Genomic DNA, 72,089 nt, shown 5'->3' with positions numbered 1-72,089 from the left:
GGGACCATACATGTTTCACCGGGTTCTGACAGGAGGAGCCCTCATACTCGCAGAAATAGACGGAGAAGTTTGGCCAAAACCGATCAATTCAGATACAATCAAGCGTTACTATGTGTAATTTTCATGTTTTCCTCATCGATGTAATTAAACTACGCCTGACCTGATTCCCATTTAAGAGGGAATACGTAGGCAGCCCTATGGGTTCGGTCACAATTCAATAAAAAGTTCATTCCCCCCCGCAATTGGAAATTGGGGCAGAATTTTGAGGGGGGCCCTCAAAATTCCAAAGTAATTTCAGCCAATCGCCGCACGAAAAGCAGTCGAAAGCGTCAACCCATCAAACTGGGGCAGAATTTTGATGGGGGCCCTCAAAATTCCGTAGCAAGAAAGGTTGCAATGTCTCGAACCATGTCATAGTCGTCGGTTCATCTAAAAATTATTTTAATCATACATTTATGTTATACTTTCACAAAATCATGCCTGTTTATTATTGAAATTGCTTTGTTTAGCAACGATACATGCAGTATCACCGGATCAAAGCCGAGCAGGTCAAGTAGAGCCAGCGGGGATACGAACTAACCTTCCCCCCTTTTACAAAACTCATAATTTTTCTTTGGATACAGGCACTTGGATTGCAAAACCATCAAACATACTATACACTCACGAGATAAACATTGTTCAGCAATACAACTCTCAGAACCGTTGCATTTATTCACATTTGCTATCCACACATAACAGTGTCCCCAGCAGGCACAATGTCCCCAGCAGGCACAATATCGCAATCTGCTATCAGCTAAGAAAGCTTATTATCATTTGCCATTTTATTTCTTGCATAAGGCTACTATTTTGTCTTCCGAGACTAAACGTTGTCTCCATCTGCATTTTCGCATTGCATAAGGCTACTATCCTGCCTTCCGAGACTAAACGATGTCTCCATCTGCATTTTTGCATTGCATAAGGCTACTATCCTACCTTCCGAGACTAAACACTGTCTCCATCTGCATTTTCGCATTGCATAAGGCTACTATCCTGCCTTCCGAGACTAAACATTGTCTCTATCTGCATTTCCGCATTGCATAAGGCTACTATTCTGCCTTCTGAGACTAAACGTTATCTCCATCTGCATTTTCGCATTGCATAAGGCTACTATTCTACCTTCCGAGACTAAACGCTGTCTCCATCTCCATTTTCGCATTACCTAAGGCTACTATTCTGCCTTCTCAAGTTAAGCTCTACCTCCATCTGCATATACATGGCTGAAATATCGCCATCTACTGCATTGCATGGCTGAAAGATCACCACGTCTACATCTCATGGGCTGAAAGATCGCCACCTACCGCATTGCATGGCTGAAAGATCACCACTTATTGCATCTCATGGGCTGAACGATTGCCAAATTATCCAAAGGCGTCATCATTCGGAGGCACCATTTTCATAGCCAGAGAACATCATGTCATGGCCTGAGGATCCCTTTTAGTTTTTTACATATCATTATTCAAAGGCATCATGGTTCAGAGGCACCATCCTCATAGCCCGAAAGCATCATTTCATGGCTTACGAATCCTTTATTGCACGCTTCATGGCCCAGGACATCATGGTCTAAGGACATCATTCTCATCATCTGAAGACGACATTCATGGTCCGACGAGAATTTGCATCATATTTAAATCTATGCACAATATATGCTCGTATTGCTTATTTGCAGGTAAACCAGCAAGCAACGACCATCTCAGCAAGAGCGATCCCACTCCAGTTCCCGCAGCCCTATCAGACCTTAACCATTCACCTCGTCCTAGATATTGCGTCCGTTCTTGAAAAGTCTCCATCGGCATACTCCGCCGACAGATCCTGAACTACATCTGGCCTGATTCTTGTAAAACCAAGGATATGTAGGCAACTCAGAAGCCAAGGCATGGCCTAAACCTCTTCGAACCGTTCCACTCAGTCAAAATTGGTCATCATATCTTTACCCGACAACTCTTTCATCCTTCTCGGTAAAGAGGGGCAGCTGTTGATACCCAATTTTTCCCTATATATTTTTTAATATGCAAGATACTTTCAAAACAGCATGTGTATGCATGTATAAGTGTGTCCAAATGTATTATTATTTTTTCTTATTTTTTATTTAACCAATTTATTCCTCTATTTTATTCATAAAAAACCTAATAATAATTACCAAAATTATTATTTTGGTGATTCATTTATTAGATTCTTATATTTATTCTAAAATATAGCTAAAATATGTTTTGCATATTTTTACAAATTTATTTAGTATTTTTAAAGCTAAATTGCATGTAATTGCAATATTAGCCCCTTTTAAGATTTAATTGCGTTTACATTTATAAAAATTAAGTCTAATATTTTAAAATTTATAATTATGTGTTATAAATCATTTTAGTACCTTTAATTTATTTCTGTAAATCAATCTGCTATTTTTTATAATTTTAAAAGGGGAAATTGGCTATTTAAATAATAACCCAAATTCATTTCAATCATAGCCTAAATCCTACCCCAAATTTAACCCAATTTTAACCCAATTCTTGACCTAATTGAACCCATCAGAGCAGGCTCAAACCTAGTTTCATAAACCGCCCCACTTACCCATTTTAATCCAAGCCGTTGATCACTCAGATCAACGGCCAATAGTCGCCCTTGCCTTAATTAATTCCAAACAACCCCAAAACCCTATCATTTCTCACTTACCGCCGCCTTAGAATCCCCTTCCTCTCAAACACTCTCTGCAACACCAATCAAACCCTAGTCGCCCTAATTCATGGCCCTCCGAGGTTATCGGAGACCTTACCAGCCTTCCATGGCTTCTACGTGTTTGTTCTTATGTTTTCAAGGCTAGGTCTTGAAAGAGCTTAGTCCAAGCCTTGTTCGATTTCAGTTCATGCCCTTCTCTGGTCATCCTTGACCTTTCTCCAGCCAGCCATGGCCGTTCGAGTCAAATCCTTGACTCCCCTGGTTAGATCGGTAACTTTCGAAGCCTCTCTCACCTTTTCTAGGTTTTTTGAAACCCTAATCTCTAAGATCTTTTCGATTCCTTTCAGATCTACTTTAGATATGTGTTTACCTTGAGCTTTTAAGCATCTTCTCGAAGTTTCTTCAATTTTGCTTTCAAAAACGACTCTTTTTCTTTTTCCGATTAGGGTTTTTTCCTGTTAAGTTATTTCAAAATCTCTTTTCTGATTTTGAAATATTTGTGATTTTTCTAGACGAGTGCTTGTTTAGTTAAGTCTTTGTTTAATTTGTTTATTTATCATCTTTTAAGCCCTACTGTTGTTGAAAACCCTATGTCTTTGGGTCTGAGATTGTTCGTTTGAATACCTAACTCGATTTGAAGTTCCTTGTTTCAGAGTCCCTTTTCCTTTATATGATTCCTTTGACTCTGGGTTTCTACTATCTGTAAAACTTGACTATGCTTGAAACCCTAACTTTTCAAAAGGTTTCTCATCTGTTACTGTGAGACCTTTGCATGCTTCTGGTACTCTATTTTTTTCTTCACTATTGATTCAATGTGACTTGACCTACTTGATTAATATGCTTTGAATGTTTGCTTTACTACTAGCTTATTTCTGTCACTATTGCATATCTGTGATTATCTCTTTTGTTTGGCCTCGCATGTTTGATGACCCCGTTCACTTTATTATATGCTGAAATTTCTTCCTTGATTAATCTTCACCTTGTGACAGATTTCTAAAGTTTCCCTTTTATGAACCCTGATTTCACTCGCCCGTTCAAAATTGATTGATTCTTTTCCCTTTATTGTAATATTTATCTTGCTGAACCTATTTCTAAAATAAGTATATTCTGTACTTAGACTTGATTACTTACTGAATGCTTGTACTACTTCTTTTATGGCAATAATCAGTCTATATCTAAACTGATCTCTTTCCTTATTTGAATCTGTTAAACAATGATTCCTTAATTAAGGGGAATCACCTGTGTAATTGATTCTGACCTATTATTGTTTTCATGTTTGTATCTTATTACTTTTCCTTCACTCATTTTCAAAAAAACTACAAATACCATGCACCCCTCTTCTTTCAAGGACACGAACCAATGGAGTTCAAAAACACACACTTCACTCAAACTCTCTCTCTCTCTCTCTTTTCTCTGTTACTACTTGTGTTGCTACCTTGTCTAGCCAGCTGAAAGCCAAGGCTAGGTTGTGGGAAACTTGCCTACTTTTTGTTTCTACATTTGCTTTTTTTACTGGTATGTCCTATTTACTCTTCCAGCATCAACAACATGTTTCTTTACTAATTCCTTCACTCTTACCTATTTCCTGCTTATGTTTAATTGACTTTCATTATCAAGCATGCTATGATCTGCCCTTTCTTTTTTCTGAAATAATGTTTTCTCATGTATGAACCCCAATACCCCATACCCCTTATGTGTTTGCATATTGGTGTGAGGGCATGTCAGCATCATACATTGTTGTGCATGACCTAAACCTGACCCTCCCTGGGTCATATGTTCCACATCCCCTATGTGTTTGGTATCTTTGGTTGGTTTGGGGCATGATAGCATTGAACATTGCTGTGCATGACCCAAACCTAATTCCCTGGGATCATAACCTCCATATTCCCTCTATATGTTGTGTGTTCTGGTTGGTTTATAGGCATGACAGCACCATTTATTACTGTGCGTGCCCAAACTTGGTCCCTGCCTAAGGATATATGCTCCTTGCAATGTATTTCCCAAACCCCTGACCCCTTTGTGCAATTGCTGATTCTGTGATTTTACCTTTACTGCTACTATTTTCAACTCATCCCTCTCCCCTCTCCATTCTCCACTTAGTTCTAAATCTCTACTCCTGCACTTTCACTATATTCTTAGACCTAAATTCTGCCCCTCTTGTGTGAGCCTTGCCTTGGGACCCATGATCTCCCTCTGAACTTGGACACATAAGGGCTGACCCTTCCACACTGCACTCATCTCTATTTGGTCATGCAACTTGGGTGTGAGCACTGCCCGGGGTCCTCTTGAGACCCTTAGGGAACTTTGACACACTCAAGGCTTTGAAACAATGACACTTGAGGTGGTTTATTCCATAACTTAGAGAGGAAGTCAAGAATCAGGCTTCCTCTAGTTGTAATTTTTCTTTTGTACTTCCTTGATGTAATTCATTATCTAGTCTGTAATAATTTTGTAATAAACATTTGGGGGCTTGGCTAGTGAAAGGGGCTGGGTAATTATGCATGCTCAAGGGTAGATATCACGTCTATAGGATCTAAAATTCCGCATGTTCAATTCTGCAATTTAGATATCATCTATTGCTCTGCATGTTTAATTCTACATCTAGATAGCATGCCTATAAGATCCAATTTCATTAAATTCCTGAATGTTCTACATTTAGAGAATATGCCTATAGGACCTAAATTCTGCATATTGAATTCCGCATTTAGAGAACTTGTCTATAGGACTTGTCTTAATTTTTGCATTACCACGCTTAAACACCATGCTTAGGAACTGACGGGCTAAAAATCAGATATCATTTTCAGCACCCCCTTTTGTAGAAATCATGCCTATAGGGATACTGCACGCTTCAATTCATGCTCGACTAGATATCATGTCTATCGGAATTAAAATGAGCAACACTAGATATCCTGCCTATATGATCTGATACCAATTTAAAATCAGTTTGACTCTAAATCAGTTTTAAACAACCTTACTCTTTACTTTAACGCGGTTTAGATAGCATGCCTATAGGATCCAAATCGCCCGTATCTAATTGTTACTGTTTCGCTTCATTCTGAATAGATGCCATGTCTATAGGATCTCTCCTAAACGCTTAGGCAAGCCTTAGGTGATAACAACCAAAGAATTGAATCCGCCTTTGTTAATTGTTACAACCAGCAGACAAGCTTGATTCAGACTTCTTATCTGAGTTATGTAATAAACTGGTCTGCCTCAACAATTGAAATTTCCCTTACCTTAGTATGTTAAAGTCAGACCTCAGATGTATGTTTAAGTCATGCTATTTATGTGCTTTGTTTGAGGAGGTATACATGAGTCTCTTATTTGTTATATGTTTCCCCTAATGTGCAACCCCTATATGTTTTGTATGTCGCCTTAGCTTTTTCACCTTTAAAACCTAAAATCAGCCTAATATCCCTCGCCTTTAGGAATAGTAGTCCTAAGAAATCCTCCGGGACTGATAGGAAGGGACGGGTAGTAGCATGTAATAGACATCGAGACCAATCTGCGCTTTAATACCTTAACGGGGTGGGAATGGTAGATATGGATATGATGATCGGTGCGCTAATGCCACGCGTATCCCCTCTTATGAGGAGTGTCATACCGGGTATTGTATTGATGTGATCCATATTATAAATAAACCTATGACACCCCTTTTACACTCATAAGCATGCTTAGATTGTAACTCTTTTCAAAATCGTGCTTTCATTAGTCGTTTGTGTACCCCTACTATTTGAGCCTATATTTGTCTATTTGCTAAATTGCACAAATTCACAATAAACTATCTGGCCGGAAACCACACTAGTGGATCCTGAGGGGTTCCTAACACCTTCCCCTTAGGATAATTTCAAGTCCTTACCCGATCTCTGGTTATCAAACAAGCTTAGGAGTAGATCTTATAGGTGTCCTAATGCACCTTAAATCATTAGGTGGCGACTCTTCAAAAATGCAAAACCCAGTTCCCAAAAGGAATGAGTTGTCCCATAACAAATGTCACAAACCCGATCTCCCGATTGCATAAGAGGGAAAAAAGGGGGCGCGACACATATAAGGAAGGAATAAATAAAAATCTTCGAAAGATACTAATTTTAAAAAGAAAAATATAATTTCAAACCCTATTTAGGCAAATAAATCAATTAATCAATTTATTTAATCGGGCCAAAGTGAACGGGCAAGAACAGTGAGACAAGTAATCGAATAACGAAAAACTTTAAGCATATCGAAACACAGAGATGAAACATCAAGCAGAGAAATTAGTCGATCAGTAAAGAAGAAAGGCCAGAGTTGAACCTTTAAGCATTTTCAAACATTTGCAGGATCTTAAAAGATGAAACCCTAGCTTTAGAGGAACACTAAAATCGGTTAAATAATAAGAAAATATAGAAGATTTTTAAATAGAAATATCAGATAAACTTAAAATCATCTCAGATCTATAAAGATCTGAACAGGCTCGAGTAGTAAGAGACTAGGGTTTTGAAAAAATGGACCAAGGTGAGAAAAATCCAGTTTGGAACCATAGGTTTAAGCCATAAACATGAAGATAACAGCACTCACAAACATAGAGATGAACACAAGCAGGTTCATCGAGAAAACGAAGAGTTGAAGCCAAGTCTGTGTTGAATCTCTTCGAGATTCCATCCAGCAACAAATAAATTGAACAACCAATGGGGTAGGAGGCCGAATGGGGCCTAAGATCGATAGGAAACCCCATGGATTGAAGGGTTTCCGGTGACGGCGGGCTAGGGTTAGGGGAGAGTTTGAGAGAGAAGAGAGGAGAAGGGATTCAAGGGCGGCGAGGCGGAAGAAATGATTAGGGTTAGGGGTGTTTGGTGTTATTAAAAAGGAAAGTTTGTCCTGGATCGTTGATCTTCTAAGATCAACGGCCAGGATTAAATCTAGGGTTGGGTGGGTTATAATAATTGGGTTATTAGGTTTGGGTTAGGTTAGGGGCTATGTTTTAAATACTCATTTAAATTACTAAAATAATTTTATAAAAATAATTAATAAATGATAAAAATGTGATTTGAGCATGAAAATGATTTAAAATAGTTACTTAATATTATAAAAATATAAAAAGTTATTTTTGGTATAGATAATATAATTATGCATATATATGGACTATTATTGCAAAATATGTAATTCTAGCCTTAAAAATGCAAATGTAATTATAAAAAATAAAATTAAAATTTTTAATCACTATTTAGGCATAAATGATGAATTTGGATGATTAAATCATCATAAAATAATACGAGGAATAATTATTTGATATTTGTATGGTAAAAATGCATAAATAAATTGGTTGAAAGCCTTTAAAATTATAGAAAAATTATATGAATAATTGTGCATGTTTGTAAATGCATGTGCACTATTTTGAAAATATATATGCTTTTTTAAAATATATGAGGGTAAAATTTTGTATCAATAAAGTGATGAAAAGGTTTTAATGGAAAATCATGACACCGCCAAGGTCTTGGGAAAAGGAACAGTTGAATTACAATTCACATCAAGAAAGAAGTTGATTTTAATGAATGTTCATCATGTACCTCATGTTAGGAAGAATTTAATTTCTGCAAGTTTATTATGTAAGAAAGGCCTCAAAACTGTTATAGAGGCAGAAAAGATTATTCTCTCTAATAATGGTGTATTTGTAGGACAAGGCTACTCTTGTGAGGGCATGTTCAAATTAAGTATTAATAAAGTTGAAGTTTCTATTTATATGATTGAGTCATCTATTAATTTATGGCATGCTAGATTTTCACATGTTAATTTTCGGTATGTTAAGTTTATGTCTAAAAATAAATTAGTTCATGCTGTTGAGAATAATGATAAAAATGTGAAAGATGCATACAAGCTAAGAAATAATAAATCCTTTCTAAAGAATTAAAGAACAAGTAATTTACTTGAACGTGTGCATTCCGATATATGTGAATTGAATGGTCATTTAACTAGAGGTGGAAATAGATACTTTATTACTTTTATAGATGATCATTTTAGATATACACATGTTTACTTAATGAAAATAAAAGACCAAGCATTTGATAAGATTTAGAGTTACAAAGCATTAGTTGAAAATAAATTGGAAAAGAAGATTAAGATCCTACATAGTGATCGAGCAGGTGAATATCTTTCTAATGAGTTTTCTGTATTTTGTGAAGAAAATGGTTTGATTCACCAAGTTAGTGCACTGGATACCCCACAACAAAATAGTCCTCCTGAAAGGAAAAATAGAACGTTGGTAGATATGGTTAATGCCATGCTTTTACATGCAAAGTTACCAACGAATTTGTAGGGGGAAGCTTTGTTAACAGCTTGTTTTGTGCACAATAGAGTACCTTCAAAGAAATTTAAGGTTTCACCATATGAATTATGGAAAGGAAGAAAGCCTAACTTAAATTTCTTAAGGGTATGAGTCTGTTTAGCTTATTATAGAATTTTAGATCCTAAAAGAACTAAGTTAGGACCTAGAGGAATTAAAAGCATATTTGTAGGATATCCTGAGAACTCAAAGGCATACTTGTTATTGGAAATAGAGTTTAAATATATTGTGGAATCTAAAGATGTTGAGTTCTTGGAAACAAAGTTTATTGGTGATTCTAATAATTCATACGAGGATACAGAAATTACTAAACAAGATGGTAATGCAACAAGCATTGGTGATAATGCAGTAACTCAAAAAAATTGTGCAGAACCTAGTTCTTCTTCTAACAATAAAAGAAAGGCAATTGAATATCCAGTAGAACCAACAAAAAGTCAAAGAGTTAGAAAAGAAAATAATATAGGCTCTGACTTTATTTCTTCTCAAGAACTAGTCTTTCCGGTAGAAGGAAGCAGAGATGAAGTATTAAATAATATACCCATTATTTTAAATTTAGAAGAGGATCCTAAAACCTATAGTGAGACTATGGCTTCACGGGACTCCGCTTTCTGGAAAGAAGCTGTAAATGATGAAATGAATTTTCTTTTATCAAATGGTACATGAGTATTGGCAGATTTAACTTCTAATACTAAACATATTGGGTGTAAATGGAGTTTTAGAAGAAAATACAATACTGATGGTTCTCTACAAACTTTTAAAGCTAGACTAGTAACCAAAGGATTTAGACAAAAGGCAGGAGTAGATTATTTGACACATATGCTCATGTGGCTAGGATTACCTCAATAAGAATATTGTTTGCTTTGGCATCAATATATAATCTAAATTTCCATCAAATGGATGTTAAGACGACATTCTTAAATGGTGATCTTGTTGAAGAAGTTTATATGGAGCAACCCGAAGGGTTTGTGCTTCCTGGAAATGAAAAGAAAGTTTGTAAATTAGTTAAGTCCTTGTATAAATTAAAACAAGCTCCAAAACAATGGCATGAAAAATTTGATAGTGTTATATTATCAAATGGTTTTAAACATAACGGAGCAGATAAATGTGTCACAAAAGATTATGGAGTGATAGTATGTCTTTATGTTGATGACATGCTAATCATAGGAACTAACATGCAAGGCATAAATGAAACTAAGAAGTATTTAACTTCTCAATTTAAAATGAAAGATTTGGAAAAAGTTGATACTATCTTAGGTGTTAACTACAACAACAACAACAACAACAACAAAGTAAAATCCTACTAGTGGGGTCTGGTGAGGGTAATATGTACACAGACCTTACCCTACCCCGAAGAAGTAGAGAGGCTATTTTTGAAAGACCCTCGGCTCAAGAGAATAAAAAAACAAAATGAGACAGTATTAGTTTCACTACAAGATATAGTGGGGGGAGGGTTGCCTTATGTCAGTCTCACTATATTGACAAGCTTCTTTTCAAATTAAATCATTTGGGTATTAAAGAATTTAATACTCCATTTGATGCTTCTATCAAGATGGTTGAGACCGGAAGTCTGTTAGTCAATTAGACTATGCTAGTGCAATTGGTAGTTTAATGTATGCTATGCACTACACTAGCTAGATATTACCTTTGCAGAGTGTAAATTTTCAAGATATACTCAAAATCCAAGTGGTGATCACCGGAAAGATATACTGAGGGTACTTGGTTATCTGAAAAGGACAAAAACTTTTACCTTGTATTATAACAAATTTCCTTCAGTGTTAGAAGGATATTGTGATGCTAGTTGGATAACTAGTGTTGGTGATGACAAGTCAACGTCTGAATGGGTATTCAGTTTAGGTGGAGGAACAATTTCATGGGCTTTTAAGAAACAGATATGTATTACTCATTCCACAATGGAATCTGAGTTTATTGCTTTAGCAGCTGCAGGAAGAGAGGCAGAATAACTGACAAATCTACTGTTAGATGTAGAGTTGTGGCCACAACCAATGCCAGCTGTTCTCTTGCACTGTGAAAGTGAAGCAACTATGTCTAAGGCATTTATCAAAATATACAATGGAAAATCTAGACACATTGCTTTAAGACATGAATACATAAGATAATTAATTTCGAATTGAATTATTACTGTTGTGTACATCAAGTCTGAAGACAACCTTGCTGACTCATTCACTAAAGGACTCGCAAATGATATGATAATAAGCACAGCATGTGCTATGGGTCTAAGGTTATTTTAATTTGTCACTAGTAACGGGAACCTTACCTTTCTTATTGTTTAGCAATATTAAAGGTTTGAAAGCTAATAACAAGTTATAGTTGTGACAGATAGCAGGTACTGGAAATTAGTACCTAGAAAAGGAGGATGAGTATAAAAATACTCTTAATGAAGAAACATAGTTCGGTTTAGGAACTAAAGAAGTCCGTGTTAAGGATTTGGTTAAATCTTCACCTATGTAAACACAAGAAGTGGTGCCGCTTCAATCAAAGTTTAGAATACAAAACTTGATTAGTGTTTATGAATTCAGGAAGTAGCCCAAAGCCATAATCGGGTGCTAAAACTCACGGTGAACAAGTTGTCGACTTGGTACGATTTATGTGTATAAAGCTTTTTCGTCTTGTCATATAGGAATTATGGTTTAATAGAACTTAATCCAACCATCAATTGTGACAAGGTCTTGAATAGTTTATACAAGTAGTAGGTTTAAATCGAAAGATACCTACTATATGCATGAATCTCATAAACAACATAAATCACTAACTAAATGGGGGATTGTTAGATTAGTTAGCATTTGATGGAAGTATTTAAGAAGAGGTTGTTTTGTCCCTCATTGGAAAATAAAGAAAGGAAGAGGTGTTTAAAAGCACTTCTTTATCTTATATAGTTTTAATATTTTTGAGCTTGTTTTGGAGAAAAATTGAAATTTGACTATATTATTAATAGTCAAGATTTGGCACTTAGGCACTTGGGGCAATTGGGCTTTGGGCCAATTAAGTAGACCGACTGTGATGACCCAAAGGGTCATCTTATATTTTAGAATCTGAATTCGGGTTCTGAGACATTAAAAACCTTATTTTCTTTTTTCCCAATTTGCTTGCGCAATCCGGACACATTTTCGAAAAGCTTTTGTGTGAAATTTAAGAAAAATATTAAATTTGGCCTTTAAAATTGATTAAAGTTGACTTCTGTAAATATTTTTGGTAAACGGACCTGGACCGGTGATTTGATGGTCCCGTAAGGTCCGTAGTAAAATATGGGACTTGGGCGTATGTCCGGAATCGAATTCCGAGATCCCTAGCTCGAGAAAAGAATTTTTAAAGAAAATTGTTTGCTGGAAAGTATAAGGACTTTTGAAAATGAAATGGTGTGTGTGATCTTGATGGTATCGGGCCTGTATTTTGGTTTCGGAGCCCGGTACAGATTTAATATAATATTTAAGTCATATCTGTAAAATTTCAGAGTTGATTTGATGTGGTTCGGACGTCCGGTTGTGAAAATAGTCAATTTGAAGTGTTCTTGAGGAAAATCAAAATTCGTAGTTGTTCATATTATTTTGATGATTTGATCTCACGAGCAAGTCCGTATGGTATTTTTAGACTTGCGTGCATGTTTAGTTTGGAGCCCCGAGGGCTCGGGTGAGTTTTGGATAGGCCACGAAGTGATTAGAACTTAAGAAAACTCAGTTGTGCATCTGGTGTCTTGCACAGGCCTCTGATCACGCAAATGCGAGACCAGGCTTTGCAAATGCAAAGTCTGCCAGCCTGGAAAATGTGACAACAGTGTCGCAAATGCGAAGAAGGCCTGGGAGGGCCAACCTCGCAAATGCGAAACTTTGGCAGGAATTGCGAAGGCCCTAGAGGTCGCAAATATGACATATGTGTCGCAAATGCGAAGGTAGCAGTAATTCAAAGGGTACGCAATTGCGAAACCCTGATCGCAATTGCGATCACTGCAGCCTGTTAAGTGAGATTTTAGACGGTATTTTCACTTCAATCTTCAAAATTTCAAAACCTAAACTCCTAAGGGCGATTTTTCTAGAGCAAGTTCTTCCCCAAATCATAGGTAAATGAATCTTAACTCTTTTTCTCCAATCTATTTCGTCTTTTTACATGATTTCATTTCAAAATCTAAGTTTTTCATGGGAAATTAGGTGTTCTTGGGTAGAAATTAGAATTTTCAAATTTTGGGTATTTGGACCTCAATTTGAGGTCGGATTTCAAAATCAATTGCATATTTGAGTTTGTGGGTGAATGGGTAATCGGGTTTTAGTTCAAACTTCGAGTTTTGGCTAAGCAAGCATCCAGATGGATCCCTATGAGGCAGTATATGGTAGACGGTGTCGATCGCCAGTTGGGTGATTTGAGCCGGGGGAGGCTCGGTTGCTGGGTACATATTTAGTACAGGATCACTTGGACAAGGTTAAGATCATTCAGGATAGGCTTCGTACATCTCAGTCCAGGCAAAAGAGTTATACCGATCGTAAGGTTCATGATATGGCATTTATGGTCGAAGAGCGACTGTTGCTTCGGGTGTCGCCTATGAAGGGCATGATGAGATTTGGGAAGAGGGGCAAGCTATGCCCTAGGTTCATCGGGCCTTTTGAGATCCTTGATCGAGTGGGAGAGGTGGCTTACAGACTTGCGTTGCCGCAAGTTTATAAGTTGTGCATCCAGTGTTTCATGTTTTCATGCTTCGAAAATATCATGGCGATCCATCCCACGTGTTAGACATCAGCACCGTCCAATTGGACAAGGACTTGACCTATGAGGAGGAGCCTGCAGATATTCTAGACCGGCAGGTTTGTCAGTTGAGATCGAAGAATTTCCTTTCAGTTCGTGTGCAATGGAGATGTCAGCCTGTTGAGGAAGCGACCTGGGAGTCCGAGTCCGATATGCGGAGCAGATATCCCCATCTTTTCACCGATTCAGGTACTTTTCTATGTTCGTTCAAGGACAAACGGTTATTTTAGAGGTGGAGAATGTGATGACCCAAAGGGTCATCTTGTATTTTAGAATCCGAATCCGGGTTCTGAAGCCTTAAAAACCTCATTTTCTTTCTTCTCGATTTACGTGCATAGTCCGGGTGCATTTTCGGAAAGCTTTTATGTAAAATTTAAGAAAAATATTGAATTTGGCCTTTAAAATTGACTAAAGATGACTTCGATCAACATTTTTGGTAAACGGATACGGATTCATAATGTAATGGTCCCGTAGGGTCCGTAGTAAAATATGGGACTTGGGCATATACTCGGAATCAAATTTCGAGGTCCCTAACTCGAGAAAAGAATTTTTAAAGAAAATTATTTGCTGGAAAATATAAGGACTTTTGGAAATGAAATGGTGTGTGATCTTGATGGTATCCGACCCGTCTTCTCGTTCCAGAGCCCGATACAGGTTTAATATAATATTTAAGTCGTATCTGTGAAATTTGGTATGAATCAGAGTTGATTTGACGTGATTCGGACGTCCGGTTGTGAAAATAGTAAATTTGAAGTGTTCTTGAGGAAAATCATGAGTTTGAGGTTAAATTCGTAGTTGTTGATGTTATTTTGATGATTTGATCGCACGAGTAAGTCTGTATGGTATTATTAAACTTGCATGCATGTTTGGTTTGGAGCCTTGTGGGCTCGGGTGAGTTTTGGATAGGCCACGGAGTGATTAGAACTTACGAAAACTCAGCTATACATCTGGTGTTTTGCACAGGCCTCTGATCTCGCAAATGCGAGACCAGGCTTCGCAAATACGAGGTCTACCGGCCTGGGAAATGCGACAATATTATCGCAAATACGAAGAAGGCCTGGGAGGTCCAACCTCGCAAATGCAAAACTTTAGCCGGAATTGCGAAGGCCCCAGAGGTCGCAAATACGAAGGCAACAGTAATTCAAAGGGTTCGCAATGGCGAACCCCTAGTCGCAATTGCGATAATTGTAACTTGTTAAGTGAGATTTTAGATGGGATTTTCCCTTTATTCTTCAAAATTTCAAAACCTAAACTCCTAAGGGTGATTTTTCTAGAGCAAGTTCTTCCTCAAATCATAGGTAAATGAATCTTAACTCTTTTCTCTCCAATCTATTTCATCTTTTTACATGATTTCATTTCAAAATCTAAGGTTTTTCATGGGAAATTGGGTGTTCTTGGGTAGAAATTAGGATTTTTAAATTTTGGGGATTTGAACCTCAATTTGAGGTCGGATTTCAAAACCAATTGCATATTTGAGTTTGTGGGTGAATGGGTAATCGGATTTTGGTTCGAACTTCGAGTTTTGGCTAAGCGGGCCCGGGGTCGGTTTTTGACTTTTTGGGGAAAACATTGGAAAATCTATATTCATGCATTAGAATTGGTTTATTTAGCATTTATTGATGTTATTAAGTAAATTATGACTAGATACAAGCGGATTGGAAGAGGGACCGAGAGGTAAAGCGGTAATTGAGGCTTGATTTTGTCCGTGGAATTGAGGTAAGTGTTTGGTCTAACCTTAGCTTGAGGGAATAGGTGTTGTGGTCTTATTTGCTACGTGTTAGTGTTGAGTACGACGTATAGGTGTGGTGACGAGTATCTATACGTTGGTGTCAAGCATGCAAGTGAGTCCTAAAATTGTGACCGTTGAGATTCTTATAATGTACTATTCATGCTTAAGTTGATGTTTATCCATGTTGAACAAGAATTAGATATCTTCATGGTAATTGACCATTGTTGAGTATTGGATCAAGTTGAGACTTATTTGTGAATTTAAGTATTGAACCGAGTTTGGTTATAGATGATTCCCTTGCCGGGATGTTATTGTTTCTATTGTTGATTCCCTTGCCAGGATGTTATTGTTTCTATTGTTTGGGTGAGGAAGAGTATAAAGCACGAAGGGTGATATCGTGCCCGATATTGTGAGAGAATGTTACTGCACGAAGGGTGATACCGTGCCGATATTGTAAGTGTTAATGCACGAAGGGTGATGTTGTGCCATGATTTGAGAGTTAATGCACGAAGGGTGGTGCCGTGCCATGGTTATGAGAGAGTAAAAGCACCAAGGGTAATGCCGTGCCATTTATGATGATTTCTATGGTGAGGGCGAGAATAAAAGTACGAAGGGTGATGACGTGCACGTGTTATTGTTTCATTATTCCTGTTGATACAAATATGGTGTTCATTATGCTTCTCTATTGAATTACTGTTAGAAATTGATATTCCTCGCAACATGTTCCCATTCCCATCTTTATCTGTTATTTCCTGTTATTATTGTTCTGTTCGTATATGATTTAACTGCACAAGTTTATATGGTTGTCCTGTACTAGCCTCATTACTACTTCGCCGAAATTAGGCTCGACACTTACCAGTACATGGGGTCGGTTGTACAGATACTGCACTTTGTACTTTTTGTGCAGATCTCGGTGTCGTACCTTGTGAGTAGATTCGAGGTTGCTGCCTTCCATCCAGGGAGACCAAGGTAGATCTGCTGGCGTTTGCAGGTCTGAAATCCCCCTTTCCCCGTTTTAGTTTCTTCTGTCTCTTCTATTTCGAGAACAATTGTACTTCTTTCAGACTTGTATTTGTAGTAAATCTTAGTCGTTCATGGATTGTGACACCAGATCTTTGGGGTAGCTGTGTATTAGAATTGTTGGATTGCTATATCATTTCCGCATTTCTTAATTATCTCGTTTAAACTAATATATGTTCCTGTTTGAAAATAATTATGGTAGTAAAACTGTAACTGTTTGCTTGCCTAGCTTTCACGAGTAGGTGCCATCACGATTTCCGAAGGTGGAAAAATTCGGATCGTGACACCGAATTAATATTTTAGTCACTCATTATTTAATTAAGTAAAAATGTTTTTGCCTTTTAATTTCAGAAAACGTTTTTAACATCTTTGTTTTAAATTCAAAAGAAGGTGACAATTGGTTTTAAAAGATGCCTGTTATAAAGAGAGATGAATCTGTTAATTCCAACAGACTCCTAGAGGTATTATAAATACCTATATCATCTCCAAAACAAAATCATCTGAAACTTTTATCTCTTTCTCTTCTACTTATTTTCTACAACTCGCAACTATTCTGTTCTTGTGGGAAATTTGAGTTAATTGCTGAAACTCGGATTTCAGAGACTGGAGAAATTCTGCCATAATTCCTGTAGCAACAAAATTGAAAGGCTTAAATTTCTTAAGGACCGTGACTACACTATCAAGATCTAATTATTTCATCCTGTATTCTGCTAATTTTTTAACATATTTATATTCAGTTGTCTCCTTTTTTTAAGCAAGTTCGTGCCCAAACTAACACACTGTTATATTTGAGGAGTACCAGTCAAATATGAGAAATGACTCACTTGACTTGGCATGGACAAAGGAAAGTCACATAAGAGACGTTAGGAATAAACAAAAGATAGATTGTGTTTTTAATAATCATTGAATGTCCTCGACATACACAATTTAAAGATAAAAATTGCACGGGGTGCCTATTTGGTCGCCATCCTATACCCATTTTTTTAAAAACTTTTAATTTTTACCCACTTTTTAAACAACTTCAGCCCCCTTTCTCCTCCTCCTTCTCCCAATGATCTCCATATCTCTCCGGAACTTAACATTGATGTAACAATATCTCTCCTTCTGTGGCTTCACTCAATTCCTCAGAAGTCATCTTACTATACATAATTAAAATAATTGTAACGTAAGAAACTTTTTTGTGATATGGTTGATGTGGCTCAAAATATTTTTTTACGTCATTCAATGTTTGTCAAAAGAAAAGTCAATTGTGTTACTAGAATCCCAATTTAAAGTGTTGTAGCTCAAAAGAATCTAATCTTCTTGACATTTATGGAGCTATAATATCCCCAACAGCTAAAATAGTACTACTTAATACTATTTAAAGTCATCAGATCTCAAACTCTCGCATGCAGAAAGAAGATGTGGATGAAGGGTAGTTAATCAATGATTTTTCTGCAGTACTGGTCAGGCATCAGCCACCACATTAGCCTTCCCGAGATAGTACAAAATAGTGATATCATAATCCTTAAGCAGCTCCAACCACCTCTGTTGATGCAAGTTAAGATCATTCCATTTGAACAAATGCTGCAAACTCTGGTGATCGGTGTAGATCTCTCAAGGAACACCATACAAATAGTGCCGCCAAATCTTCAAGGCATGATCAATAGCTACTAACTCAAGGTCGTGGACATGATAGTTATTCTCTTGCACCTTTATCTGTCTAGATGCGTAGGCAATCACCCTACCGTCCTGCATCAACACCGCATCGAGACCAATCTACGACGTATCACAATATACAGTATAAGACCCCGAACTTGTAGGCAATACCAATACTGGGGCCATAGTCAAAGCTGTCTTGAGCTTTTGAAAGCTCTTTGTTTCCTCAAGCAAAGGTCTAAGTTTCCAAGCCCTAGTTTCCCCAATTTTCACCCTTAATTTCCGTAATTTCTAGCCCTAATCCATGAAATAATGACATAGGAACGAGTTTTAAGTCCAAATTCCTTACCTCAATGAAGTTCCCTTGAAATCTCTCTTTCAAATCGTCCAAAAATCTCCAAAGCCGATATAAAAATGGTGAAATTAGCTAAAATTCGCGAATGCCACAATTTATACCTTCTGCCCAGACATTTTCGCATCTGCGGCCCCTTTACCCGCTTCTGCGGTACCACATTTGCGGTCATTCGTCCGCTTCTGCAGAAATCACATAACCGGCCAAAACTCGCATCTGCGATCAACCTTCCGCACCTGCGGTCCCTGCCTTCCCTAGGCATTTTCGCTTCTGCGACCTCCCTTATCGCACCTGCGGTCCCCAATCCGCAGGTGCAGAAATACCAGAAGCAGCAAATTCAGCAGCTGCAACAAAGTTTCAAACTTCCTGTCAACCATCCGAAATCATCCCGAGGCCTACAAACAAAAACAGAGCTGAATTTCAGGTCCGACTACTAGAATGCTGAAGTTTTGCGTGATTGCGTTTGCTACTTTAGCCCCGTATGCTGAAGTTATACGAAAAAGCGCGTAAACTTGCAATTTTTTTTTGCAAAGCAGACATAAGTTAAAACGTGCTACGGAAGGCGGGTATAGAAGCAAATGTACATTTCTAATCAACTCACCGTTAATATTTTGCGAAAAACTTTATTCTTCAATGTTTACATTAGTATATTTCCAATATCAATCCACATAAATTAAACTTATCTAATTACGAGACAAATTATTTTTTATGCAAAGTGAATGTTGAGTTTTTGAGGTCACAACATTGCCAATTTAGAAACAAACTTACAGTCAACCCGCTGTCAAATAAAAATTCCGAGTAGCCACTTCGGTATATAGGAACCCGCTCACCCATCTGACATAGTTTGACACAGTACTCGCCTCTTATCACTAAGGCAAAAAAACCAGTTCATCTTCTTCCCCCTATATGCCATAGGAATTAGTACTAATTAGCTTCAACCATGCTCTCTCTGACGAATTCAATTCCAATTTCTTCACATTTGAGCGACACTCGTTTTAACTTTCTTTCTCCAAGCGGCAGCAGAAATCTTCGCCGAGTTACACTTGTTTGCAGCCGTCTTTCGTTCCCGCAGAGGAACATATGTAGGTGCTCAACCACCGAGCAACCGCCACCACAACGGCGCAAACAACGGCCGGCAAAGCAGTCCGACGAGGAGAAAGGCATCGATCCTGTTGGGTTCCTCACCAAATACGGCATTACCCATAAAGCTTTCGCTCAGTTTCTTCGTGAAAGGTGGTTTTGCAATGCCTTAAATTTTACTCCCTCTGTTACAATTTACGTGACTTAGTTTGACTCGACACAAAGTTTTAAAAAAAAATACTTTTGAAATTTGTGGTATAAAAGCCCAAGGAGTTAAAGGGACTAAAAAAGTAAAGTACCTCGTCTAATTTGAACGCAGGAAGTACTTTGTATCTGTTCCAATTTATATGACACAATTTCGTTATTAGTGGTACAAAAAATAATTACCCATTTAACTTTGAGCTTTTAATTTTATCTATTACTCCCTCCGGTCCACAATAAGTGACCAATTTGCTTTTGACATGCCCATTAAGAAAATACTAAACACTAATAGGGATATGTACATAAGTATAATCTTGTAAAAACAAATTGAATTCTTTCTTGATTATATAAATGGACACTTATTTTGGACCAAAATAAAAAAGCAAATTGGTCACTTATTGTGGACTGGAGGGAGTAAGTTCTTACAAATACACAAATGTTGTTGCATATTTCAGATTACAAGTTTCAAAATTCTTATAACATTATACTCTCTCCATTCCCGTCCAGTTTTTAATGAGCCTCACAAATGTTTTAGAATGTTTAAAACCACAAGTTTCAAAAATCGTATAACCACTCACAAATTGTATGACATGTTTATGATCACAAATTCCAAAGGTCATTCAGTTTTTCTTATACTCTGTTCCTATTCAAACTTTGACACATAAGTTGGAACGGCGGGAGTAGCATGTTTAAAACCACTGGTTTCAAAAATCTTCTTTTTTTCTTCCTAAACTCTGCGTCTAGTCAAACTACGTCAAATTGGAGGAGGGAGTATTTCAATGATCTTTTAGACATGCTAGAAGCTCCTTACCCAAAATAGTAACGAGCAGCCACTTTTTAGTCTACTTTGACTGTTCCCGCTTCTACTTGATGCTTGAACCATTTTATATGTGCAATAATCTTTCAGGGTGTTTTATTCTTTTACTCATTCTGCTTTGCAGATATAAATCATTGAAGGACTTGAAGGATGAAATATTGACTCGTCACTTCAGTCTCAAGGAGATGTCTACTGGGTTAGTTTTATGCACCAATTTCGTACATTGACAATAATTCTACCTTCTGCCTATTTGCTAAAGTTATCAAAGAATGCGTCTTGCATTTGCACATTTAACTCTTTACTGATTCTAGATGTCTATTTCATAGATATGAATTACTGGGTATGCATCGCAACGTGCAGCATCGAGTGGATTTCTTGGAGTGGGCTCCAGGTTCAATTCCATACGAGAATTTGTCATCTTAACGTGTTTTATATATCAGCATATGTCATCTTAATGTGTAGTTTTGTATGTCTTAATTCATGCTACGTTGTGCAATTAATCTGGTGCTTATTTTTAGTTACATTGGCCACTCTGCAAGTACTAAGTACATAAACAATGTTTCAAAACTTCATCCATCCACTACATGATATCTTGAAAATTGCTCACTATTTGGTATCTTCTAATTTTCATTATGGACTTAGAGTTCTCGGTCCATCAATTAGTGATTCATGGTTAGACTATGGTGTGATATCACTGGAGAGAAGACCAGATGTGAGATTTCCCATGTAAAGTATGTAAGTAACATTTATGCATTAACTTAAATAATTCATCAATGTTATATTCCAGCTCTGGGGTTATAGATGCAGGGGAGTGGATTTAGCTCTTGATAATGAAGAACTGTTTGTTTGTTTTTTTCGTTGTTTCTTTGTTATTTTTTTTTCTTTTATGGTTTTTGACATATAAGTGCCAAGATGTTTAACAGGTGCTCGCTACTGTGCTCTAGTTGGTGACTTTAATGGGTGGTCAACAACTGATAATTGTGCCAGAGAGGGTCATTTTGGTCATGATGATTGTGGGTATTGGTTTATTATTCTTGAAGATAAATTGCGTCAAGGAGAAGAACCTGATAAATTGTATTTTCAACAGTACAATTATGTGGATGACTATGATAAAGGTGACACTGGCAATACCATCGAAGAAATCTTTAAAAAAGCAAATGATGAGTATTGGGAACCCGGAGAAGATCGCTTCATTAAGTCACGTTATGAGGTGGCGGCAAAGTTATACGAGGAAATGTTTGGCCCAAATGGACCCCAAACGGAAGAGGAACTAGAAGAAATGCCTGATGCAGTGACACGGTACAAAGTCTGGAAAGAGCAACACAAAAATGACTCAGCAAGCAATTTGCCATCGTATGATGTGATGGATAACGGAAAAGAATATGACATTTTCAATATTATAGGTGATCCCGAATCGTTTCAGAAATTTCGTATGAAGCAGCCTCCTATTGCTTACTGGTTGGAAACTAAAAAGGGAAGGAAAGCTTGGTTCCAGAAATATATGCCTGGTTTACCTCATGGAAGCAAATACAGGGTGTATTTTAACACACCAAATGGGCCTCTTGAACGAGTTCCTGCATGGGCTACTTATGTCATTCCAGGTAAATAAGCACTGCTTGTTGGTATTTACATACTTTTTTTTATCTCCATAACTGGTTATATGCAATTAGCTGCTATTATAAGAAAAAGGACAGAAGCATGTAGAATATTGAACATTTTTCTTTTGATGTATTCTGCTTCTCTGCCTAAATGATATCTCAGTTACACACATAAATCCATGAGTACATGCTTTAGATTTTATATTCCCGAGCAACACATGTTTATTTGTAGATATGACAAGTAACATATATAAGATATGACAAGTAACAATATATATATACATCACTGAGCATCTACTAATCCAGCAAGTATCAACTACCTAGCTACCTCCCACTAGTATAGGTATTAGCACCATGGCTTAAAATGATGGGAAGAAATTACCTATAGTTTTTGCCTCAGTTGGAATTTGAACCTTGGTATCTTATGGTTCATTCCGGTTTCATTAACAACTAAGCCACACCCTCAGATACGACAATTTATAAAATTAGTAGCCTTGGTTCTCTCCTTACAAACTTTTCACTCTATGCTTCTATCTGTTGGGACGCGGAGAGGTAGATGACGACCTAAGAAGTATTGGGGAGAGGTGATCAGACAGGACATGTCGCGACTTAGGATTACTGAGGATATGGCCCTTGACAGGGAATTATGGAGGTCGAGTATTAAGGTTGTAGGTTAGGGGAGAGTTGTGAATATTTCTACAGCACAATAGAGTGAGACTAGCCAGTTAGGAGTTAGACTAAGAAGGTCATTGGTCGTCTATTGATGCAGGGCTTTACCTGCTAGTTTTACTATACCAGCCATCTTTTTCGTATTTCGTATTCTGTATTTCATATCTATTGTATCGCTGTTATTTTATTATGCATTTTTATGGTACTAATATGTCGGCTTCTGTTGTTTTTTGAGCCGAGGGTCTCCTGGAAACAGCCTCTCTACCCTTCGGGGTAGGGGTAAGGTCTGCGTACATATTACCCTCCCCAGACCCCACGTGTGGGATTATACTGGGTTGTTGTTGTTGTTGTTGTTGTTGCTTCTATCTGTTGGTACATATGTTGCTCGGATCCTCCAAATATGTTGCCGCATCCGTGTCGGATCCTTCAAAAATGCAAAATATATCTCGGCACCCGAACATTTAATTACAACAACAACAACATACCCAGTGTGATCCCACAAGTGGAGTTGGGGAAGGCGAGGTGTACACAGACCTTATCCCTATCTTGTGTGAGGTGAATAAATTATTTCCAATAGACCCTCGACTCAAGAAAAGCATTTTCAAGCTAAGTTTGAAAAATACAAGAGTAAAAAAAGCTAAGATGAAAATACTGAAAAAAAGAAAAGTATTGACAACAAAAATAGTAAAGATAACTTAAGCAAATGAAACAACAGCAATATAAAATCAAAAAATAAGATAATAATAGAATAATAATAATAATAATAATAATAATAATAATAATAATAATAATAATACTCATAAGGAGAAGAGGGAGCAGATAAAGTGCTCTAAACTAGAACCATGCTCTCCCACAAAAAGGAGAGAAATCGCTCGACTTCCTACTAACTTTTTACCTAGCCCTCGATCTACTATCTAGGGTCATGTCCTCGGTGAGCAAAGATGTGGCATGTCCTGTCTAATCACCTCTTCCCAATTCTTCCTCGGTCTACCTCACCGCTCCTTTGACCTATCACTCTAACCTCCTCACTGAGGCTTTTGTGCTCTTCCTCTTCACATGCCCGAACCATCTTAGCCTCGCCTCCTGCATCTTGTCCACCACGGAGGCCACTCCTGCCTTGCCCCGTTTATCTGAGCATCCTCATTTCCGCTACTATCTTCTGAACGTGTTAGTTCTTTACTGGTCAGCACTTTGCCCCATGCAACATAATTGGTCTAACAACCAATCTATAGAACTTACCTTTTAAGTTTTGATGGCGCACTCTTATCACATAGGACACCTGATGCGAGCCTCCATTTGTGATGGGCATTTTGAGTAGGTGATTCTAATAGAATCTCCATGCCCGCTGTAAAAGAGATGCAGGAAAATAATCATATCAATTATGTTGATTTCATTTTGTATTTTGTTTGCTACCCTGAGCCAACAATGCCTTCTTTGTTTTCTAGGATTTGTATTGATGTTGCTGAACTTCCTTTGCTCATTCGCAGATGCCGAGGGGAAGCAAGCATTGGCAGTTCATTGGGAACCACCTCCGGAAAGTGCTTACAAGTGGAAACACAAGCATCCTCTCAAGCCTAAGTCATTGCGCATATATGAATGTCACGTCGGTATCTGCAGCCAGGAACCAAAAGTTTCTTCTTTCAGTGATTTTATTAGCAAGGTGACTGTGTTCACTCTATCTTCCAATTAGTGTTGACATCAAAACTTTTGCAAGTGTTACTCTTCAAAAATCTTATAGAGCCTCTGTGGATTAGAAATATGATTGTCTTTGAGCCTCTGGTTTAGGTTGTTAGATCTGAACTAATTCCATATCCTTTAAAAGAAACTCTGCTTTACCAGAATGGTTTTGTTCTATGTCGAAGGAGTGTTCTTTTTTTTTTTTTGGCATTTGTGTGGATTTTTTTTCCCGCTTTTTCTTTGTCTTTGCTGGTTGACTTCCTTTAATATATTTTCGTTTTGTCGTTCCAGGTTCTTCCACATGCAAAAGAAGCTGGATACAATGCAATACAATTAATTGGAGTTGTTGAGCACAAGGATTATTTCACTGTTGGATATAGAGTGAGTTAAGAATAGTTACTCGTCAATTCTCTATCCCTGAAAAATACACATGATACATTCTCAAAATTGGACTTCTTTTGTGCTTCCTGATATAAAAATGTGAGCCATGCCATTAGGATTTTGCGTACTTTCTTTTGGATTTGTTACATGGTCACAAGGCTTGAACTTGGTGACAACACCTCTCTTGCACTGAGACTCACTTCCTTAAAAAAGAAATTTTCCCCAGGAACTTTCTCATTGAACATCACCAAGAGGTTAACAAAAGAATAAACAAGGAAAAAGGAAAAACAAAAGATTCTCAAATAGCCAAGACTGAATATATTCTTCCTTCATTGTCTCTCACACTTTCTTACAATGTTTTGGTGTTTAACTTACAGTTTTAAGTTGTTTCATTTGCCACCTTCGTGTAAACTTGACAGAGGCATTTAATCATTTTCGTTTGGTAAATACAAGGTATGCTAAAGGATTAGATTGAGAAATAGACTTAAATGGTAAGGAGAAAGGATCTAAGAGCTCAAAATAAATTAAAGTTGACAGAATGCCTATGTCGTGAACCACAGTTACCAGACTGACGCAGTCAAAAGTGGAAATGAAGGCTAGAAAAGCACTGAAGATCTTCTGGTTCTTATCAGTGTTGTCAAAAGCGAAAAGCTCTAAAAAGCGCTCCAAGCCGATTGGGGCTTTAAGCGCAAAGCGCAACTAAAGTGCCGTCTTTAGTAAAAAAACGTGCAACTAGGAAAAAAATTAAAAATACATATGTAATTCAAGAAAAAAGAAACAAATTCACTCCTAATGTTTTCCTCAACGACTAATACACTTATTTGCTGATAATATTTGTTGTTTAGTAGTGCTAAGTTCAAGATAGATGGGCATTGAGATTGAGGCGCACACCTTAGTGTCTTGTTTACACTAAACCATAGCTTAAGCCAGGTGAAGCGCCCTCCATGAGCTTTTCTGAGCATCAAGGCTTAAGCGCGCCTTAAATGAGCCTTTGACAACACTGGTTCTTATGGGTGGGTTCCTCTACAGGTAATGGCCTGTGAAGGAAGGGCACAATGGAAATGCGAACTTACTAGTTACTGTGCTTGTGTATGTGTCTCTGGTGTGGGTGAGTATGAGACGGTTGGGGAATGAAAATGGGATTGGTGAAAGGATTAATTTGTCAATTGTGGGCTTTTGTCTCTGTATTTGTGCAATGGAAGAATTTGTGTGGAACTGTAGGTATGTCTCGGCTTTTGTAGAAGATAGGATTTTATGGAAGGAAATGATATTGAGGAGAGGCGGTGGTTGTAGGGAGGAGTTGCTGACAGGTTGAAGGTGGCGGGGAAGGATCAATATGGATGATTTAGGGGTGAGTGGTGATGGCAGGGATAGAAATGGGGTGTCACTGGTGAAGGGGCCTCGGGGAATTGAATTTTACGTCGGCCAATGATTCTTTTATCCGAACTCAGCTCTTTCCCTAAATTGCTTGATAGTTCTAGTTAGGGAGAGGGAGGTGAAGGAAAGAGTTATTAGTTTACTTCCCTTAGAGGAAGCATTGATGATTTACTTTGGGCGGTGTCATACAGCTGGAGGGCAAGTGAAAGTGCCTGTACGCCGAGTTTTAGAGGGTTGAAAAAGAACACTTTATTCCTTACCAAAGAAGGGGAATAACTAGTGCTCCTAATTTTTCCATCTTCTAACACCTCTTTTTCATCCTCTAACCAAACGCATAAATTTGTATTTAAAATTAATAGATTGCTCATGAAGGGTTAGAATAGTAAGCTAAATGCAACATACAGCATTTTATTTCGATTTATGTGTTGGGAATTGTGAGGCAGCTAGATGCTGGGAATTTTTTGCTCTGTTTCAGACAAAATAATCAGATTGATGCCCTTTCCTGTATTCAATTACCATATGGAATACATCGGATGTATAAACCGATCCTGATGTTTGATCCTCAAGTTTGGTAACATTAACAGATCATAACTTCACGAATCCTGCATGAACAGTTGAACACAGTGTTAGTTGAACAATTTAATTGATCAATTGTCGGGTTATGCATTTGAAAGATTGCATCTTTATATCGCTCTCTCTTTTAGCTATTAGGAAGTAGCTTACTGAATATCATCATATAACCTTTTCTTGAATAGATTCACAAACCTCCTGAATCTTTATGACTTGTATTTCTGCCTCACCATCAATATGATTTCACCATTTCTTATGTAAAGGTGACAAACTTTTATGCTGTTAGTAGCCGTTTTGGCACACCGGATGACTTCAAGCGCTTGGTTGATGAGGCACATGGTAATCCTTGATGTTTGACCTGGGCAAATATGGTTTACGTCCTGCTAAGCTGTTAGTGACTACTTATGTTGCATATTATTTGCTTTCTCCTTCCTTTTTATTTTTCTGACTAATATAATTTGTATGATTTGTGATTGAGGCATAGTTTATTGATTGACTGGTTGGTCTATCATCTATGCTTACTTTCTGTTGGGTTCATTTAGTCGCTATTCCTTCTGCTCAGAATGGCATAGCTTAGTGCATTTCATTTGGTTTCTTGCACGTTTTTACCAAACCTATTAACTTTCCCTAGAGTTCTATTAGTACCATCGTGTTGCTTTCAACTCTTCTTTAGCAGTCACAGAATTTCCTGGCTATTATACTCTTTTGGAAGGAACTTTGTAAGTGAATTGGGCATAAATTATGGTATCTTTAGTTGAATTTTTCAATAATTTTCTCCTTTTTAACTGCCTTTCTGACTTATTTTATATATATATATATCCCCCATGCAGCTCTTTTAACTTCTATTGCTATCTATTTCGCCAATGGAGTAGATTTTAACTGCTTGTGTTTGCTTCTTTCTCAAGTTCAGTATTTTGGACCATCTTTAGAAGAGTACAATGTAGGATGATGAACATCTAACTTATCTTTTGCTATCATAATGGTGAATGCCTCTGTTTCAGGTTTAAAATCATTGACAAATAAAACCTTATGACGTTTTATAGTGCCGGGTCTATTTACTGGTTATTGTATTGTTTTCATCTATTTTTTGGCTTTTATGTTGCTGTTATTATTCCTTTGGTTTCTGTTGATGGTACTGATATATTGTCTCTTCTCGTTTTCTTTAGCCGAGGGTCTTTCGGAAACAGCCTTTCTACTCCCTCGGGGTAGGGGTAAGGTCTGCGTACACACTACCCTCCCCAGACCCCACTAGTGGGATTTCACTGGGTCGTCGTCGTCGTCGTTGTTGTTGTTGTATACTCTTTTTGGATTGTATAATGCAATTCTAACTGAGGAGCCCTGTTTTCCATCTTTTCTCCAGCACTCTTCATGCTCATAACAGCCAGAGGCCACTAAACTACATAAACACCTTTTCCCCTCGTATTTGCCATCCCTTCAGTGACATTTTATTAGTTTTAAGCTGCAGAACTTGCTTAAGATCTGTCTTGACTTCTTAGAAAAAGGATTTTTTTTAGCTTGACGTCTGGAGGTATATTTGGTTGGTTGGTAATGTCAAATGACATTTTGTTTCTGCATCTTTTGGCGTATATGCCATCCAACATTTCGAATGAGATCCTTTGAACGTAGCACTTATGGTCCTATTTGTTGAATGTTAAGTGAATACGTGTCTAGATTCATTGAACTTGAGTATGATATTATAAAATATTCTGTTTGTATGAAAGGCTATCACGCATTTGGTTATATAACATTTACTTACCTTATTAGACATATAAGATGATTATTTACTATATTGTACTAAGACTCTTCTTGTATGTTGTTAATAGTTCAAGTCAACAGGAAGTTTTCTGTTTTTACATATTACCTGAGCAGGCAGAGATCCTTGTTTCAATCTCAACGCGCCTATTATCAAAAAAAAAACTTTCAGTGCTTGACCCGTGAAAAAGAACAACACTGCACATTAGGGGAAGGTATAAAGACATAATTAAAAAAATAAAGGTCCTCCCCCCTCTAATAGTTTGTGATTTTAGATGAGGTTGTCACGTAATATAACATGGTATAAAGAGCCTCTACGATCTTGGTAGAGTCTCAAGTAGCTTTTGCCTAAGACCACTCGCCAGCCAATATTATTTTTCAAACTCTTTTGTCTCTGATGATGCCACTCCTCTTTCTGTCACTGGCGCCTTGTCTCTCTTTATGCAATCGAAGCCCTCCTCTATAAAGTGATCAATGCCCTCCTCTACTTTTTCCCGTGGTTGATTCCTTTTTGTTTGTATGCTAGAAGCACTTCCTTTCACTGTGCTATTCCCTTCGGCTTTTCAGAAGAAGAATCCAAGCACCACTTCTGTATTTGATTGTGCTCTATTCCTGTCGGTTTTAGCGACAACTTTCTGTGTTCCCAAAGTAAACGAATTTAAGTTGATTTTCTCACCTTTTATTTTGAGAGGCAAGTTTAATATAAAGAGAAAATGTGTCTAGAACTCTAGATTAATTGAACTTGAGCAAGGAAAATATTATGGAATGTATTCTCTAGGATAAATCCTATTAGGTTTATCTATTTAGCTATAAAATACTTACTTACCATCTAGGTGTAGAGAGTGGTTACCCATTTCTTGTAAAAGTCTTGGTATTTTTCTGGGATAAGTGTTGGCTTCTTACTAAACAACTTTTTTGAAATAGAGCTTAGAAGGGTTAAATTAAGAGGACATATTTGTGGTAGGTACCTTTCTTCACGTACATGTAATTACAAAGAAAAATTGTACCAAGGTTAAGTGGAGGTGTACTTACATTATTATATTGGCTCATAGGTTAGTCAAACCTCATACAGGGACTGATCTTTAAGATTTGACTTTATTTAACAACCTTTTAAAATTTTATCACATTGGATTATCAAAGACAAGTTCTCTTATTAAGATTTTTCCCTTCCCTAGTTCAAAGTAGCGATGTAGTTGTCCACTCTCGTTTTCCAAAAATAATTTTTTTATGGAACTTAAATTGGTTAAAAATCTCGGTTCAAATATTGCCCTATCCAGCTTATGCCTCTCCTTGCTTTTAGCTTGTGTGTGACTGTGTGCTGATAATGATTATATATGATGCCTGTTTACGTCAATGGATATTTGGATAACATTGGGACCCACCTCCTTGTTATGATTTCTCTTTACTTTGTATTCAGGGTCCTACTAATTGTGTTCCTTTTTTTGTGTGTGGGCGCAGAGCTTGGACTGCTTGTCTTTTTGGAGATTGTGCACTCTTATGCAGCAGCAGACGAAATGGTTGGATTATCGCTTTTTGATGGAACAAATGACTGCTATTTCCATACTGGTAAAGTCTTATAATTGAAAATGTTAAGAAGTACTTGACGAACCTTGGTTTTTCTTTATTGGTTACTGTACAAATTTGACATCATTCTGGGGAGGAATATCTTATCTAATCCAAACTATGCATGTGTCTTTTGTGGTTTGAGGTTCTGTGATTTGCAAACCAATTTGGTTACTTAATTATAATACTAGTATTTATTTTGAAACTACTCCATGAAAGATTGCTGGCTAGGCCTACACCTGCTATATCAATATAAGAAGGATAGAGCTCTACAGAGGGAATCCATAACTAGCTCAAAATATTTGTTGCATAATTACTGTCCTCTTTGGTGGTATACGTAAGTGTGCATTGAAGAAGATTTCGTGGTCTTCAATAACAACATCTTAGATCCAATAAGGGTTGATTAAGTGAAACTTGGTATTTGTATAGGAGATTAAATTGGTCACCCAATTTAGAATCTGTTCTAGTCACAATCCTTTTGTATCTGAGATCCAAAGTGTAGTGCTCATACCCTCTTTTATTGCTATGAAGATCCTATCTCTGATCTGAAAATAGATATGCGGAAAAGCCTCTAATTCGATCCATCGTTGTTGCCCATAAGACCGTGAATAGCTGGTTGTGGTTAAATGGGAAAACAGTTGGTTGTGGCTTGTGTATATACACGTGTGCAGTGGCGGAGGTAGAATGTTCGCTAAGGGGGTTCAAAAATAAAAAAAGTTAAAAAAATTTGTAGCTAGTGGGAATTGAACCAATGACCTTACAAAGGTTTTGAACCCCCTAACCATTAAGCTATGCTTTTGGGCTGTATCAAGGGGTATCAAAACATAATACATAGAGGTAAAAATCAGATTTTACCTTATATATACAATGTAATTTTTCGGCGAATGGGGTTCGGGTGAACCCCCTTCCGCCCCCTAAATCTGCCCCTGCACGTGTGACCGCGTGCTAATTTTTCAACTGGCCATGTGCAATTCAGGCATATGCAGCATTGGCATGCTTAATCAAATGTGTAGTTACGTGACATGTGTTCGTCATGCACCATGCAAGAGCATGTATTGGCCATTCTCATTGTCGCTGATCTTCAATATTAGAATTTTGGTGCAGTTAGAGTACTGTTAGGTATTCATTTGCCTATTATGCTCAGTAGCTAAGGAACGGTGCACATATGTGTTTTTGTGTTCACCTTGTACTCTTTTGCGATTGACTATTAGTTTTTTGAAAACTTCTATTTTCTTGCTTTCGTTCACCTAAGCTTGTCATTCACACATGTACCGTGTGGCAATAGAACATAAACAATCTCTATACGTGTCTGGTTAACTGTATGAAAATTTCACTTCGAGTGATTTGATATCCTAAATTCCCGACATACGTAGGCTATGAGAACCTATTTACTCATGTCGTATATGTATTGGGGGTTATATATTGAGTCACTGTTGTCACGAATGGCCACCTTGGTACCTAGGCAACGCTTAATGCCTAGGTGTGTATAACTCGGCTACTTTTAGTTTCCTCCAAACTAGATTTATGTCTCCACTCTTCATAAGCAAAGCTGTGGGCACTCGCGCGCGCACACATGCATTAATGTGCATATGTGTTTGTGTGTGTCTATATATATCAATTTACCTTAAAAAGAAAGTAAACCATTAATATATGTAAAATAAAAAGTAGAAATGGATATTCCATAAAAAGTTGTAACCTTGTTCCTTTTCTATTTGTTTCCATCATTTACCTTTACCTTCTTTATATTTATGCAAAAAACAAGTACACTTTTATTGCATAAGGCCATAAAAAATTTGAACTTCATTCAAGCTTGGTCACGTCAGAACAGAACAAGAGGAGTGTTGGGGATTTTCAAATTCTAACTTGAACCAACAAAAATTGACATCACAACTGTGATGCCTCACTGTTTATTCCAAATTAGTTTGTCTAACAAATACACCCTCCATTTCAATTTATGTGAACCTGTTTTTTACTGGACATGAAATTTAAGAAAAAATGAAGACTTTTAGAATTTGTAGTTCTAAACAAGTCAAAAAGAGGTCTAGAGTATATGTGTGGTTATAAAAGCTTCTCATTAAGGGTAGAATTGGAAGTTTAAGCTAAATTATTTCCAAATTTAAGGTCATTCTTTTTGGAACGGACCAAAAAAGAAATAGATTCACATAAACTGGAACAGAGGGAATACTATTTTTGTTGTCTCCGTTATTTGAAAAGGTAACATTTGTATATAAATAATAAGACTACACAGAAGTTGTGGAGTCATCCATAATTACAAGGTGAAGCGTAGGAGAAGCTCTCCTAATCCTTTTTCTTCTCATAAGGATTCTAATACATCAAAAATAGATTCATGGTTTTCTAAGTATTCTCCTTTACACCAAAAGTAAAAAAGAACTAAACAATTCATTTTCATCTTTTGGACATTACTGGATCTATCTTCAAAGCATCTTCGGTTTCTTTCTTCCCAAATTGTCCACAAATGCAAGCAGGGACAATCTTCCATCTCTCTCTATGACCGGGAAGGTTGCCTTCTATGTTCCAGCAAGCTAGAACTTCAATAATTCTTCTTGGCATAACCCACAAAAATCCCCTCAAGTTGATGAACATCCTCTGTAGGTTTGAAGTAACCCTATAGTGCAAAAAAAAGATGACTGATTGTCTCTGCCTCCTCTCCACATAAGTAGCATCTAGAACAAAGTTGGTATCCTCTCCTGACCAAGATCCTGGGTTAGAACTGCCTCCTTTGTCAACAACCATGTAAAGCAGGCCACTTTATAAGGAATTTTAACCTTCCAAATCAATTTTCATGGCCAACAACCAACCTGATTATTTGAAATATTGAATTCCTTATATGCTGCTATGACGGAGAACTTTCCTTTGCTATTCCATTGCCATGTAACACCATCTTCAGCATTGGAGGTCCGTTTGAATTGTTCCAAGATTTTGTAGAAATCTGATATCCGATCAATCTCCCAATCATACAGTAATCTCCTGAAGGTAAGACTCCAACCCTGGTTTGACCACACATCTCCTATTGTTGCTTCTTGCTGTTGATTAAGTAGATATATGTCTGGAAAAAGTTGTTTCAGTGAAGCCTGGCCTAGCCAATTATCCTCCCAGAAAGATACTTTCCTACCATTTCCAACTCTGAAGCTTGACTTGTTAATGAGCTTAGGCCACAAGTTTCTAATAGACTTCCACAAACTGACCCCGTAGGGGCTTCTCACATGCTTGGTTGTCCATTTTCCTTCCATACCATACTTTTGTTTGACTACCTCTTTCCATAGGGATTGTTCTTCTCAAGCAAATCTTCATAACCACTTCATCAATAAACTATGATTCTGAATCTTCAAATTCTTAATTCCCAGCCCCCCATCCTTCTTGTTACAAGTAAAGGAATTCCATTTGACCAAGTGAATTTTCTTCTTATCACTGTTCCATCCCATAAGAAATTTTTTCTCAAGGCATCTATTCTATTCACCACATTCACTGGGATTGGGAATAAAGACATCATATATGTAGGCATCGCATCAAGTACTGAGTTAATCAAAATTAATATTCCTCCCATAGAAAAGTATTGGCTCTTCCAGTTAGCTAGCTTCTTCTCACATTTCTCTAAGACCCCATTCCATATCCCTTTTGACTTGCTTTTAGCCCCCAAAGGCATCCCCAAATATACTTTAGGTAACGACCCAATTTTTCCTCCAAGGATTTCAGCCAAATTTTGAAGCTTTGTCACCTCATTAACCGGATAAATAAAGCTTTTATTTCAGTTAATATGCAAACCAAATATGGCCTCAAACAAAATAAAAATGATCCTTAGCATTAGCAAATGTTCTTTATCAGCATCACAGAATATAAGAGTGTCATCTGCATATTGCAAATGAGAAATCTCCAATTGACTATCTGCCTTGGAGTTTACCCTGAATCCTCTTATCCAATTGTTTGTTTGAGCCGTCTTCAACATATTATTCAAGCCTTCCATAGCAGTGATGAATAAAAAAGGAGATAGGGGGTCACCCTGCCTTTTGCGAAGGAAAGAAGCCAGCTGGTGTTCCATTAATTAGAATCGAGAATCTTACTGTGAACCTACCTACCACCAAAACCCAACTTCCTCATGGTGTCAAGCAGAAAGTTTCAATTCAAATGATCATAAGCCTTTTCAATGTCCAATTTGCATAAGATGCCACGCTTGTTGCTTAATATCCTTGCATCCATGCATTCGTTGACAATTAAAATGACATCCATTATTTACCTACCTTTAATGAAAGCCATCTGTTGAGCATCCACTAGCTTATTCACTACTTTCTTAAGTCTCTCTGTCAATAACTTGGAGATGATTTTATAGATGCTACCTATCAAGCTGATAGGCCTGAAGTCTTTCAGTTCCCTGGCTCCCCCCTCCTTTGGAATCAATGCCACAAAGGTGGCATTGAAACTCTTTTCAAAAATACCCTAATCATAGAAGTTTTGAATTGCAACTATTACTTCCTCGTTCACCACTTCTCAGCATTGAATGAAGAAGGCCATTGAGTATTCATTAGGTCCAGGGGCTTTATCCCCTCCACATGCCTTCACACTATCCCAAATTTCCTGAATACCAAAAGGACTTTGGAGCAATTGATTGTCTTCTGGAGTAAGAATAGGATAGTTCCTAAGATTACCTTGTGGTCTCCAAACCTCTTCTTCAGAATATAACTTTTGATAGAAGGTGACAATCTATTTCTTGATATCACCAGGATTCTGTATCCAACTTCCCCTGTACTACCAGCTGCTCAATATGATTATATCTCCTATGTGAATTGGCGGTTCGGTGGATTTTTTATTTTATTTTTGTCCCCTTGCTTCAGCCACAAGGCTCTGGATCTTTGCCTCCAGGCCACCTCCTCATGCTTTGCGATGTCCTCAAACTCCATAGCTAGGGCAGTTTTTGCATAAATTTCCTCTTCATTTAGAGGCCTCTGGTCATGAATCTCCTCCAATTGTGCAAGCTGGTTAAGGACATTTGTTTTCTGCAACTCCAGGTTTCCTTGTAAAGTTTTGCTTCATTCTTTAAGTTTTCCCTTCAAGGCTTTGAGCTTGAAGGCCAAAATAAAGTCAGGACTTCCTTCACAACTAAAGGAATTCCACCAATCTCTAACTCTATCTGTGAATCCATCTGTTTGCAGCCACCAATTTTCAAACTTAAAGTAAGATTTGACTGGATCCCAGTTGCCACATTGAAGCATCAGTGGTGAGTGGTCTGAGGTTACTCTATGAAGTATTGATTGTTTGATGTCTCTAAGTCCTTCATTCCAGTCAACATATACCAGAAATCTGTCCAGTCTAGCAGCTATATTATGATTGTCACTTTTTCTCCGTGTATAGTTGCCTCCTGCTAACTGCATATCTACTAGTTCCATATCTTCAATAAAATCAGTGAAATCCTTCATCCCTCTTGTAATTCTGTTGCAGTTTTTCTTTTCTGATGGAAATCTCACAGTATTAAAATCTCCACAAACCACCCATGGTCCATCAAATAAACCCCTTGCCCCTGCCAATTGCCACCACACTTCTTCCCTGTCTCTTCTGTCATTCGATGCATACACACTAGATAAGTGCCAAATAAATTCCTAAGATCTACCAGAAAACTTACATGTGATAGTATGAGACCCTAAGCTGCTAATTTCCCCATCCCATACTCTTTTGTCCCACAGAACAACTATACCCCCTCTAGTCCCACTAGCTTCTAATTGTGCAAAATTCCCCCACCTATTGGCCCATAACTCTTTTACAATCTCCCTGATATCTCTTTCTAACTTGGATTCTTGAAAGCAAAAAACATCTGCTTTCCAGTTGTTCATCATACTTCTTATCAGAACTCTCTTCCTTTGACGATTTAACCCTCTAACATTCCGTGATACAATATTTACCTTCATTGATCACTTATGACAATACATCCCCCTTTACTTCTAGTTCCATTACTCCTGAAATTACTCCCAATTTCCAGCCCCTTTAACTCTTTGAAACCCTTTCTTTTTGGGGTCTCCATCTCCTGTAGTTCTGATTTCCCTTTGTTCTCTTGTCTTTTGTTGTCGATTTTTGAAAAGAGCTCCAAAGCTTCTCTTTCACCGCCTTGAAAGTTGACACCAAATTCCTTGCTAAGTCTAATAATGTTCTGATGAACCCAGATAGTTGCATCAAATTCTGGATCTTTCTCTTCCTCTAAACTTTGAAGGTTTAGAGGTACTGCTTCTTCAATTGCCCATCCAACAACTTTCTCCATTTGTTTTGCTTGCATGTGTGTGTTGTAGGTTTCCAGTAGTTCATCTTGTGTACCTTTGTCTTCAAAAAGAGTCATAGCATTGAACTCTTCAATTGGATTCTGTTGGTCGTACTCCTTTCCTTCTTCATGTTCTTTTCTGTTGTTGTCTCCCTCTGAAGACTCTTCTATACCTGATTTGATCGTATCTATTTCTTGATTATTTGCCTTTATCTCTTCACTAAAAGGATCGGGCATGGGCACTAATTTGGGTTCAGGATTATGGACCCTAAAAGAGATCTCCTCCGATGCACATTGAGCCAAAATATCTGGGCCCAATGTCCTCTTAATAACCTGTTGTTCCCTATCCGGATTTGGAGTTAAAACTTGTGCCCCTTTCTCACGTGAGCTGTCACGTGTGGGTTTTAAATTCACATTACATGAAAATTTTGAGCATCCCACGTGCCCTGTCATGTCAGAAATACATTGAGCCCCTCCCCTGGTACTTTGAGTAGCCTCTTTTATCCGAAGGTCCAATTGCCTCCCTCCTCCGTCTTCTCCGATACTGGTACGTTCTGGAGCTTCACACCAAATCTGGATCTCCGATATTAAACCTTCAAACTCCACCTTCACTGCTTTAGGAACTGAACTGCCATCACCTTTAACTTTTATTCTCGCCCATTTTAGGTGGTTTTTCAGTTCTGTTTCTTCTTCAGTTTGAATCCACCCACCGCAAAAATCCCCAACGTTTTTGAAAACATTATGGGACCACAGTTGAAGAGGAAGCCCTACAAGTCTGACCCACACTTGATTTATCTTCTCTTCTCTTGGAACAGAGCACACCGTCGGAGACCTCCATTGAAGGTTAATTTTATGCTTTTTTCAACTCCAGTCTCCTTTCAGAACGTGGTCAGCCACTATTTAGAAGAAAATTCAAAAAGAAATCGATTGTAGCCCATCTCATAGATGTTGGTGCCGTGAGCCTGCTTCCAGTTGTTGCTAACCCGACGGCGAATTTCCGATAAGGCAGGGATATTTGTAATTTCTTCTGGCAAGCTACCCACCAAGCTCCTGCTTAGGAGATCATTCTGCATAGTGTTGGAATCTCCAGGAATACTTATGATATCACCTTTCGTCTGGATCGTAGCTTCATTCATCTCTTTGGAGGACCATTTATATCTTCTGGTAGTATCCGAGTACAAAAGACCTTTCTCTGTAATTTTGGGTGCATTTATAACTGTTTGTCTGACTTTGTAATTAATGAATCTTTCAATCTTCAAGGCAATGTCCAACCATCCAGTATTAAATGCTATCTCCGGGATAATAACTTCTCCCTTGAACACTAATTATAGTTATGTAGCGACCATACGTATTATAATTTCTTGCACAGAAAAACTCAGAAAACTGATCATGAAATTTCCATCTTTTCACGTGGTTCCCTTTAATTTTCGATGCTTCCTTCAAGGTCTCGCAAAGCCACGCCATTGTCTTCCTGCTGAACGTGGTTCTTCTGATAAGATTTCTGCCGCGCTCCGTCCATTCATACCATTCCTCAGCTCTGGACTCACTTCTGATGATTTCATATGACTTAAAACCCACTGCAAAATAAATGATATTAGCACCCATCTCTATTGGATAGTACTCTTAAACTTATATTGGTAAGGAACTTGTTAAAATCCGGCCACAACACCGGATTTCCCCCCTGCAAAAGAGGATGGAACGAAAAGAAAGACTAAGAAGTTTAGTCTTGGGAAATGTGCCTGGGAGCATTTTGATTCTAAGATTCAAAATTCCTTTTTACTTCAAACACATATCATCAATTGCTGGAGAAGTTTGTCTCCATTACGTTATGGAAGTTCTAATTAGTTGGAATTTCTCTTCACTAGCTTGATTAAAGGTCTACATATGATTATTTTTTAAATTCTTTTGATATATTTGAATTTCTTTTTGGATCCTGAGTTCCTTATTTACTGCATAACTAGGTAAACGCGGAAATCACAAATTCTGGGGCACACGGATGTTCAAATATGGAGATCTTGATGTTCTACACTTTCTTCTTTCAAATCTGAACTGGTGAGTATAGAGTTATCTGGTTTCTATCCTATGTATGCTCTTTCAGTTTCATAGCTAGCTTTAAGATTTGTTAGAAATTAAGGTTTTGCCACCTAATAAATGTATCATGAGGTGCAACAAATGCATCACCATCCACGATCCTGTATATAGGATATTTGTTCATATTGTAGTTTATTTTTATCAAGTGGGAAATACAAAAATAAGTTCTCAGTCAATTTTCACAATGGTTTCTTAGCATATTCATTCTTGGTAGAATCCTAAATTGCTTCTGCTTACCTGCAAACGGCCTCTTGCCGCTTGCCCAGACAAAATTTTATCGTTTTTGCTCAAAGTCAGATCGTAGCCAATTGTCCCTCTCTATCCCTTACCTATGGTTTGCGATACAAAGATCCTCCATCGTGTCACATGAAGCTAGAAAAGGTCCCACTCCTCTCAAAGAAACTGCTCCTGCTACTCGTATTCAGATAAAAAGAAAAAAGAAAAATCTGCTTTAATTAAGCAGAGATGATAGACTTGGCAGCTCGTGAAGCAAATCTGTAATCTGAGAATTCATTTTCCAGCCTTTGGGTAGGAATACATTAAAGAAAACAGCATATGAGGTTGAATTGTTCGAGGAGAATGAGGGGGAGGACAGTTTTTCGATAGTAGTGGAAATTGGTTAACTTTTGCCATAATTGGTAAAAGTGTAAGATGAGAACAGTTAGTTTTATGAAAGCTATTGCAGGAAACTTAAAGAATGGGAAAAATATGATGAAGAGTAGGTAAAAAAGGCACCTGGGTTTGGGATATCAAATGTTTAATTTGGGCCAGGATTAAAGAAATTGTGAGCGGGGCTCTCTTTTTTCAGTAGTAGTCGAAATTGGGTTAACTTTTGTTATAATTGGTAAGGCTAAGATGGGTGAAGTTAGTTTTCTAAAGCTTTTGCAGGAAATTTTTGTACAATGATGGGAACATATGGCACAAAGGAAAAAGAAGGACAAAAAAAAACAATAAAGTAGGTAAAATAAGCTTTTGGTCCTATCTGAATTTTTGGGGGAAGTTGTGCATTTATTATTGCTTTGCACATTTTCTAAGAGTATAGTACTAGTGAAGGAAAAAGGGGAAAAAAGAGCGAGGTTAAAAAGGTTCGGTTGAAGAATTGTATCATTACAATCAACATTTCAGTGATAAATCAGCATCCAAGTCAGCATTGTCATCCTCAATTAGACACACATCATCACTAATTTCATATGGAATTGCTAGTGTTCTAGTCAAGCTCATAGCATATATGACCTCTTTTTAGTCAAGTCTCATAGATCCACAACAATAGTACAACCATGGATTTCCAGTGAACTGATCAAGGTGGCAACATACATGTACTCTATATCAACTTGTCTCATGAGTCCACAGTTTGTCTCACGATTGTGCCCAATATGTTTTTGGCTCATGGGAGCACCAAATCAATCTCAGGGCAGCGCCACAGTGTCAATATTTCTTCCTTTTCTTTATCAAGTTTTTCTTAGGGTAGCACCGTGTTAGTTTTTCTTCTGGAGGTACGATCATAGTGGTACTTTTTTTGTTGTGATAGGTAACCAAGTGGTACTATTAAGGCAATTCAGTTTGGTTGAAGTTTGGCCATCTCATCTATTCCACCATTTCATTTTGTATGACACTATTTCCTTTTTAGTATATTCAGTAAAGAATGACACCTTTCTATGTTGTAATCTTTAACTTTAACTTCTCATTTTACTCTTAGTGACATGCTCTTATATACATAAAAATATCAAGCATGTTTAAGATCACAAGTTCTAAGGTTATTATGGTATGTGTCAAAGTTTGTCTTCCTTTCCAAGTTTCCTTAAACTCAATATTCAGTCAAACACTATCATATAAAATGAAATAGAGGGAGTAAAAGCTTAAGCTGCTAGAGAGAACACACTTTCAATTTATCACACTCCCCTCACGTGTGTCAAAACTTTTTTTTATGGCACTTATTTTTTTTAATAAATGAGTGGTGGTGAGACTTCAATCTAGAACCTCTGCATGTTTGATACTATGTTTAAGCAAATGGTCTTGGTTCTAATTCAACTATAAGCGTTAGCTCGTGACGTAAAGAGAATGCCTACAACAACAACATCATACCCAGTGTAATTTAACAAGTAGGGTTTGAGAAAGGTAGTGTGTATGCAGACCTTACCCGTACCGTGTGAAGGTAGACAGGCTGTTTTCGATAGACCCTCGGCTCAAGTAAAGAGAATGCATAAGGCCATATAAAGAGACTACAACTCATACTTTCAACAAATGTGGATCTGTAACACCCCCTCCTCCCCCTGTACTTTCAGCGTTGGACATATAGAGCATGGACACTGGACAGTATAACATGTGGTGGCTCAAGGTGGGGTAAAGCAAGAATAGGGATGAGTCTGTCTTTAAGAGCTTAACGGCTCAAGGTGGGGTAAAGCAAGAATAGGAATGAGTCTGTCTTTAAGACCATGTTAAGCTGATAGAGAGAGTATACTTTTAATTATTTATTTTTATTCTAACATGTTCAAGTGATATAATTCCTTGAGCATTATTCATCATGTACTATTCTGTCGACATTATTCGAATGGAAAAAGAAATAACGTTCAGTTTATAGCATTAGTTTATTACAAGCTCGTCTTGGTTTCTCACTTTGTATGGTGACGTTTTAGAAGTCAAGGTTTGTTGTATTTTGTACCTGATAAATGTACCCAAGGTACAATAAGTACAGACCACCATCCTTTTGTTTATTACGTTCATGCTGTATTTTGTAGCATTTTAGGTACATCTGGTAGTTCTCCTGTAATAAGTGAGTAGTACAAAATAAACCAACTTAACTCCTTCAAATTTCACAGGATTTTTTTTTTCTGAGTCAGTGCCTGTGCTTAAAATTCCAAACAAAATACTTTCACCTGGACATGATTGTGCAAGGTTTGAAACCACTTTCTTGATGAAAATAAATAAATAAATAAATAAATAAAGTGTCTGACAGTGCAATAAATGCACCGCCTTTATTTATTATGTCCAGACTATTTTCTTTTGTACCTATATATAGGTGTATCTTGTAGTTCTTTCGAATTATGTGAAGTATAAAATTCCCTCCCAGAAACAGCCTCTCTATCTTCACAAGGTAGGGGTAAGGTCTGCATACACATTACCCACCCCTGACCCCACATGTGGAATTGCACTGGGTTTGTTGTTGTTGTATAAAAATAAGTTCCCTCTATTTTCCTCTCTAACTCAGTTTTCACAAAACTCTCTTTTTTTTCCCTGGTCAGTGCAAAACCAAATGCTTTTTGACATGATTCGCAATAAATTATTTTCTTGGCGTTTTGCTTATACAGTGACATTTTTTCAGGTGGGTGGAGGAGTATCATGTTGATGGATTCCATTTTCATTCACTCTCATCCATGCTGTATACACACAATGGATTTGCTTCATTTACTGGTGACATGGATGAGTAAGAATCACAAGTTACATCTTTTCAGTCACTTACGTTGTCGACTTGCCAATGCAGGCATGTTGTCTCATGTTAATAGTTTTTGTGCGTTCACGAGTGATATATATATGAGTTCATATATTTACAATCTTTACAAGCATTTTCTCGTTCTATTTTGATAAGGAAGTGCTAGAGACTGTAATGTGGATTAAAGAAGAAAGCTATAGAAGGACCTCAAATCTAAAAATTATATGTGACTAGGATGTGCATTGGTGGATGGATTATGAGCATATTTCATTCTTGAGCAGTCTTTCTTTGACAATCATCAAGCTTTGTCATTGCAGGTACTGTAACCAGTATGTTGACAAGGAGGCCTTATTGTACCTCATATTAGCAAATGAAGTATTGCATGCTCTTCACCCAAATGTGATCACGATTGCCGAGGATGTAAGTGTTCCTTTTCAATTCTCTTGCAATTGTTCATTGCTTTACTCAGATGGTTTCTAGGAGGTAGAAATCCTTTGTTATTGAATTTTGTTGCGTGGAGTATACCTTTGATGTTTTAAGATATCTCCTGAAAAGAATTTATCTAGAAAAGAAGATATCTCTTGAAAAGAGAACTCTAAATTTTCTTACAAGTAAGAGAATTCATTGTTTACTTTTCTACTTGTGCAAGTTTCCTCCTTTGTCTTTATGGCTAGTTTGAGACCTGTACTGTCTTGTGACAAGTTCTCTTTCTGTTATGCAGGCAACACTGTATCCGGGACTTTGTGACCCAACTTCTCAAGGTGGACTGGGCTTTGATTATTTTGTGAATCTTTCTGCCTCGGAGATGTGGCTTGCATTACTTGAAAATACTCCTGATCATGAATGGTCCATGAGTAAGGTTGAACCTTGCATTATTGGTTGACAAGATTTTTCTCCTTTCAAGCTTTGAATGCCATGGTAGTTAGTGGTATTTAATTTGGCTGTCTTAATTTAGATTGTTAGCACATTAGTGGGCGGCCGACAAAATGTTGATAAGATGCTTTTGTATGCTGAAAATCACAACCAGGTAGCTACTATCTGTCTCTTTTTATCATGTAGAATTTATGACTTATCTCTTATTTCCTTTTCTTTTATTTCATACTGTAAATTTCTGAATCTATAATCAACATTATCTTATTGGTTGTAATTCTCCATCTCTTCTAGTCCATTTCTGGAGGTCGCTCATTTGCAGAAATACTGATTGGAAACTCCTCGAAGAAATCTCCTATATCACAAGAGTCATTCCTTAGAGGATGCTCGTTGCACAAGGTAATTAACTGATTTGTGGTTATGGTCCATGTAGAAAGTCAATATCTGGTACTACCTAGAGGCTGCTTGTTAGACAAAGCTAATTACTTGACATTTCTTGTTTCTCCTCTAGTGATCAGATCTGGTATGATGATCAGCCACCCTGCACTTGTCTCTTAATTGTGTTGTTTTCGTTCTATTTTAGTAATCCAGCCAAAACGAATATCTTTAATGAACTTACATGCTTACCTCCTACTTGAGGTCAAAATTAATCTCTGTTTAATTCTCGACTTTTCTTTATTTTGTGGTCAATAATGATTGCACTCATGTAAAACTTAAATGTGCTTGGAAGAAACTAGTGTTTAAAATTTTCTTTGTCTGGTAAAAATAATCAGCTTAATGAATTTGATATTTTTGATTCTCCGGTTAGCAGAGTAGACCTTCGGATAAACTCCTTAATGAACAAGAGGATGGATTTATCTAAAGTATACACTATGCTATTTTCCCTCCTTTCAGCACAAGTTTAGATTACTTACCTGCTTATGGTTGTGTGATATTCCATGCATTTGAGCATGTCTAATTCTGAGTTGGATTTTCTTTTATTAAATAGATGATCAGATTAATTACATCTACAATTGGTGGTCATGCATACCTCAACTTCATGGGCAATGAATTTGGTCACCCAAAGGTGAGAATATTTAGTTCCTGCACCTGTGATTTATGCAGGTGCAGAAATGATACTGTAGATTTAGTAACAAATGTCATTTGTATCCTGCAACAGAGGGTTGAGTTTCCCATGCCAAACAACAATTTCTCATTTTCACTAGCTAACCGTCAGTGGGATCTGTTGGAAAATGACGTACATAATCAATTGTTCTCATTTGATAAGGTAACCGCTGAACTTTTAATTATGCAAAATGTGCTCTCTCTCTCTCTCTCCCTCTCTCTCTCTCTCTCTCTCTCTCTCCTTATACGACTGTCACTAAACATATATTGCAATTCAGGTGTACTTTTTGTTAGATATTCTGGTGTATTCTATTTGTTGCTTTTTCTCCCTTTTCCCCCTCAAGGAGTAAATTTGTTCCGCTTGGATACGTCATTGTTGGTTTTTACTAATTCTGACAGAAACTTTCCAATATTCTGTGTGGAAAAAATAGACCATAAGAGTAATGACTGTCACTAAATTTATCCGATCTAGAGTAACGGAAGGCAACTCTAGTAGTTGGGCTTTTTCAAATGACTGTCACTAAATTTATCTTCCCTTTGCGTGCAGTCTTTAAGAGATATTTTGTTGGATGCCACATATTGCTTTTCCCCTTGTTTTCCCTCAAGGTGTAATATAGTTCGGCTTCCACACGTTAGCAACCTTCCTGTGTAGAAAAGATATACGGGATGGGCAATGAAGGCAGCCCTCGTAATTGTGCAATATTAAATGAGGTTCTAGGGCTACTCCCATCTTTATTGTTGTCTGTTATACTTGAATGAGACTTGGCTCACTTGTGCTGTTTTGCATACCGTGATTACGAAGTGGAAAATAACACCTCTCCATAATCTTAGTTAGTTGGTTGATAAGATAACTTGGAACTTGAGGTTTATTCAACTATAGACATATGAAACGAATCTTCTTTTTTTGGCTCCACTGTGAATTACAATAGTTGTTCTGCAACCAGAGGAAAAAAGACAGAAGAGAATTCTCACTCCTTCCATTTTTCAGGATATGATGGACTTGGATGAAAATGGGAGAATTTTGTCGCGAGGTCTTGCCAATATTCACCATGTCAATGATACTACCATGGTACAAAGACTTTCTCTTTCATTTGATATCTTTCCATTATGAACTTTGTCTCTATCTGGTTTTTCTGGTGTGCCTGATTGATGAGATTTTTTTGATCGGTTATGCCTGATTGATGAGTATTAGAAGATGCTGCTGCTGTTACATGGCGCTTTATTGGGTGGGGGGTCCTGAATAGGGATGGAGTTTTCATATTTTAGCTCTATCTGTGGGCTGTGGCCCCCCAAGTGAAAAAAAAGGATCACAATAATTGCCTGTTGCTGGAATGAATGGGTTGTATGACGAACATTTGGTCGATGCCAGTAGTAACATTTGGTGTCATAGTAGTGATGGATCAGTTGGCACATTGGTGCATTTGCTTGAAATGAACTCTCAGGGTTGCAAACCCAATTTTTCATGCTTTGTAGCATCTTCTTTCGTAGTTTTTTCAACAAACCGGCAGAGTGTATGAGTTCCCAATTTCATTTATATTCTCTCTAAATCAACCCTTCTTGCTTACTGTTATCATTCGTCAGTATCTTTTTCGAAGATAAAGAGTAAAATTGTCTTTGGAACAGGTGATTTCTTACTTGAGAGGCCCCAATCTCTTTGTGTTCAACTTTCATCCTGTCAATGCATATGAAAGATACACTATAGGTGTGGAAGAAGCTGGAGAATATCAAGTAAGTGTCATTTATCCTTTTTTTTTTAAATTAAATATTTTCTGCCTCAATCAATATTTTGAAGTTTTTTTCCAGCATTTGCTGTTCCTTGTGGGTAAGTTTATGAGAGCTTATTTCAGTCGGGCATAAAGGTATCTCATAAGTATTTACTGTCATATGGTCACCCAGCCATTTATATATAAGTAATGAGATAAATGTTTGTGAATCTTTCAGTTTGTTCTTCCAGAGATGAGAAGTATCTAAGCCGACCTTCGTGGTAAATTAAAATAAGCACTAGCTTGTATGAGATATACTTTTTCTCCTATCTTCATCTCTCTCAATCCCCCATCAACTTAGAGCGGGTTTGCAAGTTGAAAGGATTTATGTAGCTGTTTGTTCTGTCCCTACTTCTAGCCCAGCCTCCATAGTAAATCAGAATAAGCACTAGCTTCAGTGACGATATGAGCATTTTTTCAAGTTTCATCTCTCTCACTTCCACATGAAGATAAATACAAATATGAAAAAAGGGTTCTGCAAGTTGAACAGATCTGTGCTGTTTCTCTATCCAGAACAAATCTGTGTAGCTGTTTCTCTATCCCCATTGATTAAAGTAACTGTTAGAATCAAATTGAATTTATATATGTATTATGATGTAAGATACAATGACAACAACAACCCAGTATTATGATGTAAGATAGTAGAGAGAAAAAAATGAGAAATGCATGAAGACAATTGTCTTACGCCTATGATTTTTATAGGTACTTTTTACAATATTATTCCCGATGTGGCAGACTGTATTTTTACACATGTGACTAGTTCTATTTCAATTTTTCCCAGGCTCGTGAATATCTGTATCTAGTAGTATTTAGAATGTTTACTGGTGTAGTTAGAGTAGAGAATACCTGCTTACCATGTATATATTAAGTAGTTATTCTCTGCCTTTATCTCATGTTCCTTGACCTGATATAAAGGCTATGGCCCTAGCAAAATGTGAACTGCCACTATGCTCTAATACTATCTCAAAACTGATAATCCAGCTATGCTCGAACAAATAAGCTCAAACTCAAGCAGTGAACCAGCTGTGCTTGGTATCACCTCGGCATTACTTTGCTCTTTCCTTGCTCTGATATTAACTGTCATGGGCTAATTCCCCCATAGCGACCATACCGACAGTGGTACACAAATAACTTGTCTAACTCTCAGTCGTACTGAACAATAAGCTAGCCTACTCTTATCCCAGTTCACTTGGCACGACTTTGTGCGCATGGCAAAGATCGTCTCATCTCAGTATTTCTCTAATGGAACGGAGGCTCAGCTTCAGTTGTGCCGCCCGTTTCATGCCAAGACTTTAACCTTAAGTAGTGGGAAAAACCTTTCTCTATTTACAAGGAACAAATTGTTGTCATATTTACATTTCCTTAACGTTAACATTCTTAACAGTGACTCTTAAAACAGTTCTAATTCTTTCATACTTAGGAATAAGAAAAGCCAAAAAGGAAGTGGTGGGCTCTCACGAACACCTTCCTCCAATTAAACAACTCACTTTAATCTTTCCATCAGTTACAGATTTGAAATTTCAGAGAATAGTATATCTACTGAGGAACACAGTTGACATCTTCATTGGCGTAGATGATCTATGAATTTTGTAACTTCTCTGACTATAATGTGTTAGTATTTCTTACCCTATTGTTCCTTAAATTGTTTTAGGTCACATTAAATACAGATGAAAAGAAGTATGGCGGTAGAGGACTGATTGAACATGATCATATTGTTCAAAGAACCGTTAGTAGAAGGTAACTAGTCGCTTGATTTACGTTTTACAGCTACTGGGAAGATGAAGTTTCCATGTTTCTACATGACTAATATCTAGTAGCTTGCATTCTCTACTTCTATTGGGAAGAAATTCTGAAGTTTTTACATGATATCCATATCAGCTTTTATATTAGGCATGTCTTTATTTTTTCCATTTCAGAGCTGATGGAATGAGATTTTGCTTGGAAGTGCCTCTACCAAGTAGAAGTGCTCAGGTTTGAATTTTTTTTCCTATTTAAGCTTCTGATGGTGTAGGATTCTATAAACTTGAAACATTTTTATGAAGTATCTCAATGTTATCAAAAGGTATCGCAAGAGATATTATTCTTGTAAAAGGGAGTTTTCTTTTTGTAAAGCGCTTGTCAATAGCACATATTTGCTAAAACAGGCTCTTTACCGATGGGCATGATGTACGAATGTTTTTTTTTACTTGCTTTAACTCCTGCAGGTCTACAAGTTGACTCGAATTCTTAGAGTATGATTGCTCTAGTTGTCATATTGCTTCATACTATGACGTGAACGAAAGGTAGGTTATGATATGTGTCAATTTGACTCAGATGCTAGGCGTACATTAGCTTGTATAGTTTATTCAGTTTTTTTCTCCTCTAACAGAATGAGCTTTGCCCATTATACTTATCAGTCAGCGCCTCTTCCAAGATGGGATTCTTGAGAACAAGCTGTTGGCAAGTCAGTTATCATGAACTTTTTGCCTTCGATATCTGGATGTGCAAATGGGGCATGGAAGAAAATGTTGGCTCTGCCATAGGGGCCAAAAGCATCTACTGACAATCGCAAACCAGATTAAGATTTCATAGGTCTTGAGCGATACCATCTGTCAGTTTAGGGTATATGAGGGCAACAAAGTGAAGTTTTGAATGAGAAAGGTTCACTTTTAAGGAAGTAGCCAATAGAAGATTTGTCGAAAGATCTTCTTTGGAGTTAACAATGTATATAAGAGCATTCAAATCGACGAGAAACTTCAATTTTACATCGGATATTTAGTTATCCCTTTAAACATTGTGTCTGTTAAGTAATTGATTCAAGATCTCCGGAAGGTGTTTGTAAATCGTGTGTTTCTTGTTAATGTATATTTACAAAGTGTATGTGATAGAGGATGAAGGGACAGAAAAGAAAAAGAGAATCGTGAAGACCACCTCTGGTGGTTTTCTATGGAGTTTTTGGAGAATTTTTGAAATACAAAAAGGTGTATGTGAAATATCAAAGTGAAGATGAACTAGGAACTGGTAGTGTTCTCTCCCATCGATTTGCTATGCGTATGTCTAAATTGGCAAATCTTGATTTGTAAATGATCAGAGTAGGGTTGAACCAAATGTATCAACTATGTTTCAATGCCAAATCAAGTAGAAATCGACCACATGAAAAATTTATATTCATTCTGCTCTAATTTATTTTAATTCTAAAAAGTTGTCCTTTAAGATCGATAAGGGTTTTTAAATCTTACTCTATATCTGCACGGAAAACAAGTTTAATTTCAACGATTTTATATTGCCTATATTGATCATTTGTTTCAATTATGTTATATTCTTAAGTTTGCATTGATTGCGAGAGGTTTCAGGTTTTTTTCGGACAACTTTCCTTCAATATATTAGATCTACTTCATCTTTTAGCACATTCAATATTTATCATATTGTCACGCTTATGGACCGATGCATCTGAGTTTACATAGTATATGAACAGATTATTTTCCTATGTGTGGCCTATTGTATTTCTATCATTTCCAATCTTATATAATGGCCCATTCATCATAATATCTATATTTTTATGACGTTCATTTTGTGAATCTGTTCTGCCTCTAATGGTCACTCTTACAATAGCATTGATATTTTTATAACGAAGCTATACAACTAACCTTTCGCCTTATATATTTGATGGATTTCTACCTCATAACATTCCAACTCCTTATTTTTAAAATTTTTATCCTATTTTAATTCTCTGTGTTACATATTACCTAAAAGAATGAGCTAAAATACTTGATATGTCTGCATTTAGGCGCCATAATTCAATCCAATCTCACTCCGCTTTCATTATTCTTATGGGAGTTGAACTTGTAGTCAATATATTCTATCTTGACTTTATGATCCTATAGTTCTTATTTTCTAAAGTGATGCTCTATATTTCTAATTTTTGGTTGGTTCCTTTGCTATTTAAATTTAAAATAATGCTCGGATTTAGTCAATAAACAAGTAAGATCAAAGTTGAACGAGGAGAGTAAAAGCTTAAAATCAATCTAGGTTGCAAAATTAGATAGGTCTTGATTTTGCACTTGCTAAAAAGATAATTTACAACAATGAGTCTGTAACAAACCTAATTATGTAATATAAAAATTAAGCAGATAACTTGTTATAATAATAGTTAAAATACAACAATGATTATATAGTTGGTGTATATAAGTTAAATCATGTTCTGAAATAAGGAAACAAATGGCTTATGGCTTTTAGCATCGGAAAGAGTCATATAAACATCAGATATAAAGGGGCAAACAAGACAACGGAGATAAGGATATAATCAAGCTGACTAAGCAATAATAAGCAATAAATGGAATTTGAATTCAAATTTTAAAAAAGAAGAAGAAGAAGAAGACAATATCGTCTCTGTTTCTGCATAGCCACCACACCTAAAAAATCATAACAGAAAGGGCTTAAACATTGAGAAGGATTTAACTTGTACACACAAACAACGTTAATGTTACTAATTAATTCTTTGTTTTATGGACGATTGCTTATAATTATCTTTAGTTAACCTGCTAGTATTAAAGTACTCTTTCACTGTCAGGGTGTGTTTGGTACGAAGGAAAATGTTTTTCATCGAAAATATTTTCATGGAAAATGAGTGGTTTTATCACTTATTTTTCCTTGTTTGGTTGGTGGGTGGAAATTATTTTCTAACGTTTGGTTACAGAGTAGAAAATATTTTTTTATGCTACTCTCCTCACCCCTCCTCTCCCAAGTCTCTAAAATTTATACAAACCCAAAAGAACTAATGTGTTGCTTTATTTTTTTACGTAAAAATAACATTTAAATTTGTGCTTCATAACTAAAAAGAAATACTCTTTTTTTGGTTGAAAAAGAAAGTACTCTTTCTACCACATGAAAATAAAGTACTCATTTTATTGAAATAAAAGAAAATACTTTTTCTACATCATGAAAAGAAAATACTCATTTTGTTGAAATGAAAAAAAAAATATTTTTAGTTGAGAAGGAGTTTTGGAAGGTTGAGGTGGGGGTGGGTTGGTGGAGATGGAGAATAGAGTAGGGAAGGTTGAGAAGGAGTTTTGGAAAATATTTTCCCTTCTCTTGTCTTGATAGGGAAAATATTTTCCTCCAATTGGAGGAAAATGAGTTCATAAAAAAAATATTTTCCAAAATATTTAGGCCAACCAAACATAGAAAAATTGAAAAACATTTTCCGGGAAATATTTTCCTCCCTACCAAACGCACCCTCAATGTCAAAATATACTGAGAAGGAAACAAATTGTGATGAGATGCTCTAAGAGCAATATATTCCAAGAACATTCCAATTAGCAAACTGCCATAAGGTGCATTAGACCAAAGGACTACCTTCCAATATGACACGTACAAATCCCTAACAAAGAATGACGATCTCATGTCGCTATCATCTTATGGTAAAGCAGTTTATTAGCAAATAAAATTTCTAAAGATAGATTTTTTTTCTTAAAGAAACTCCAACAGGATCTTGAGAAGATTTGCAGAATAAAACACAAACACAAGTTGCTCCTAAAGTTTGAGCAAGTTGTTGGGAATTCATAGGATCTGAATGGAATTTAGAACGAATAACAGCATAATAATAAAGATAAGATGTCAAAAAATTAAGACTATGAGGTCACCTCTATCTATCATCGTCCGGAAAAATTAGGACGAATAACATGAAAAATAAGACACGTTACATATTTTTCTACAAGTAAAATAAACTTACAATGTAAAATTCTCTATATTATCGGTACATATGAGTTGAATCGTACTTTAATTTACTATAGGTTGCCTTTGAATCAATTTTCTGAAACAAAATTGTAGACCTTTGTTAGAAATATTTTATATAAAAGAATCTTTAAGAATGTGGATCATAGCCTCGATTGAGATGTCTTATTCTCTGATTTTTTTTTTTTTTTTTTTGGGTTTTCTTAGTACCGATAAAATTACAAAAAGTACATTTTTAGAATAAAGTTGCGTATATGTTCCTTTTCCGCTAGTAGAATATCAAAGAAGTAATAAAAAGTAGAGAGAATAAGTTAACCTTTCAAAAATGTCGATACAATTTTGAGGAAAAACAAAATATAGAAAGTTAAAGACTAATCTAGGATAAAAGAGTAGAGATTTTGATATCTGTAAATATCAGGTTAACATTGGACTACTAGTTTTAGTTTTTCTTTAGTTAATGTTCTTCTGTTTGGTAATTAAATACTTTTATTAATCACCAATGAAGCATTACAAAACCACAGTATAACTAGACACAGCTAACTGTTAAATCTATCACCACAGAAACCAAATCATTATAGCAAGTTAGCAACTACCTTTATGTATTAAGGGCACACTTCTAGGAAGGTTTCCTCAATACCTATTGGGGTCGTTTGGTTGCCGATTAGAGAGGAGTTTGTTTACCCATAAAATAATACAGTTGAATTTGTAGCATGATTTATAAATATGTGAATTAGTTTAATTCAAGAATATAAAATAATCAAGATAGAAATAAGTTAATGAAAATAAATTAAAAGAAAATACAAGTCTGACTGTGGACTGACTTTCTCCGAAAAGCAATAGCAAGAACAACATGAAGAACAAAGTAAAGAATATTGATTTATGGAATAAAAGCTTGTTTTACCTTTTTTGTATACAGAATGTTTCGTGTCTACAATGAATATAATTTCTCCTATTTATAGCTCTATTCAGGGAGACAAGATCCTCAAATCAACCTATTCTTTAATACGAAATAAACCCCTCTTGATGGCTGAATAACGATTGGGTATTAATGAAAATATTCCTTGTAATGACTGATCATTGAATGCTGAAATTTTCCAACCAATATCTTCACTTCAAATCTTCGTCCTCGGTTTTACTGTCTTCGGAACTTACCTAGCACCGGTCACATATTTGTAACGATCGGTGCCAGCTATTTGCTGACTCGTATCTTACTTGTCTTTACTTCCACATGTCAACTCGTCAAGCATCCACTTGTCGTTTATCAATTTTATCCCATACATCGATGAAGAGGAAGATTTTAGAGGAAGCTAAAGAAGGTACTGCAAATATGGATGGTTGCATCGCTGAAGCTCTCGAATTGGAGGTGACTGCCTTCAACATCATTCCTCCTTGGCCCATTGCTTCAAACTCTTCGAGCACAAGTTCAGAGTACTCGGGAACCGAAAAGGAGGCTGAAAAAGAAGATAAAGATGAAGGTATTGAATCGGATATGGAGCAAGCTTCATCTGTAAAAGATGCAGAAGAGACCTCTCTTCCTTCGGACTCTGCCGGCAAAACCAATTGATGTAATATATATCTTTCTTGTAATTATGCCAAAACTTTTATTGAGCTTGGAATTTTAAGAAACAAAAAACATTTTTTTACCTAATTTCCGTGCAAAATATTTTTTTAATATTATTATTTGATAAAGTTCGGGAATTTCTAACATCCAATGACTTTTAATATCGCGCATTTATACTTTTGGTGTCTACCCTTTAACTATGAGGGTTTCATAAGAGAGGACCTTTATGTTTACGGTACTTTTAAAGAGGATGTCTCCTGTTCATTCTGGCACAAGCATGTTAAGTTAAATCATTTTTCATTTGAAAATTAGTTAAACTTCAAATGCTTGTACCGGATTAAATATGAGACGTCCTCTTCAAGAATACCGTAAACATAAGGGCCCTCTCTTATGAAACTCATAGTCAAAGGGTAGACACAGGAAGTATGAACGCCCAGTATTAAAAGTCATCCGATGTTATTATTTGATAAAGTTCGTGAATTTCTAACATTCGATGACATTTAATACCGGGCATTCATACTTCCGGTGTCTACCCTTTGACTATGTGGGTTTCATAAGAGAGGACCTTATGTTTATGGTGCTCTTAAAGAGGACCTCTCCTGTATATTCCGGCACAGATATTTGAAGTTTAACTAACTTTTAAATAAAAAAGAACTTAACTTATCATTCGGATAAGAAATAAGATAAAAACAAAATGACTTTAATTTATTCCTTCCATTTCTAAAAGTACAATTACATAAACATTTACTTGCTTAAGTAAATAAAGCTACCAATATATGTGGCTAACTTGTACAACTTATTTTTACGGGGTTGATCATGCAGTCCTCGATCCTAATAGGATATAGCTCCTGGTTCTAGCAGTACCCGGTCTTTGTGATACTTTTAGTGTTCTAATATACAATAGTTCCACCAATGTTCGGATGCTAAATATGAGAATTGGAACACTGGAGTTCTTGCTTTAATTGATGATCCTTCCTCATAGTATGCTTTACGTTGCTGCCTCGTTAAAAACTTTGAAAGAAAAACTCAATTGGGACAAAAACTGGATGAAGGAAAAAAGAGTACAACACATACTTTCAGTATCAGCAAGGATCTTCAGCAGTAATACCTTTTGAGGCAAGTCGCATTCTAATTGCTTGGTAATTTTACCCCATCTTAATTTTTCAACTGATATGAACCTTTGCCGGTTATAGCTGAAACTAGGTAAGATCCTTTCCACATTGGTACAGCTTCCCGGAGTTAACCTCTCGAGTACTTTGGGTTACTTTCTTCACAAATCTACGACTTTGAAATATTAAGGGTTTGCTCTGCGGTTCAATCGTTTGCTTTTGTGTCACCGTCCTTACATATACCAAAATTCAATGCTCTTCAAGAAAATTCAGCTTAATCAACAGTGCTTCATTATTTGCCTTCTCGTTTCCCGGGAATACCTTATGGTCGGTTCCCAATCTCTACCGGAATCAAAGCCTCCACATCGTACACAAGGAAAAATTATGTTTCTCCATGCTTGACTTTGTCGTTGTTCGATATACCCATAATACTTCTAGTAGCTCTTTTGACCAATTACCTTTTACATCCTCTAATTTCTTTTGGTTTTGAATTATAACTCTGTTGGTTGATTCCGCTTGTCCGATGTCACTTGGATGATATGGAGAAGATGTAATCCTTTTGATTGTCAATCCCTCTAAAAATTTTGGATTTTGGATCCTCTAAATTATGGCCCACTATCACAAGCAATTTCTTTTAGTACTCCAAACTGTCAAATGATGTGATCCCTTATGAAGTCAATCACTTCTCGCTCTCCAATTTTTTTGTAAGCACCTGCTTTAACCCATTTAGTAAAATAATCAGTTAAAAATAAAAGAAATATTACCTGTTCGGATCTTTGAGGTAAGGGACTAAATATGTCCACCCCCAACTTCATGAATGGCCATTGTGACACCACTAAATGCAAAAGCTCTGTTGGCTGATGCATTAACTGCGCATGACACTGACACTTATCACATTTCTGTACAAATGCACTTTGCTTCTTTTTCCATTTGGGGCCAAAAGTGTCTAACCTTTATCAATTTTATGTCACGACCCAAAATCCAACTAGTCATGATGGCACCTAACCCAATCCGTTAGGTAAGCCAATTAACAATTATCCAATTCCAATGAAGTTTAATAAGATAAATAAGTAAAAGCAAATATCTAAATCTCGCACACTTTTCAAGAACTGATAATACAAATCATGAGCTTCTAAGATTAGAATTTACAAGGCTGGAACGAAATAAATACATCATCTGTTTGAAATGTACATAAATAGATATTTATAATCTAAGGCTACCATGAACAAGAGGCAACTACAACTGGAACACAGGTATATCTTCAAATCCAGCTCCCATCGAACACAACAACATCAGCAGCCAACATCTGCACACAAGGTGCAGAAGTGTAGTATGATTACAACCGACCCAATGTACTCAATAAGTAACAAACCTAACCTTAGGTTGAAAGTCGTGATGAGCTGGAACAAAGGTCGGAGTCCAACACCAATAGCCAATAACAGTTCATAACAATATAATGAAAGTAATAAAAGAAGTAACTCAGAGATAAAATGCTCAGCTCGTTCACAGTTCCAGAAAATAGGCTTGTTTGTTTTTCTAAGTATATCAGTGAAAACCAAATCTTTTATCGAAAATGCCAAAAAAATATGAGTAAGTTTGAAAACTGTGATTTTTCCCAAAGGCTTTCAACAGGTAAATATTTCATTTTCAAATGGCATGAGGAAAATACATCTCTATGCCTACATGTCAATGTATGCATGCCAACTGTAATACCATGCAGTGATAAAATTATATGCATACTCTCGGTGCATCAATGCACTCAGTCCTCCCAATCACTCAATCCTCACAGTCATTCAGTCCTCCTAGTCACTCAGTTCTCATAGTCACTCAATCCTCACAATCACTCGGCACTCGCACTTGGCACTCGCACTCAGTAGGTACCTGCGTTCACTGAGGTGTGTAAAAGCTCCGAAGGGGCTACTTCAGCCCAAATGTTATAACAGACCAATCATGGCATAAATCAGTAAAACATGTTATGGCGTGCAACCCGCTCCCATCATAAATCAATAAACAGGTTGCGGCATGCATCCTGATCCCATAAACGTCCTCACCACCAGGCCCTCAGCCTCACTCAGCCATCAGTCTCTCTAGTCTCTCAGACTCTCAATGTCATGAAAAGCAGCCCAAAAATAATGATGTGATGTATCAATAAATGAAAATAGAGACTGAGATATGATATGCATATGTATGCGTATGACTGAGTATATAAATGCAATGTAGGCAGATAACTCAACAGCAAAGAATGACCACTATGGGTCCCAATTATACCAGTATATAGTCTAAACATGATTTCTAACATCAGTTACAGCTCAGGTGCTCTAACACATAAAGTACAATAGAAATATTAAGATAAGATAGCTACACAGTTTCATGAAATCAGCTAAATCACAATTTATACGGTGCACGCCCACACGCCCATCACCTAGCATGCATGTCACCTCAACATTAATTGTATAACACGTAATTCAGGATTTTATACCCTCAACACCAAGTTTAGAAGTGTTACATACCTCAAATAAGCCAATTCCAATACCGAGCAAGTCAAGCGACGCTCCAAAAATATCATCTCGCACGTACCGACCTCCGAACGACTCAAAACTATCCAAACTCAACTCAAGTACATCAAATAATTCCAAAGGAAACAAACCCAACATATAAAGGTCGAATCTTTAATCAAAAGCCCAAAATCGGCCAAAAAGTTAAACCCTGGCCCGCGCCTCGGAACCCAACAAAACTCACAAAACCTGATAACCCATTCAATTACAAGTCCAACCATACTAGTTTCACTCAAATCCGACACTGATTCGATGTTCAAAACTCAAAAATTTACATTATGAAACTTTAGGCTAAAACCCTCAATTTTATCTTTAAATTCACAAACCAATTACCAAAAACGAAAATAGATTCATGGACTATAATTAAAACTGAGTAGAAAATACTTATCCTAATTCATATGGTGAAAATTACCTCAAATATTGCCCAAATTCGAGCTCCCCAACTCAAATATGACCAAATGAATAAACCCTTGGTATTAAATATTTTTGCCCAGCCGTTCTGCCTCGTTTCATGTGCCAAAATCTCGAAACTTACTTTTGATACCTCCAATTGATTCCTTGTGAAATTTCAGTCAAGATAGGCCTTTGAATCACCGACTTTTGCCTTAAAATGAGGGAGATATGATATGTTGAAGTTTTAAATGAAGTTTGGAAATTTAAGGGATAAAAAATGATATTTTTGTAATTATTTTACACCAGAAAATCAGCAACGAAAGAATTTTTGTTTTAGCACCCAAAACACATTCAGAACCTCCCGGACACAAACCATATATGCATTTAAATCATAAAAAAGATGCTACGAACCTGCTCGGGCACTCAAAATATCGAAAAAGAGGTCATTTTGACCCGATATTGACCATGGTCAAACTCTAAATCCTTAACTTAACTAGTTTCTCAACCATTGATCCAAAATACACCCCGAACCCCTCGGGACCTCATTCAATCATACCAACAAGATACTAACTTATTCGAAGCATCAAATCACATCAAAAAAACATAAAAATGACGAATCCTACCTCAAATAAAAAATCAACGAACTTTGAACTTTTAACTTCCAAAACTCGCGCTGAAATATACCAAATCAACCCGGACTGAACCCAAATTTTGCACACAAGTCCCAAATGATATAAAAAAGCTATTCCAATTCTCGAAACCACAATACGAATACGATATCCCTAAAGTCAACTCTCGGTTAAACTTATGAACTTTCCAAACCTTTAAATTTTTAACTTTCGCTAATTTGTGCTGAAACCTTTTAGAAACATCCAAATACAAATACGGCATATGCCCAAGTCCGAAATCAGCATCCTAATCTAACAGAACCATCAAAGCTTCGTTCCGAGATCAAATTCATAAAATTCAAACTTGGTCAACTCTTCCAAGTTAAAGCTTACTAGTTGAGAATCATTCTTCCAAATCAACTCCGAATAACCTGAAAACCAAAACCGACGATTCACATAAGTCATAATACATCATACAAAGCTAATCATGCCCTCATACTACCGAGCTAAGTGTAAATGCTCAAAACGACCGATCAAGTATTTATAATCTACACATATTCTAATTTTTTTAGGAACAACCACTATGTTAGATAACCAATCGGGATAATTTACCTCTCGAATTGAACTTATATTCAGTAACCGAATTACCTCTTTTTTGACAAACCTGTTTCTGACCTCTGCCATCAGTCATTTCTTTTGCCTTACCGGAGGCAAGTTAGGGTCCAAACTTAATTTGTAGACAACCACTTACAATGGAAAACATGTCATATCTAAGTGAGACCATGCAAAATAAATAATGTTAGTTTTAAGAAAATCAATAATTTTAAGTCTTACTTCGGGGTTCAACCCCGTTCCTAAATGGAATTTCCTTTCTAAGAACTTTGTGAAAAAAGCAACTTGTTTGAGCTCCTATGTGATTGACTTGGTTACATATGTTTCCTCTAGTACCTAATAGAAATCTGATGACTCTTTTCCCCATAACCTTCAATCGGGATGGAAGAGAGCACAGATCCCTATAGCTGTTATTTGTTTGTTCCTTCTGTCATGCTACTGAATAAGGTAAATGCATTTATTTCTCTTATTGCAGGTTGTTCACCTCTGATTTTCTTGATCCCATCTGGTATTGGGAACTTCAGCAGTTGGTGGTAAGTCCATGGCACTGCCTTCATTTCATGAATTCACGGCCTTCAAAGGATCAATTGAATCTCATGTCGCCATCTATCACTTCGAACAAAGTGGTCTTTGTTATACCTTCGACATGCGTTGGCAGTAAAATTTCTCCTCGGGCCGTTACACTTGTTATGTAAAACCCGACCAGAAGCTTTGTCACTAGAACAATATTTCCGGTAAACTTTACTTGTTCCAAAACTCTCTATTGAATGATATTGGGTGAAATACCTAGATCAACCAACACAGAAATTTTAAAATCTAAAATATTAAACGCTATTAACAGAGCATCGTTGTGTGGTAAAAGAAGGCCATACATATCTTCTTTCATGAAGGTGATTTCATCATCTTCTGATGCTTCTCGAATCCTCTTACCATGAGTTACCAATATCTTTGTCTTCTTTGCTTGTGAAAATATTACTCCATTTACTTTATCACCAACAAAGATCATGTTTGTCGTTAAGCGAGGTGACCATGTTGTTGGTTTAGCTAGTTCCACAACATCTCGATTCCTTCCATAATTACTTTTGGCACGATCACTTAGAAATTCTCTAAGGTGACCATTCTTTAATAATGCTGCAAACTCTTTACGAAGATGCCGATAGTCCCCAGTCGTGTGGTCATGCGTTCTATGGAATTCACACCATAGATTAGGATCCCTTTGACTAGGATCCGATCGAATTGATTTTGAAATCTGGCCTCCTTAATGTTTCTCAGAGCCTAAACCAGTTATACTAAGCTGATGTTGAAGTTATAATCGGATAACAGGGGGGTATGCTGAATCCCGGGACCCCGATGGTCCCTTCCTTGTAAAGCTCTGCTACTCCGACCATGATCCATCCTTCTATCAAAAGCAAACCTATCCGATGACTGAAATACTTTATTTTTACGCCCATCAACCCTTTTGTAAGGATGAAAACGACTCCTGGAAGACCTCCGATCTGCGTTGAAATTAGTTTTGAACTTTTCCTGATTTAGATCGAGATTGTGACCCTTAGATGACACCGAAGAACTCACTTGATCATCTTCAATTCTTATGTTTGATTCATAACAATTATGGATATATACCTATGTAGCCGATTTAAATTCCAACTGGCTTTCTTTCAATTTCCAGGAAGCATCGAAGCTTAGTGGATTGAGATCTTTGGTAACCGCTTCAGCTGCCTACTCATCTGGTACTGTTGGCAACATCATCCTTCCCTTTTGAAATAGGATTACGAACTCTTGCAATAGTTCAGACTCTCCTTGAGCGATTTTGAATATATCTGCTTTCCTAATCTGGACTTTCCTTGCTTCATCATGAGTTTTAATGAAAGAATCTGCAAGCATTTCAAAAGAGTCAATCGAATGCTCAAGCAAAAGAGAATACCATGTTAAAACACCTTTTGTTTGGGTTTCGCCAAATTCTTCAACAAGACAGATTCAATCTCGTACGAGGCCAAGTCATTTTCCTTTACAACCGTAATGCAAGTTGTGATATGCACTTGTGGATTCGAAGTCCCATCATACTTTAGAATATCAGGCATCTTGAATCTTTTCAAAATCAATTTCGGGGCCACACTTGGTTTGAACGGCAATTGTGTATACTTTTTTGAATCTGGTCCCTTCAACATCGGTGGTGCTCTAGGGATCTGATCCATCCGAGCATGGAGTTCTTTAGTATTTTGGTTCATTTCATTCATTCATTCATTCATTTCCCTCATGAATCTCATGAGCTCAGTTTTTAAAGGATTGTTAGCGTTGTTGTCATTCCCCGATCCACTACCTGCATCGCCTACTTTATTTTCATTAAAATTGAACTCCTCCCTTGAAGCGATGTTGCCTGTCTTTGCACTGTTTGATTTGCAGGCACGTTGGAGGAACTCGAACTCCCCTATTGGAGTTATTGGAAGCAACCAAAAGCACCTGCTTCAACTCTGTCATCACTCCGTCTTGTCTTGAGAGATAAATCATAATTTCCCTTTCAAAAACACGTTCATTGTCCATATCGTCAGGAGTTGGACTCTCACATGCCAAGGATTTCGTTCTTCGCGAACCGGAGTTGTTTCATCTTCATCGTTACGAGTTTCACTAGTTGAATCATCACGTTGGAACACATCCTCATGCTCGTTGTTTGTTCCAGCATTGTAAGAGTTGTTCACATCATTAACTGCCATATCTGATTTTTCTTTTACTAAAGAAATGTGTCAAACTAAGTTGGTAATAGAAACATGGATCAAAATAATAACACAATTATCTATGCCCCACGGTGGTCGGCAAGTTGTTTGCCCCTAAAACGGTATAGTTGAATTTGTATCGTAATTTATAGACACGTGAATTATTTTGATCCAATAATATAAAATAATTAATAATAAAAATAAGTTAATGAAATCAAATTAAAAGAAAACACAAACCTGACTATGGACTGAGCTTCTCCGAAAGCAATGGCAAGAACAATACGAAGAACAAAGTAAATAATATTGATTTATGGAATAAGAGCTAGTTTTACCTTTTTGGTAAACAGAATGTTTCGTGTCTACAATGAATATAAATTCGCGTATTTATAGCTCTATTCAGGGAGAAAAGATTCCAAAATCAATCTCTTCTTTAATACGAAATAAATCTCTCTTGATGGCTGAATAACGACTGGGTATTAATGAAAAGACTCCTTGTAACGACTGCTCATTGAATGCTGCATTTCCCAACCTATATCTTCCTTCAAATCTTCGTCCTCGGTTTTACTGTCTCCGGAATTTATCCAGCACCGGTCATATATTCGTAACTGATGCCAACTATTTAATGACTCACATCTAATTTGTCTTTACTTCCACGTGTCAATTCGTCAAGCATCCACCTGTTATTTATCAATTTTATCCCATACAGAGTTATCTATGTATTTAAATTGGCTTTCAGTTGCCCGATACCCAATTGATAATTGGTAATGGGCTAATGGCTGCATCACTCCTGAAGGAAATTAGCAAATATAACCTGAACATGTAAATGAAAATTCGTTCGTTTTACTACAGTTTGTTTGGTCAGAAATCAGAATAGGTAGGCATGAGTCCTCGAAAATAGCAAAAGTAAACACATATATAAAAGATTTCTGCATGATAATGTGCAAGTGTCATGAAAAACCGCGCAATTATAACTCAGAAAAAGCTAATGCGGTAAATAAAAATTTACAATAGGTACTCCTCCAATTGAGATTATATACTCAATAAACAACATTAATTAAGTACATTCTAAATTCTAAATCTGCCTTTTTATCTTTTATACAGATGTACAATGCTAGGTACTTGTACTTCCCTTAATAAATCTTACTCCCTTCAGTAATTCAACTTTGACCTAATACCCACCAAAAGAGGAAAAATCACTTCTAAAATATGGTATAAACTAAGAACCAACGAAATATACTGCATTAATTAAAAGGCTTTTTGAGAGAAGTCATGAAGTCTCTGCCACGATTCTTCTCGTTGCATTTTCAACTGCATGTAGAAATTTCCAATAAATGTTTCAGCTTTATTAAACAACTCTTGCCCACTAACTTCCCCAATCTCCTCATCATCTTCTTCTTCCGTCACAACCTCATGATCTTTTCCTTCACTATCCTCGCTACTCCCAATGAAAAACAAGCTTGGTGTTGAAGGACATTTTTGTAATTTTGCTGGATCATTCTCCAGTACTTTTGTAACCCCAACTATTTTCTGAGAAGAACATTTTTCAACTACTTTTGTAACGTCGTCAGGGGAAATTATTTGTTGTTGTTTAATAATAATATCAGGAGATGAAGATGTGTTGTCATGTGGGGATTTGGAGGAAATGAGGCCAGCTTCAGCACCTAAGGAGATGATGAGAAGGTTAACTATGAAATAGAGATAAGGAGTTCTTTGAGATGAGGATAGTAGAGGAGTTATGAGTAGAAGTGTGGCTATTAGTAAAAGCTTTACAACTTGGGATTTCATAATCTTGTCCATAGAGGTATTTTTTCCTTATTTACTTAAAAGGATGGTGGCAGCTATGAATGTTGGAGATGGCTTGATATAGAGGTAGGTAATGTTGATGAGACAATAGAATTATAGTTTCAGGTCGACAGACAGGTGGTAATTGTAGGGGTAGGGGCCAACCTTCTTATTTATAACGAAAGATGAAGAGTGTAACAAGGTTGTTACTTGTCTTCATCCAATTTATTATAGCCCTACTAACTATCTTAATTAATATTCACTCCGATCCACGATAAGTGACCAATTTTTTTTTTTTATTTTGGTCCAAAATAAATGTCCATTTATATAATCAAGAAAAAATTCAATTTGTTTTTTCAAAATTACCCTTATGGACGTATCTTTAAAAAGTCATTTAATCCTCATATTTGAGAAGAGAAGTAAGTGCTACTATAACTATGATGCACCATTTAATGAAGGGTAGTTTAGTCACACTAACTATTTTCGTCTAAAATTTAGTTAATTTTTAATGTGTATGCCCAAAGCAAATTGCTCATTTATTGTGGAGCGGAGGGAGTAAGAAAACAATAAAAGAGAGAGAGAATTGCATTTTGCATATCTTAATTATTTGCTTTAAGACTTAAAATTGTTTGTATATATATTCGTGATGGCCTCTGTTTATACCCAAAAGTAACATCAGTCTACACTTGGAATTATCTTTCTTTCTTGGACTGATCAGGCTCAGGCATGAGGACATTGCCATTAATTTTCATCTTCGTGTATTGACAGATAAATAATACTCCTACCCTTTATAAAATTAATGTCCTTCTTTCTTTTTGAGAACTTGTATCAAAAGTCTTGTTCCAGAAATCTCCTTAATAAATAATGGAAGCAAGAACCCTGACTGGAATGGAAAATGTGTCGAGCCAAGAATCCCAAAAAAATCTGTGTCACGTAGGTCCAAATTCTTTTTCCAACTGTAATAGAAGAAAGTTGTTTAAGGTTCAAAAAATAGCTAAACCACAGAGTAGTTCTTCTCAACAAATAAGCATATTTAGGACGTCGTTCTCCTCTTTATTACAATAGTTGACTTTTTCTTCATGTAAAACGGATTCAACACCTCACAATTTAGGGTTGTGTACGGATCAGATCGGATTTAGTATATTTCAGATTCAAACTTCGGATTTCGAATTCTAGAAAATGCAATCCGACTCCGATCCGAATTATATCGGATCGGATTTTAAAGTTTGGATCGGATCGGATATCGGATCGTATTATTATGCCTCAAAGTTAAACTAATATGTATATTTTCTTGTAAAAGAGGTAATACATTAAAAAAATTCATGTTTATGCAATTATGAGAGTATTATGGTGCCAATATAGCTAAATCTAGCAATTGTAAAGGTAATAACTTGGAGGTTGATGTAAATTAAAGTGTAGTATTTATACACGTCCTAATAATTTCGGATTTCGGATCGGATTAGATTAAAATATACCAATCTGAATCCGATCCGAAATCCGAAATTTTAATAAACACAATCCGAAATCCGAAATCCAAAATTGAATGAATCGGTTCGGATTTTGGATATCCGATCTGAATGAACAGCCCTACCTCACATATTATCAAAAATATTGCATAGGGTAATTTTCGACAAAGGAGATTCGATTGAATTTCTTCCCTCTGCTTAGTGAGAAATTTTCCGTTTTAAAAAGAATGAACCTATTACAATCGTGGAATCAACCAAAGTTTTCTTTGGCTATTTTTTTTTTTGCCAAATAGCTTTTAACTATTTTAAATTATTAATTATTGTGACTTATAGTATTTTTTATGTAATTTTTAAATACATAAATTTATTTCAAAAATTTTTAAAAAGCTATATCGAAATTCATACGAAAATTAGTTAATTGGATCTCTTAGTCCGAAAAAATTAAACTAAATTAAAATAGAGGGAGTAATAAATATAAACCTTGATAAAATTTCATTCAGTCATATGCAATTTCTTGATTTCTTAAGGGAGATATCGTTAACCATTTGGTATCCACACATAAATATACTCGATCATGACAACTCATGAAGTACAGATTATACGGTATCCTTTTCAAAAAACGAAAGGGCCTTAGATTTTCACTAACAGCAGACAAGGAAACATGCCAAAAGGGGGGAAAACATATACATATATATATATATATATATTAAAATAAAAGGTGAAAAAGAAAAAAGTTCAATTCTAATTGGACAACTGTTGATAAGGTCGGTGGAGAGGCAATATTCCCTCTCTTTTGTCTCATTTTCTCGTTTGGAGTAAAAGGTAGAGCAAAAGCTTCTTGCTTTTTTGTATTATGGTTACTGGAAATGTGGAGATCTGATCTAAAAGGAGAACCTCACTTTTTGGATCTTTGTTTTCGACTCTTGGCACATTGGCAAGGTAAAAACTCCTTTGCGCCGAGGTAAGTCATAGATTAAGGTAGAAATATATATTAATTAATTATTATTTAGCTATAAAAGTATATATAACAACATGTGCCATATATTAATTGAATTCGTATAAATATTGAGAGCATGTAATTAATTATTTTTACTCGTCAACGCCGTGGTGCTTAAGAATTCCGATGGAATCTCTCAATGCCACAATAAAAACCCACTTGCTATGGTGTTTTTATGGTCCCCTTCTTGCTTATTTATGCAATTTGGCTACCCCAAGTTTTAGCCCTTAAAATTAGAAATGACCCCAAATAAATTATTATATTTAGCTAGTGAAAATATTTATATAATGACATATCAACTTCCACTATATTTTTAATTGAACATTTAACTTTTTTTTTTTCTCTTTTGGTTTTTATCCTATTAGCATCACGCTTGACAATGTCTTCTTTTTGTGTTTTCCTTTTTTCTTTTCCCCAACACCCCCCCCCCCTCCTCTGCAACATAGATTTACAAGCAATTCCCATGTTCCTGATCCATATTCTTTTGTCTTTCACTTTTATCTGCTTGACATTTGTCATAATATGACCATCATGATTAGAGATAAGACTCGTGTATAATCAACAGTCTTGCCACTTTTTGAGCCAAAAATAAGTCTACGGGATACTAGCTATGGTACTTAATTACTACTAGTTTAGAAGACTTGTCGAAGTTGTCATCCTGTAGTCATGCTAATTTCAATCGTGATAAATTATATCCAAATTGTTCTCCACTTTTTGACATTCCATTGCTTTAGCCTTTAGCTCAGTCAGTAGAAATCTTTAAAAAGGCAAAAGAAATTGTAGGGTAACACCTTTGTTTTATACTAAGGTAATTGCAAAGGAAGACCCATATCCCTTGCTTCCAAGTTCCAAGTAATCCAGTTCATAATGTTCTGACAACAGTATTGCTTCTCCCCAAGTCTACAAGAAGCTATATTTGAAGATGAAAAGCAATCCTCAATTGTTCGTCATTATCCTTCAGTTCCACAAACTGCTTTACAACTAAAGTTTGCAAAACAGTTCATCTTTTAACATCTAACTTATCCTTTTTTAAGCTGATGAAATGTTAGCATATTTAGAAAAGATGGCTGTCAGGTTGACATAAACTAATCAAGTCCGACATATCCACTTTTGTTTCTAACTTCTATAAGAAATGTAAATTTCATAAGAAAAGGCTCTTTCTCCCCCTCTTCACTGTACTCCGAACAAGATAAAGCCTTTTCAAAGTAAAAATAACACGGTATAGCTAGTTTTCGGACTGGTCATTCAAAAATAGCCAGCGTTTACGAAGTCAATGAAAAATAGCCACTATTTTGCTGCAACAGAGACAGGTCCAGCATAATATACTAGAGTTCGGTGCATCTGTGTATGAACTCCAGCATATTATGCTGGACCGGTATACTTTGCTGATTCCAGATTCCAGTATAATATACTGGACAATTATACTTGCTGGAACTCCAGTATATTATGCTGGAGTTCTAGTGTACTTATGCTGGAAGTTCCAGCATACTTATGCTGAAACTCCAGTATAATATACTGGCGTATTTTTCGGGTTTTGAACAGTGTTTTCGCTCAGATTTATCTTTACATGAAGAGTGACTAAATTTCGATTACTTTTGAAACTGGGCTATTTTTGAACGACCAGTTGTAAATCTGGCTATTTTTGAATTTCTCCCCTTTCCAAAGCCAGATGTTTAAGCATTGTTTAGATCAGAAACTCACGTTCCAGTGATAGTTAAGAAAAAATACCATTCATTTGCACCGAAGAAACTTTAATTGCTCTTCTTAAGAATAAAGAGGAGTAATTTAAGCAATGCTAACTCTATCATTTGACTCGTTTTAAGTTTTTAACTTGCTGTGGTTAAGAACAAAGAAGAGTAATTTGAGCAATACTAACCCTATGATTTGCTGCGTGCTTGCTCTTAACTTTGGCAAAGCAACCCAAGGAAACAAGAACCTGATCGGTGTTCAACAATCGTCCTGTCCTGGACATTATTTTGGCTCTTCATCTTAACGTGGATGTAGCGAAGATTGACATATTAACAGAATTCAATGAAAATCTGATGCAAATACTACGTCAACTTGCGAACAGGGCTACCATTTCGAGAAACACCAAAGTTGCACTTAAAACTTCCATGGTGATTTCCCCATTAGAAGAATCACATTACAATATAGCAGGTATATTTGAAAACCGGATAGATAAACATGGGGATAACAGGGCGAGCTATCATCGGGCTTCACCACTCAGTTAAAGCTATAACAGTTAAGTCAAGAACATAAATTAGAAGTTTGATCAAGACATTAGAGGATAGGCAATCACTAACAAAAGAATGGAATTTTGTGTATATTTAGTATGTGGGGAACTTTGGATCCACATTGTGCGCCCACGACTCTAAGCCCCCTATTATATCCTTTGCTGAAGTGAAACCCGCCTTGTGAAGCAATTGAACAGCCCTTTGTGAATCATTACCTCTTCTGCATATCATATATAGAGAAGCACCGGAACCACCGTCGAGCGTCTCTTTATCTGCCTCTTTTTCCAAGGCAGCAGATATTTCAGACAACCTGCCTTCCAACGTGGATAGAGGGATGTTGATAGAGTTGGGAAGTGAAACAATCTTATAGTGATGAGCTGGTCGAACATCTATTAATACATGTGCTTCACCTTTCGTCACTCTCTCATTGTACTCTTTGCTGCTGATTCGAGCATCCTGTGAAAGAAGGTTCAACTTCAATGGACCCTGAAAGAATGGTCAATTACACGGATAATTAGATCAGAAAGAAAATCAATAAAATGAGTCATTTCACACTTGAATGCTTCACTATGCCTTTAGTTGCATACAGAAAAGATACACAGGTTCAGACAAAGGGCTACAAATATTAGACACAATTGAAAAGCTGTGAAAAGGAAATGCACCGTGGATAGTGGAGTTTGAGTAAATTTTTCATAGTCAAAATCCGGAAATGTCTGCCTTGTCAATACTGGATGTTCTCCACAAGCTTCGCACTGCAATGACCTTCCACGAATTTTGACCTAAAATTGCAGAGATGCAATGACTGAGATTATGACCAATGCTGACAATTGGCAACAAATAAGTACAATATGTTTAGGAGCAAAGGAATACGAATATTGAATAGAAGATATTCCAGATAAGTTGCCAACACGAGCAAGCAAATTTGATGGTACTAATATATTGTCAAGCAAATTTGATGGTACTAATATATTGTCCCTTCTTGAGCCGAGGGTCTCTCGGAAATAACCTCTCTACTCCTTCGGGGTAGGGGCAAGGTCTGCGTACACACTACCCTCCCCAGATACCACTTGTGGGATTTTACTGGGTTGTTGTTGTTGCTTCTTTTATTCAGAGGAGATTAGATACAAAATATGGTTGTCTTTAAGCGGAGAAAGGCGTGTTGAAAGCATTCGCGAAGTATCTATATTTTTCTTTTGTCAGGCTCCTTCGTAAGGTATCTATTTCGAACTATGTTTTTTCAAGGAGTCCTGAATTTCAACTGCTTTATTGTATCGTCACTGTCAACTCAAAAAGTTCTTATCAAAATTAAAATTTATTAAAAGGCACTATATTTAGCTAGTGGTTAGACAGACTATGTTGTATGGGGCAGAGTGCTGACCAGTCAAGAATTCTGATATCCAGTAGATGAAAGTAGTTGAAATGAGGATGTTGAGATGGATGTGTGAGCATACTAGGTTAGATAGAATTAGGAATAAAATTATTCGGGACAAGGTGGGAGTGGCCACTATGAAGGAAAAGATGCGAGAGGCGAGACTGGGATGGTTCGGGCATGTTAAGAGCGAAGCACAGATGCCCTAGTCAGGAGGTGTGAGGGGTTGGCCTTGGGGGTAAGAGGAAGGGTAGAGGTAGGCCAAAGAAGTCTTGGGGAGAGTTGGTCAGGCGGGACATGGCGCAGCTTGAGCTAACCGAGGACATGACCCTAGATATGAGGGTGTGGAGGTTGAGGATTAGGGTAGAATATTAGTAGGTAGTTGTGCGTTTCCCTTTGTCTTCATTAGTTCATTAATGTTAGTGTTAGTATGGTACCCTTTTATCCTGAGTTTACTATTTTCTTGTTCTTTTATTATTTGTCACTGGTACTTCCTTACTTTGCTATCAGTGCTCCTTTCATATTCTCTATTGCTATCAGACCTCGGATTTAGTTTCTCTAAATATATTATCTTGCTATTACTTGCTATTGGTACTTCTTTCATATTCTTTATTGCTATTTTCAATTTAGTTTTCTAAATATATTGTCTTGTTATGAATTGCTATCTGCACTTCTTCCATCTTCTTTAGCCGAGGGTCTATCGAAAACAGCCTCTCTGCCCTCCTACGGTAGGAGTAACACTGCGTACATCCTACCCTCCCCAGACCCCACTTGTGAGATTTTCACTAGGTGGTTGTTGTTGTTTGCCCTATATTTAGCTAATTTACTCTTTATCAGTGCTTAGTAGAAATTGCAAAATTGGAAGACTGCAAGATCTACTTTTCCCACAAAGAATAAAGAGCTGTTTCATACGAAATGAATGGAAGTATGAGAAATTAGAATATCAAACGCACAATACGAATCCGGCCTGACAGGGCATCGAAAAGAAGCATCCTCCCAGAGAGTGGTTCTCCAACCAAGCTAGAAACTTTTATGGCCTCCAGGGCTTGAAGACAACCAATAACACCTGGAACTGAAAGTGAAGAAAAATTATAACTGAGAATAGGAATATAAATTAGTACCAAGCTGGTCACACCATATGTTTTAAAACAATGTGAATCCTACAGATTATACATAGAAACAGATACAGCCAAACTAAAAAGAAAGTTTTTCAGGTTTAATATGACATCAATAAAGTTTTTCAGGTTTGATATGATATCAATACTTTCCTCTCTAACCATTGTTATAAGCAAGATACCCAATAAACAGACCAAAGAGAGAAGTTTGCTTTCAGGAAAACTAAGGGAATTTCACATATTAGAGAGATAAGTATGAGATAATCACAACTTACCAACTCCCAGTACTCCACTGTCAGCACATCTCTGACATGCATTTGTTGGTGGAGGAGTTGGAAACAGGCATCGATAGCATGGACCTCCATTGTAATTGTAGACTGTCAGCTAGATAAACCATTCAGGGCACAGAGTTACCAATCAATCTGAACAGCTATAAGCAATTTATACTGCAGTTCTAGGGAAACACAAGTTAAACGCTCTAGGAAGGATGAATGCTTTCAGAAAATGGTACCTGCCCTTCTAGTCCTAGAGCAGCTCCAGATATAAGAGGCTGTTAACACAAATAAGCCAGTAATCAGTTCAGAGATCCAACAAAATGAACTTATCATCCAATTTCACACTTGCAATATGAGATTAGTGTTTGTATATCCAGGCACTGATATTCACTATCATCATTACATGATCATACCAGAACATTAGTATGGCAGGAAAGAAAAGTGATTTATGTGTCTGTAAATAAGTTTAAAGGAAAAGCTGCCTGTTAGATTGATTTGCAGCTTTACAGCTTAATACCAGTTTTTCTGTAGGTAGGTAATTTTTATCAATAACAGAATTTCATCAAAAAATTTATTCAATAACAGAATTAAGAAGGTACTGTAATCAGTACCAAAAATTGAATTTGTTTCGTCCTACAAAATAAGGAAGTCAAGCAAATCCGTAGTATCAATAATGCTAGTTACAACATTTTTTCAGCCAATACACTAAAATTTGCTGCATTTTATTTACACAAGTAATAGGATACTTGTGTAAGAACCTGGAATACATTATTCCTAGGAAGGAAGAAGTTATTGCATCAGAACACAATTATGTAGTGTATAGTATATCAAAATCCAGCTTAACATATCATTGTTACCAGCAGAATTAGTGTAAAAAGTGAACATCAGAAGAAACTGCTGACCTCTTCACTACTAATCAAAAAGAGAAACAGCTAACCTTCCCAAGCACAACGCAGCAATCATTGATCATGTAGCGGCTTGGAGCATTGTCTGTTGCATCTACTACCACATCATATCTGAGAAAGATCATTAAGCAAGGAAATGAGAAAATCACTGATCTAATTTAGCAAAAGTGAAAACAGAACCAATACAAAACATCAAAGTGATACAGATAGGAAATAAATTCATGCAACCCTGTATAAAAAAGTGTTATTAGACCATACTTGCTTACGATCTCTAAAGCATTGGACGTGTGGAATGCTTCTTTGTGCTCCACAATCTGAGTGGAGGAGTTGATCCTAAAACAAAACAAATAAATTAGAATATTATATACAGGTTCAAATGCAAAACAAGTTTATTCAGTACGTGACTTACGAGCGACAGGCAGCAGCAGCTGACTCTACTTTTGACTTTCCAATATATGCTTCAGTATGAATTATCTAGAATACAATGAGAAATGCCATAGCCAATTAGCTTAAAAAACAAAAACTAAAATATCAAAATCACTAAGCCAAACAGCATTCACCAAAATCAATTTTCAGCACATAAAACACATTATATTAAACAAACTACCTGCCTTTGCAGATTGTTAAGTTCCACTACATCATGATCAACGATACCTATTCGACCTGCAAAATATACCAGAATAAAAACATGCTTCCTAATTTATTCCAAAAAATAGGGACAAAAAACGTGAATTAAATAGTAACTAATTACCAACTCCACAGGCAGCAAGATATAATAGAGCAGGTGATCCTAGACCTCCAGCTCCAATAACCAAAACTGAAGATTTCAATAGATTCGCCTGACCTAATGCCAACAATAAATTTTAAGTATAAACAGAAGTGGTTGTTTTGAAAGTCAAATTAAGTATGTTCACAGCAATTCGGACCGAACCTTGAACGCCAAATGAAGGAAGCAATAGGTGGCGACTGTATCTAT

At 36.6% G+C, this 72,089-nt stretch overlaps 2 protein-coding genes across 3 annotated transcripts in view; one reads left to right on the top strand and one right to left on the bottom strand.

Annotated features, from left to right (window-relative positions):
- Window positions 1–19,298: 19,298 nt before the first annotated feature.
- On the top strand, window positions 19,299–48,859 carry LOC107781906 (1,4-alpha-glucan-branching enzyme 3, chloroplastic/amyloplastic). 2 transcript variants are annotated; one of them, XM_075223137.1, is made up of 22 exons: window positions 19,299–19,743; window positions 20,733–20,804; window positions 20,935–20,999; window positions 21,532–22,209; window positions 24,363–24,535; window positions 24,844–24,933; window positions 27,144–27,219; window positions 30,091–30,198; window positions 38,416–38,506; window positions 41,865–41,966; window positions 42,290–42,392; window positions 42,694–42,831; window positions 42,928–42,999; window positions 43,137–43,241; window positions 43,831–43,908; window positions 44,002–44,109; window positions 44,935–45,015; window positions 45,570–45,674; window positions 47,361–47,446; window positions 47,626–47,680; window positions 47,914–47,991; window positions 48,106–48,859. In XM_075223137.1, the coding sequence occupies exons 1-21, from the start codon at window positions 19,451–19,453 to the stop codon at window positions 47,944–47,946; spliced, it is 2,712 nt and encodes a 903-aa protein (XP_075079238.1). In that variant the 5' UTR covers window positions 19,299–19,450; the 3' UTR covers window positions 47,947–47,991; window positions 48,106–48,859. The 2 variants fall into 2 exon arrangements, with proteins under 2 accessions (XP_075079238.1, XP_075079237.1); XM_075223136.1 differs by having other exon boundaries at window positions 19,312–19,743; window positions 48,078–48,859.
- An 18,417-nt stretch (window positions 48,860–67,276) lies between these two features.
- LOC107781905 (adenylyltransferase and sulfurtransferase MOCS3-like) overlaps window positions 67,277–72,089 on the bottom strand; it is a 5,187-nt gene continuing 374 nt past the window's right edge. The window contains exons 1-11 of the mRNA XM_016602724.2: window positions 72,045–72,089; window positions 71,865–71,957; window positions 71,721–71,776; window positions 71,523–71,587; window positions 71,372–71,446; window positions 71,146–71,224; window positions 70,445–70,483; window positions 70,209–70,317; window positions 69,772–69,890; window positions 68,112–68,228; window positions 67,277–67,935 (exon numbers count right to left, since the gene is read on the bottom strand). The exon at window positions 72,045–72,089 is cut by the window's right edge and continues 374 nt beyond it. Coding sequence (XP_016458210.2) covers window positions 67,543–67,935; window positions 68,112–68,228; window positions 69,772–69,890; window positions 70,209–70,317; window positions 70,445–70,483; window positions 71,146–71,224; window positions 71,372–71,446; window positions 71,523–71,587; window positions 71,721–71,776; window positions 71,865–71,957; window positions 72,045–72,089 — 1,190 coding nt within the window. The 3' untranslated portion in view covers window positions 67,277–67,542. The remainder of the gene's footprint in view (window positions 67,936–68,111; window positions 68,229–69,771; window positions 69,891–70,208; window positions 70,318–70,444; window positions 70,484–71,145; window positions 71,225–71,371; window positions 71,447–71,522; window positions 71,588–71,720; window positions 71,777–71,864; window positions 71,958–72,044) is intronic.

Source organism: Nicotiana tabacum, chromosome 10, assembly GCF_000715075.1.
Source record: "Nicotiana tabacum cultivar K326 chromosome 10, ASM71507v2, whole genome shotgun sequence".
Lineage (NCBI taxonomy): Eukaryota > Viridiplantae > Streptophyta > Magnoliopsida > Solanales > Solanaceae > Nicotiana > Nicotiana tabacum.
The sequence above is the reverse complement of the archived record's forward strand: the minus strand, read 5'-3'. Positions and strand labels throughout refer to the sequence as shown.

Bases quoted from the DNA above. Each gene is read 5' to 3' on its own strand.
- LOC107781906 (XM_075223137.1), top strand. From the start codon at position 19,451: ATGCTCTCTCTGACGAATTCAATTCCAATTTCTTCACATTTGAGCGAC. The intron at 27,220-30,090 runs GTAATCCTTGAT...GTGTGGGCGCAG, and splicing joins CTTGGTTGATGAGGCACATG to AGCTTGGACTGCTTGTCTTT. The intron at 45,016-45,569 runs GTACAAAGACTT...TCTTTGGAACAG, and splicing joins ATGTCAATGATACTACCATG to GTGATTTCTTACTTGAGAGG.